At 38.9% G+C, this 72089-nt stretch overlaps 2 protein-coding genes across 2 annotated transcripts in view; both read left to right on the forward strand.

The window, feature by feature from the left end:
* The window catches only part of KNG1 (kininogen 1), a 23085-nt gene extending 9098 nt beyond the window's left edge, over positions 1–13987 (forward strand). The window contains exons 5-11 of the mRNA XM_074298015.1: positions 2406–2578; positions 6526–6630; positions 8023–8101; positions 8813–8943; positions 10157–10261; positions 11584–11667; positions 12911–13987. Of these exons, the coding sequence (XP_074154116.1) occupies positions 2406–2578; positions 6526–6630; positions 8023–8101; positions 8813–8943; positions 10157–10261; positions 11584–11667; positions 12911–13615 (1382 nt within the window). The 3' untranslated portion in view covers positions 13616–13987. The remainder of the gene's footprint in view (positions 1–2405; positions 2579–6525; positions 6631–8022; positions 8102–8812; positions 8944–10156; positions 10262–11583; positions 11668–12910) is intronic.
* Positions 13988–32171: 18184 nt separating this feature from the next.
* LOC141560189 (arylacetamide deacetylase-like) lies at positions 32172–53980 on the forward strand. The gene is made up of 5 exons (XM_074298017.1): positions 32172–32526; positions 37987–38194; positions 43053–43122; positions 45188–45359; positions 52963–53980. Exons 1-5 carry the CDS (start codon positions 32389–32391, stop codon positions 53569–53571), a joined length of 1197 nt encoding a protein of 398 aa, XP_074154118.1. The 5' UTR covers positions 32172–32388; the 3' UTR covers positions 53572–53980.
* Positions 53981–72089: the final 18109 nt, after the last annotated feature.

Consider the following 72089-nt stretch of genomic DNA (forward strand, 5'->3'; position numbering starts at 1 on the left):
TCTGTGCCATTTGGTGCATATATTTTTAGTATTGATATTAATTATCTATAATGTCTTTCAGCAAAAAGCAATTTCTCTGTTTATCTCTTTTAATCAGGTCTGTTTTTACTATTACTGAAATAATGATGACTATTCTGCCTTTTTTAATTCAAGGGAAGCATAAAAAAATTCTGCTCTGGATTCTTATTTTAACTTTATGTCCTGTTGCAAATGTGGATTTTTTTTGGTAAACAACATATTGTTGGATGCTGCTTTTTAATTTATTCTACTATCCCTTTCCATTTTATGAGTGAGTTGATGCCATTCATGTTTATAGTTATGATCATTAATTGTGTATTTACCTCCATTCTCATTCTCTTATATTTTTCCTTTTATTTCCTATCTTTTCTTTCAGAATTTCTTTTGCTGACAACTAACCCCACTTTTACTTTGCCATCTCTTCTATTCCTCATTTTGCCTTAATCTTTTTCCTTTTCTTTCTGTCTCTATTTCTCTCTCATTCTCTCTCTCTCTCTCATCTCTGTCTCTCTCTCTCTCTCTCATCTCTGTCTCTCTTTCTGTATTTTTCCATTTCTTGCCCAGTTCACATGATAGTGAAATTTAAGCATCTCCTATTTCTCAATACTACTCCATCTCTCTCAATTCCATACAATCCTCTTCTTGTTGATTTAGTTCATATTCAATTTCTAAGAGATCTGAGCAGTTTTCTTTTATGATTTCTCAAAATGTTATTTCTGTTTTTGTTTATGGCTTTCAGCTAGTTTAGTGATTCTTAAAATTATCTATTCACAATATGTTTCCCTGCTCACTTGTTTTTGTTAAGAGATGCTTTTTCTGTCTGCTGTATTTTCAGTTTTTTAAACTTTGTTTTGATATTTCTTTGTATTCCCTGAAGTCATTACCTTCTATTTGATCAAATCTATTTTAGGGAGCTTTTTTTTCATTCATTAAAATCTATCCTTTACTTCAAGCTATTGTCTTCATCTCTTTCTTCTATAAGTCTAATTTCTTTACCCATTTTTTTCCTCCTAACCCTGTTATTTAATTTCTAAAAATATTTTCTAGCTTAAAAAAAGACAAAGCTCTTGTTTTATCTCTTCTTATCTCTGGTTAGACTTGTGACTAAGCTGTGTTTTTCTTTGGAGCTTTGCTTGTAGATATTTTGGAATAATATGCTTCTTTTGACCCTCTTTCATCATAAAACCTATTTATGGTGGGATTTTCTCTTCTTTATTTATTTGCTCATTATTTCTGATAATAATCAGAACATGTTTTCTGATTTAAAACTTTATTTTTTGGACCAAGATATATGAACTTCTGGAGAGCAATGAGTGAATTGAGGTTTTTTGTTTTTGTTTTTACACATGTTCTTTCTCCTGCTTTCTTGGGGATGATGTGTTATTTCAGGATCTTATAGATGGCTCAGACTGAGAACCTACGGTATTCACAGAATAGTATAATCCAGGGGAAAGTTATTTTTAAAATTGCTCTTGTTCTGCAAATTTCAGGGCCAGATTTTGATCTAAACAACATACCTATGAGCATGTTCCTGCTTGACATTTCTAGTACTTTTTGCTATATTCAACTAGTATCAACAACCAGAAAATCAGTAAATTCAAAGGGAAAGAAATGAAGAGTTCCCTTTGGTCAGGGAATCCTGCCTTGATTACTCATTTATAGACTTTACAGTCTTCTAGAGGATAGAATTGAGAGGGTGCTCTGCTCCTGGGGTCAGAGCCAAATAACTACTGTTTGTTTTCATATTGACTCCTTATTCTGTACACACTCAGGGCCTGCCACTATTGCTCCCCACCACCACCTGATCCCCTCTTCTATCTTCCTGGAATTTCTGACAGGATACTCATACTTGGCTAGAGAACATCATTTATCAATTGACAACTGTACTAGTTTGAGAGTCCCTTGGACTTCTGCACTAGTTTTGTTTGTTTGTTTTAGTCCTCATAGTGTTAGTCTTCTTTCAGTCGCTAGGTTCTAGTATGTGTTATGTTGTTCCTGGCCAAATGCTAACTTCAGTGTCTACAAACTTTGTTTGTCTGTCTCTGTAGTCTGGTCTGGACTGGAAAAATGATTCATTGTGATTCTCTCTGTCTCTCTGTCTGTCTCTATCTCTCTGCCTTTCTGTTTGTTGTCTCTGTCTCTCTTAGATTTCCCAATTGGGACTTGGTTTGGTAAATTTTCTAGATCTATGTGGAGAAGATATGTTGGAGCAGTCAGGATGTAGCTTCTTGATTCTCCATCATCTCAACTTCCCTTTCTTGACTAATTCCTAATTGGTAATTATGCTTCTATCATGTGACTGAAAGCCAGAGGCTGACAATGATTTCTTATGAGCTTTTACAGCCTTTTTAAAGTTAAACCTCTGTTTTTCTCCTCTTTCAATAAAGTTCATGAAGTAGTGGTGCCAGTTTTTAGTCCATGCCTTGGATGCTTCAATAACATACCAACCAACAGTTCAGATTTGGAAGCAATTTTGAAACATGCTGTTCAATATTTTAATGACAAATCTAACCATGAACACATCTTTACTCTTCAAGAAGTCCTGAGAGCCTCAAGACAGGTTTGGATATAATTTATTTCTTTGCTTCATACATTTGCTTTGTTTTAGACATCTATTTTAATAAGATATTTTATTAATAAATGATAAATAATATAATTCAGTAAATAATTCATAGATGTTTAATAGATTAATAATAAAATATTTTACAATAAAACATACCTATCTTATATATTATATATGGTATTTATATATGCAAACATACATAGGTATATGTGTACACATGTACATATATAATATATCCTTTTATAGTAATTGTATAATTGATAAATATTATAGATGAATGCATACTATTAATTTTTACATCAAATATGCAATATATAGCCTAGCACATAATCTGAATACTTACATAGAAGGGCAGTGTAACATAGTGGATATACAGCCACTTTGGGTTTGAGACCTGCCCTTGAATCCTCCTCACTGTGTAAGTCATTTAGCTTTTCAGTGATTGAGGAAACTTCCTAAAGTACAAAGAAGGAACTGATCTGCAGGGGTTCATGCTTCATGTGTGTTCTTCAAGAATCTGTGCCTAGATGGGTGTGAGATGTTGATTGAGTGAATCAATCAACTCACTGACTCTAAATTCAATCAGCTATGAGGTGTTTGATACGTTAATGAGGCAAGAACAAGTCTCCATCAACCAACCAATCAAAAGCTTTAGATGAAGGGTGAAAGGGGGATAAGCTGGAGTGAGTGTTGATGGGAAGGGTGTTAGGACTGGCTGAGGAAACTCAATCACTCCCTGTGGTCTTCTATAACATAAAGGTGTCCAGTGTCAAACTAAGAGATAGAGATTCTGAGTCATCAGATATTTGGGGCAGAGCAGAAAGGAAGGAGTGGGGACATCTGCAGCTGAGCTAGAAACAAAAGCAGTTCAGGAGCAATGGGTGAAAAGAAGAAGAGAAAGAAAGTTCAAACTGTGGCAGAGAAGAGAAAAATGGAATAAGACCCTGTGCTCTGTGAACATCTTGGATCAGAAGACTCAGATACTCCCTGGCAGGTAGAATGACCACCTCAAGAACTGAGGGAGTTTCAAGAAAAGATCTGCTCTTCGTCAACTTCCCCTCTCAGTGCTTGTTTGTTAACAGGCATGTAAAATCTTCTGCTTCAGAACTTTTCCTAACCTGCTTTGTGCCAGGCACTCTGCCAGCTGCTAAGTGTAATGTTCTTGAATTGTGAGGGTCCGGTCGTCTGCTCAATTATAATCCTTCTCTGGGAGGAGATCTGTAAAATCTTTTCCTCTGTGCACAGGTTTCTTGGGAGCTCTGAATCTCCTCCATCTCTTGTCCTTCCCCAAATCAGACTGGTCTCCTTTCAGCCTGCCTGGCGTCAAAACTCTATCCCAGAATCGATTCTCTCGGATCCAATGCTGCCCTTCTTTTATCCTCCCAGAGAATGGGCGTGGGACAATGCAAGGGCTTCTGGGAAAAATTACTTCAACCAATGAGCTTGCTCCTCCTAGAATTCCTAAGGTGTAAACTCCCTTTAAAGGCCCGAACCAAAGGTCTGAGCCAGAGAACTGTCAAGTCAACCTGAGTTCTCACCTTGTCACTGTCCAGACAACCTGAGTTCTCACCTGGTAATCCTAACAGCTAAGAACAGAAAAACAAAAGCTCCTACCCTCAAGGATCTTGCACTATTAGGAAAAACAACACATGCAAGAATAAGTAAATGCAAAACACCTACACAAAGCAGATCTGCAGTAACCTTGGAGGATCGAGCACTAGTAATTGATGGGACCAGCAAAGTCCCCATTTGAACATCATTATGCTGCTGCAATCTGCCAAGGAAGATTTGAATAGAAATTATTATCATAGATAACATTGAGAAAAGCTGTGACTAGAGAGGGAGGTGGGTGAGTCATAACTAATCACCAGAACTAACAAACTAACATCCCCAAATGTAATCCAAGCCCAGGAATGATAAAAAGAGGTTTTAAAAAGGCTTCCAATGAGTTGGGTGGATTCTCCATGAAAGGACATGGAAAAGATGCTCCTTGGAAGGGGTGGACAGGTTCCATTTGAACCATTGTTGGGAGGGGGGAGTAGATTCCCTGAATTATTTAAGTTTGTGTTGTGTAGATATCAGTAGGATATAAGTATGCATTTACTTGAGTATTTATATGCACATGGGTATGTATATATGTACATATAATAATAATGTTATACAAATTAATCTTAGTAATATGCAAATTTAATAATTTAATAATATCCAAATTTAAGATTTGCAAACCATTTGATGTGTGTTATTTCATTTGGTTCTCACAGAAAACCTGGGATATAAATGTTATTATTATCCCCTTTTTGGGCGAATGAAGAAAGGGAAGCTGAGATTGTTTAGGTAACTTGATCAGGGTCACAAAGCTGCTAAGGATAGAGGCAAAATTTCTATATTGATTATTTTTTATTATTTTGTATTTTATTATTATATTATTGATGGTTCTATATTGATTAATTGACTTATTTGTCAATTTGGCATGTCTTAATTGGAGCCAGACTCACATTTAAAAATTCTCAAATTTCCATGATGCAGCAGGGTTATATAATATAGCAGGGTTATATAAGGTAGCTGGCACACAGTAGGAGCTTAATAAATGCATGTGTTCCAAAGAAGGTGCTACAAAAGTTACTTTCCCTAGCTTCCTTTTGAGGATGTTGGTTGGATCTCTTGGGCAGTCAAGAGGGTCAAGTCTGTGGATCCCTTCTTGGAAGGATGGAAAGACAAAGTCAAATTTGTAAAGTTGTAAAGTTACAAGAGGACCAATGGCATTTAAACACAGTTGTAAATTTTTTTTTAAGTTTACAGACCCTTGGGTTAGCAATGCTTGCTACAGTACCAAGAAGGAAGCAACCTCAAAGACTGAGTAATTTATGATAACCCAGGTCTTGAGCTATACCACGTCTCCTGACTGGTGCCTAGGGGTGATGCTACCTCCCCTAGCTCTGACCTGAGAGACTCTCTGATGAATTTTATTCTAACCCGAAAGTCAAAGAGCCATAATAGACTAGGTAGCCAGGTCTTCTTCTGCATCTTCCCTCCCTCCCTCCATCCTCCTGCCTCTCTCTCTCTCTCTCAGGTAGGTGACAAAGTGTCAGTTCCCTAAGACAAAGTACCATGAACAAGTACCAGCTGTGCTGTGATTGGGACACTCCATCACTTAGTAGATTTATGACCTTGGGCCAGTGACTTCACTTCTCCTGGCCTCAGTTTTCCCATCTGTATAAGGCAGGATTAGATAACATGAAGGTTCCTTTCTTCCCTAAGCTTTTGACCCTTGATAATGTAAGTGAGGGTCAGTGAGTTATTTTCGTCCTCAATAATCCCATAGCTGGGAAGGGAGAACCTCGAGGGCAAAGATGGTGACATTGCCTCTTGTACTTCCTGGTGCATCATCAGTACTCTGCATATAATGGCCCTTTGAGGAGCCAACATCACCTGGTGAAGAGAGACTGGTCAGTCATGGAGTCAGGAAAACTTGGGTGGAAGTCCTGACTCTCACTCTTGCTGGCTGCATGATCTACTTCAACTTCTGAGCACCCCAGGCGACTCTCCAAGTCTCTAAGTGCTCATCTGGGCTCTTCAGGGGCTTTCCTAGACCAATGAAATATCTGATCTAGTTGAGAGAAAAAAAAGAGGGTAGTGGAAAGAACATTGAATCTCAGGAGACCTGGGTTCAAATCCTGATATCCATAAACTGTGGCCATGGGTAAATAATTTACCTCTCTGCCTCTGTTTCCTCATCTGTAAAATGGGAACGATCACTGGAAGCATGGGGTCATTGTGAGGAGAGTATTTTGCAAACAGAAGTTTTATAGAAACCTGAGTAATTCGTTTATTAGATTGGATTTGATATAGATCAAATAACAAACAAAATGCACTAGATTCAGAGTTTCTTCATGATGGAGCTTTGCCAAATAATACAATTTCCTTTCAAATTACACTTATTATAGGTAGTCAATGGGTGGAACTATAAGTTCCAGTATTCAATCATCCAGACTGATTGCTTGAAGGAGACTGACCAATTAAATTCTGAATGCAAGCCCAAACCTCAAGGGGTAAGTGATGCTAATATGAATTCTTTCCAAAGAATCTTCTGGGTCATTGCAATACAAAATCCACCATTTGTGTCCTTCAAATATCTGTTCAACTCAATGGGTTTATAGAATTTGGAACTGTCTAGTTGGGTGCTGTGTATCGCATTTTGGCTTTCACCTGGGGGCCTGTAGCCAAGGGGCAAAACCAGATCATCTTATCTTTATTTAACCAACTTGGATCACTTTTCTCTAGATAAGTGATTCTCAAAGTGTGATCCGAGGATCCTTTCATGACAGAGAACTGGGGTATCGTGAGTTCTACCAAAGCTTGAGGGCTTTGAGAGAAGAAACTGGGAATCAGAGGAGTAGGATGGATCTACTCAGGGAGGAAGGGAGGAGATGGAGAGAAGAAAAGAAGGAAGGAGGAAAGAAGGAAGGAAGGAGTTAAGAGAAAGAAGGGGAAAGATATGTTTATTTGAGTCGTGCTTGTCTCTTTCTGAAATGCTTGCTCCAGAGATGAAACTTGGTGTTGAGCCTCATCACATTCTTCTGTGAGGCAGCTTCTAGCTCCAGGAAATAAGTATCACAATGAAGGGGCTTCATGTTATGGGAACCCTCCTCTTTCTCTTTTTTTTCCCTCTGGGTCTTTCTGTCTTTATCTTTATTCCTATCTTCCCCTCCCCCATTCTTCCTCTCTTCTTTCCTCCATTCCCTTTCCTTTTCTTTCCCTTCCCTTTTTTGTCTTTCCTTGCCCCCTCCCTCTCTCCCTTTCTCTCTCTGTCTCTTTCCTTCCTTCCCTTCTCCCATAAAGTTTCAAGATCGAATAACATAATATTATTATAATTAATATGAATATAATTTATCTAGAATCCTCCAAATACAGTTTCATCTTTCAAGATTTCTTCTAGTCCCAGGAGCTATAAATGTGATCCAGGGTTTTTGGTTCACTAATGGTACAGCGTCAGAGAGAAGGATCCAGAGGTAGAGGGATGTGGGTTTCTGAGTGCCCTCAGTCAAGTCCCCTAACTAATCCCTTTGGGCATTCATTTTTCTCCCCTGTAACATGAAGGAGTTGACTTATATGATTTCAACGATCTCATCTGGTGGATGACCTTTTGGGACTTTGGTTTCCTACTCTGAAAAAACAAGGATGTTGGACTAGATGCCCACTCAGGTCACATCCAGGTCTGAGTCCATGGTCATTTTATTGCTTCCCAGACCAGAAGGGGGGCAATTCTCGATTTCTTGGTTTCATCTTTCTTCACCCTGGGGTGAGACCTCCTACTTTCTTTCAATAGTACAGAGACTCAAGGGCAGTTTATTGTAGTGACAAATATGGATTGCTCATCCCTGGATCTGGAAGAGAAACACTGTTCTCTTGGTTGAGCTTTCCCTTTCCGTCTTTCCTTCCAGGAGATAAGAATCTGCAGCGATTCTGCCTATCAAGATGCATATATGAACATCAGTATCACATCCCAGACTTGTAACCCAGGTAAGTGCCATAGTCAAGCACCTCAGCCTCAGCCAATTATGTCTATTATAAAGAGGTGAGGCCATGAAATGAAAAAAAAAAAAGGCAATGACCTATGTGACTTCTGAAATGAAGGAGGAACCAAGCTCCAGTATGTGAAATGAGGGAGCTGGACTGGGTAGCCTCAAAGTTTCTTCCTCCCACCTCTACTTCCTACCTCTAGTTGCCTGAACACTTGCAATTTTACCATTAGAGTTTATTCCTTTAGCTTACCTGTGTGATCACTAGATCTTCCTTTAACATTCAGATGCCCCTGGGAAGGATGACACATTGATTCACTATAAGATTTGGACAAATTAACTTAATGAGCATCTATTTACAGTCTCAGACTCAGTGTTTCAGGTTCAGGAGGTATCTGTTCCAATCTATCTGAAGCCCGAGCAAGAGCATCCTTCCACAATGTTTGTGATCGAGGGCAACTATAAAGTCCCTTTTATGTACCAAGCTTGGTACTGGAGATAAAAAAAAAGACATGGAGGATATAGGATTTAAGTACTGAGGATCAGGGGGCTGGTGGGAGTCCTTTAGGGAGGAGAACTTTACCAACTTGACAAATGATTAAGAAGTTCCAGTCTACCCCCATTGTGTTTCAGCAGGACAAATCCCCCTCGCTCATGAAATGCTTGCAACAATCAGAAGTCTTATATTCTAAAATGAACTCTTATCTTCCAGAGCACGACTTAGATTCATCTGTCAGCCCAGAACTGCGTGAGCCTTTGAAACATTCTCTTGAAAAAATTAACTCGGAGAATAAAAGTAACTTTTATTTCAAGATGCTCAAGATTCTGAAAGCAGAACCCCTGGTTTGTGAATTAGTCTTTTGCCAACAGCAGGCTTGTGGGTTGTAGCTGGTTCTCACTTCTGCCTTTCATCGTGGACTTGGGTCCTAAAACTTTCATTTGAGGATAGCTGGTGCTGTAATGTCCCTGGTTTTACCATGGGCATTCAGGAGTCCCCTGACACAAGAGCTGCATCCATTTGGGGTGGGGGGGCAGTAACAGTTATTTCCCAACTTTGACCATTCTTGCTTTCCTCATCTGCAACATGAAGAGTTGGACCAAATGATCTTTCCTGGTCTAGATTAGTTTCCAAGGACCAAGTCCCAGCACATGAGCTCCAATTCAAGAGTCCAGTCTGGGATTATACATGTCTATGGATGTCCACGGGTTGGAGAAAGTGGATGGTAGCATTCCTAAGAATTCCCGGATGTTACAACCCTTCTAGACTCTGCCATGAAAGGGACTGTACATGGCATCAGGGTAGGAGAAACAAAGAGAGGTGGCAGGTCTTGTCCCTGCCCTTAGGGAGCTTCTATATTCTTCCAGAGGCAAGAGAGATACCATAGAGAAAGAGATACAAAATAAGTCTTAAAGAGTTCCAAGATATGGACGGTAAAAATGCTAACAATTGAGGGGAATCAGAAAAGGAGTCATGGGGTCCCTGGCCGGTGGGGAGAGGTTTAGGGGAAGCCAGGAATCCTGCACCACAGAAGTGATAAGTATAGACAGACATATCAGTCAAATGGTTGATTTAGAAGTTCACCCAAACTGCAGATCTGCATGTCACATGTTCATAATGGTTACTAATACCAACTATTTACTCTATTTACTTAGTGTTTTAAGGTTTGCAAAGCATATTAAAATGATATCTCATTAGACAACCACCCTGGGAAACAGATGCTATCACTATCCCCATTTTATAGATGAGAAAGCAGAGGCAGATGGAGGTTAAGTGACCTGTCCAGGATCTAGCGGTTTGAGGTTGGATTTGAATTCAGTACATATATGTATGTGTGTGTATACATATATATATATATAAAATATTTTCTAATTATGCACATACATGCATGTATATGTATATTATGTGTATATACATATATATGTGATTTTCCCCTCTTGCAAAATTTAGTTTGATTAATAGATACTATTCCTATGTAGGATGCTGCCTTAGAAATCCTGGGGACAAAATGCATGTGATGAAATCAGAAAGACAAATAGCTTCCTATTGACTTTGCAGGTGGGATCTGGAACTGGATATACCCTCGAATTTTACATCAAAGAAACCGAGTGCTCTAAAGAGAAAGAAAAGTATTCTGGACACTGTGGATTTAACGAATCTGGAGTAAGTCATTAGGGGATCAATTTTTTTTTTTTTTTTTTTTTTTTTTTTGCAATCTGAGGGAAGCCAAAGTGCATGATCCAAGGGTCCTCACTCAAGGCCAGAAGTTCTTAATCTAAGCTTCATAAACTTGGTTTTAAATATTTCAATCTACATTCAGACACAATCAATTCTTTCTCTGGATTTGCATTTTTTCATCGTGAGTCTATCAGAACAGTCATAGATCACTGTGTTGCTGAGAATACCAAAGTCATTCATAGCTGATCATCCTAAAACATTGCTATGACTGTATACAGAACATTTCGCTTAGCTTGAGTTCATGGAGGACTTTCTGGATTTTTCTGACAGCATCCTGCTCATTATTTCCCATAAAACAATAATATTCCATTATAATCACATACCACAATTTATTCAGACATTCCCCAATAAATGGGCATCTCCTCAGTTTCCAATTCTTTGTCCTGTGAAGAGAGCTGCTATAAATAGTTTTGTACATAAAGGGCCTTTTCCTTTTTAAAAAAATCTCTTTTGATATACTAGTACCAGTATTATTAGATCAAAGGATATCCACGATTTTATAGTCCTACAAATATAGATCTTTTGATCATTTATCAATTGGAGAAAATATTTTAATATAATCTACATTTTGTGCATTTGGAGACATAATTCAGAGAAGTCCATAGGCTTCACCAGGCTGACAAAAGGCTCCAAGACACATAAAAAGGTTCTGAACACCCTGGTCTTGATCTTGGTATTATGATAAGAAAATGATTTCAAGACTTTTTCTTGTCTGGTGACATAAAAGTGGTGAAGTGATGGAAATTTAATCCAATCCAATCCAATGCATTCAGTATCAGGGTATCTACTATCTAGCAGGCACTGTGCTTGCTGCTGAGAATTTGGAGATTAGAAACCAAATAAAACCATCCTGCTTTTGAGGAGCTGCCACTCTCCAGAGGACATATATGTACAGGGACAAGTAAATAGCTGATAATTTGAGAAAAGGGGGCTGAGGAGCACAAGAGCCAGGGGCAGCAAAGAGGTAGGAGATGTTACATGAACAGAACTCACAAAAAAGAAAGACCTGGCCCCTAGCTCTGCTGCTATTAATTCTCCATGACTTGGGCAAGTGCCCTCATGTATAAATGAGATCAGCCTCCTTCTGGGATTCTATTTGCAGGCAGTAAATTAAGGTAAGAGGCTAAGATCCCTCAACAGTGTGTGCCCAAAGGGTGATGGGACACGATGGCCTAGAATGAAGGGCCCTCAACCAGCTTGGGGGCTAGCCTGCCGATGTCTCATTTCATTTTTGTTTTTCTGAACAGGATGTTTTGCAATGTACAGCGAATGTTTTGGAGGAGGAAGAGGGTACATTTAATCCCACAGTTCTTTGCAATGAGCCAATACAGGTACAGAGTCTTGTCTTTGTCTGGTTCATAAATCCTGAAGGATCATGTGCTGGTGTGGACAGAAATGTTTCTTAAAATGAAAGAAAGTGGCCTTTCCAATCCAGGTGGAGCAGAATCTTAGGTTGAATGCTTCCAAGGGGTGATTAGAAAAGGGATCAATTCAGTCACCCTGGACTGGTCCACACCCCAAAGCATACACACACAGATATGCATCCATGGCCCTCTGTGAGGCAGCTCATTTCTTCTGCAGACTCCTCATTTTGATTTAAGGCAGTGGTTCTCAAACTATGGCCTGTGGGCCAGATGCAGCCCACTGAGGACATTTACACGGCCCGCCGGGTTATGGCAAATGGGCTGAGGGGTGCAGACAGAGGGTGAGTTTTTGTTTTTACTATAGTCTGGCCCTCCAACAGTGTGAGGGACAGTGAATTGGCCCCCTATTTAAAAAGTTTGAGGACCACTGATTTAAAGTCTACTCTATGTGTACCTGGGAATTGCATGTGTGCAAATTAGTGTTTCCAAAGAAATTGTGTTTTTATGATTGAATGTGTCTTGTAGCCTAGTCCAATATTACTCCTTCTTCTCTAGATATCTCTATAGTATACATCTCTAGATGTATTCTCTGTCTCTATGTCTGTCTGTCTTTATGTATCCATCTGTGTCTCTGTGTGTGTGTGTGTTAAATTAATCAAGGAAACATCTATTATGCATCTACTGATTTCCAGGTACTGTTCTAGATGTTGACTTTCCAAATACAGAGTCAGACCTGTACCTTTGGAAGATTATTTTAACATGGAGAGGGGAGGGAGAGGGAGAAGGAGAGGGAGAGAAAGAAGGAGAGGGAGAAGGAGAGGAAGAGGAGGAAAGAGAGGGGAAGAGGGAAAGAGAGAGAGGAAGAAAAAGACAGGGAGAAGAGAGAGAAGAAGAGGGAGAGATAAAGAGAAAAAGAGGAAGAAGAAGGAGAGAAGTAAGAGAGGGAGGGAGAGAAAAGAGGGATGGAGGGAAATAAAGAGGGGGAAGGGAGGAAGAGAGAAAGGAAAAGGGAAAGGGAGAGAGAAAGACAGAGAGAGAGGGAGAAAGAGAGAGAAGGAGAGGAAGGAAAGAAAGGGAGAAAGAAAGAGAGAGAAAGGAAAAAAAGTTTCGCCAAGTATTCTCTTTTAAATTAAATTTAAGTCCTTGCCCTTTACCTATGCAGGGATATTGTGATTATTATTGACATGCATTTGTCCATGCTTCTCTTTAGATGCTTATGAAAAGGCCTCCAGGTTTTTCTCCTTTTCGATCATTACTAGTAAAGCTACCACTGGAAAGCAAAGTAGTGCCAGGTGAGCCCCAGGCTTCTGATATAACAGAAGAAGAGGAAGAACAAGCCACAGGAACAGGACAAGGGCTTACTCCTCGTGGCTATGGTCGTGGGCACCAAAAGGGACAAAATCACCCGGGCCGTGGCCTTGGGAATAAACACGGGCATGGTCATGGTCAAGGACATAAATATAAGCATGGGCAAGGCCATTGGAAACATGAACAAAAAGACAAGGAAAGCCATGGGAGTTGGACAAATGAGTATCTGGACATCCCAAATGAAGGGAATTCTCCTTCCAAGACTCAAGAGGAGTCACAAGGTCCACCTCCCCTACATAGCCCATCACTACAAGGGGTTGCTGTTACTTCTTCTTTTTCAGATTTAGATCTCCTTGGTCCTAACCCAACCAATCCTCCATCTGAGCCTTCAATTCAAGAGAAGGAGAAAGCAGGGGAAGAAGATGTCCTAAAGGATGATGATTTGATCCCAGACATTGCTGTTGAGCCAACGATCTCCTTATTTCCTTCATTGCCTGATTTACCAGAGCCCAAATGCCCTGGACAACCATGGAAACCAGTTAAAGTGATGGACCAAGGCACGGAGGAGAGAGAAAATGATGACTTTGATCTCTCAGATGCTATTTAGTAGGGAAGAAATTATTCTCTTCCTGGCCCTTCACCATCCTACTGCCCAAATATAATGGACTATAAACCACAATACCTGAGGATAGTCTAGAGCAAATGTTGAGACTCAGCATAGATACTTTGGTTCTCAAAAAACTCTTGAAAAGTTGTTTTGCAAAGATCTAAATCTATCCATGTTCCATCAGGCAAGCAAATTCCCTCAGCAAAGGAGAAGATATATAAGATGAATTTGTTTTAGGGCCATTTTTGAGTTTTAAATAACATATATCAGCAAGGAAGGATGTTTGTTGCTTGAGGCATAATTAATATTTTTTAAATAGCTAGGCAAACTACTTTTTATGCGTGAGTGTCAATAAACAGAAACTAAATGAAACTAAGGTTGCGCCTGTCACATAATTAATTGGTGTTTCATTACTGCTTGTTGATTGATTGATAGAAATGTGATTATCAAAGAAATCTTTTTTAAGATTGGAAAGAGACCAGGGCAGCATTGCTGCAGAAGCATGGCCAAAGAGTGGAAGGTTGAGAGGGAGCCTTTCAATCTCTTCTTTGGGCCCACAAACACCTCCTTAACTTTTTCCAATGGAACAATTTGTTTCTATCCTGACACAATTGCGACTGACTTAAAACTTCCCATTTTTTTTTGCTCTACTTTTGCACGTAGAAGTGGAAGAATAATGGGACTATGTTCTGGTTTTTTAGTGAACCTCTACTCTATCTCTATCCTATCTCTATTTTGGTTCATTATTTTTACTTTCCTCATTAGAACAAGGGAAAAATCTTATTAAGTAATTTGGAAAATATCAATTCATCCACATTTTACTGTTCTTACAGGATACTTAAGAGTTTGTATATATCAAGACCAAGACCCAAAGGAAAGGTCAATAACAGATATATTAACTGAAGAAAGAAGTCTTTTGACATAGGACTCAATAGCAAGATTTGAGGTCCCAAAATATCATCTTACCCAATGGTCCAGAAAGGAAAGCAGGTAAAATTGAATCTCATTGAAAGGAACAGCAACTCACTCCTCTGCAGGAGTTAAATTGTGATTATCTGATCCCTAATTAATTCCCTATGATTTTCTCTGGTCCTATTTGCTTTTCTTGCTAGCCGATTTCAGTATGTTTAGACTGGGCAGAAGCTCCAATCCCTTTTATTAGAATACCCCTCTCCAGGTGAAGGATGCTTTCATTCCCATTCATGAAGATCAGAGACCTTCCTGGAGACCGGAGATTTCCTAACCTAACAGTGTCTGACCATACTTTATATACTCTAAGTTTTGTTAGGGACCTAAAAATCCATTTTTTAAAAAGAAATATCTAGTAATAAATGAAGAATAGAATCATTTGTTGCTATGGTTGGTATCCTCAGGAAACAAAAGAATCTTCTCTGTCTTTTCTTCACTATAATGAGGTTTCTTACTACAGAAGAAAGAAAAAAAAAGTAGGAAATAGAGAATGATGGATGTGGACCTTAGTGGGGGACAGTTAGTGACCCCTCACCAATTACAGAAGAATGAACTGAAGTCTAGAAAAGTTAAATGATACATCCTGATAAATGAAAAAGTGGAATACTTGTAACATCCCTCACAATTGAATTATACCAGATCCACCTACACTGGCAGCTGGGTCATCAGACTGTGGCTGATACTTTTATTGCCCTCAGTGTTCTAGGAATAATTACAGGTGTTAGAGGCTGTCATCTGATGTGGTTTCAATGATTATCAAACAACCAAACTTAAGTAAGTATTAAATGATGATATTCGCTACACAGACATAGCAAAGACTGTGATCGCTGTCCCCCTGCCTAAAAAAAGAGTATACTCTTTCCTTTAGGGGGTTTATGTGGCAAAAGAGTAAATTCATCATTTTCTTCCTTCTTGGTCCTCACAAAAATACCCTTAGTTGTAGCTCTCATCTAGACTGTTAGAGGCAGTGCCTTCAGCAGACCCTGAAGGTGCTTTTCCTGGATGCTTACAGTATTATCTCAGCCTTTAAATGCAGACCAGCATCCAGTGTCACTTGTTTGGGAAGAAAGACAAAGGAAATGGGGATAAAGATCTTCTAACTTTCAAGTTCATAAAGTGTGTGTGTGTGTGTGTATGTGTGTGTGTGTGCACAAGTGCACACTTGTACATGAGATGGAGAGTACCACTGCTTCTGGGATGTCTCCCTCACACTTGCTTCCCTTTTATTTTTATTTTTTTATTTTTTTAATTTTTTCTTCCCAGATTATTTTTTAATATTATAATTATAAAATTTTTGACAGTATATATGCATGAGTAATTTTTTTATAACATTATCCCTTGTATTCATTTTTCCAAATTTTCCCCTCCCTCCCTCTACTCCCTTCCCTAGAGGACAGGCAATCCCATACATTTTACATATGTTACAGTATAACCTAGATACAATATATGTGTGTAAATACCATTTTCTTGTTGCACGTTAAGTATTAGATTCCAAAGGTATAAGTAACCTGGGCAGACAGATATTAGTGCTAACAATTTACATTCGCTTCCCAGTGTTCCTTCTCTGGGTGTAGTTGTTTCTGTCCATCATTGATCAACTGGAAGTGAGTTGGATCTTCTTTATGTTGAAGATTTCCACTTCCATCAGAATACATCTTCATACAACATTAAGTGTACAGCGATCTTCTGGATCTGTTCATTTCACTCAGCATCAGTTGATGTAAGTCTCCAAACCTCTCTGAAATCACTCTGCTGGTCATTTCTTACAGAGCAATAATATTCCATAATCTTCATATACCATAATTTACCCAACCATTCTCCAATTGATGGACATCCATTCATCTTCCAGTTTCTTTGCTTCCCTTTTAGAGAGATGCAAGGTCCTGTTTCCTCAAGATGCTCCTAAGCTTGGAAGCTTCTAAGGACTTGTCCCAGTTGTAAATAGTAGAGGCAGGATTTGCTTCTCTACTTAATATCTCAAACCCCTCATTTATATTATTTGATTGCAAATTACACATTGGAATAAAAGGTGAAAGCATAATTATTGTAAATGAATAGAATGAAATATTACTTTTGATTGAAATAGTGATATTTTCCAAATTCAATTTCCTTTGATATTTTAATTGTTCTCATTGATATAGGCCCTTCTTCCACTAGTGCAGATCATAATCCACTTGTATCTTCTCATCTTATTTAATTTTTAGCTGTTTTCTTTCCACAAATCTTTCTGATTGTGGTGCTCCTCTCCAAAATCAATCACTTTCACAGTCAGCTAGACAGTGCAGGGGATAGAGTACCAGCCCTGGAGTCAGGAGAATCTAAGTTCAAATCCAGTCTCAGACAGTTAAGACTTACAAGATGCGTGATCCCAGACAAGTCACTTAACCCAATAGTCTTTCAAAAACCAAAAGCAAAATTAATCACTTTCTTTGTTTCATGGTCCCCATCCATAGCTTGTTCTGAAGAGTCTCTAAATATACTAATGATTAACTTTGTTCAAATATAAGTGATACGGTATCCAATTCCCATAAACACACTCAAGGAAAGACGTGCATATCAGAGAATGTATTTTTCCCCACAAAAATTCATTGACAGAAAGTACTCACAATTGTTCTTCTTACAAAAGAAATAGGATGGAGATTACTAACAGGGCAGGACCTTGACATTTTGGTGAAATCTTTCCACATTCAGTCAGTTGCCAAGTCTTGTCCATTCTACCTTCAATCTCTCAGTCTCATCATTATCTCCCCATTCACATGACCATGAACTCATGAACTTTCCAGCCCCCCCAAAATTCAGCCCTGATTCCCTTGCTTTCTGCCTTTCCCCCCTGCAAGCTATCCTTCAGATGGCTGCCAAAAAAAAACTTGCTAAGGAACAGACTGTTCTGGGCTTCCCTTGACTCTCACCAGTTCCTGGAAGTTTTGATTCAACATGAGAACAAGATAATACACTTGAAAGTTATTTAGCTATTAACAAAAAGATTAACTTAGCCATTGCAGGATAGTCAACAAAGATATGCAGTGAGTTGATACAGTTGAACAAAGCTGTCTGGTCTAAGTTGTTCATTGGTTTCTACCATCTAAGCATCCTGATAGAACTGTCCTGTGTCAGGAACAGCTGAAGTTTTTAGTTCCCCGATTTAACTGAAGTCTCAAAGATGGTTCAAATATTGTTTAAGGAAAAGCTTGCAAAATGTTTGTGGCAGCCCTTTTTGTAGGGGCTAGAAACTGGAAAATGAATGGATGTCCATCCATTGGAGAATGGTTGGGTAAATTATGGTATATGAAGGTTATGGAATATTATTGCTCTGTAAGAAATGACCAGCAGGAGGAATACAGAGAGGTTTGGAGAGACTTACATCAACTGATGCTGAGTGAAGTGAGCAGAACCAGGAGATCATTATACATTTCAACAACGATACTATATGAGGAAGGATTCTCATGGATGTGGATATCTTCAACATAGAGAAGATCTAATTCAGTTCCAATTGGTCAATGATGGACAGAATCAGCTACACCCAGAGAAGGAACACTGGGAAATGAGGGTAAACTCTTTGCATTTTTGTTTTTCTTCCCAGGTTATTTTTACTTTTTGAATCCAGTTCCTCCTGTCCAACAAGAAATTCGGTTCTGCACACATATATTGTACCAAGGATATACTATAATACATTTAACATGTATGGGACTGCCTGCCATCTAGGGGAGGGGGAAGGAGGGGAAAATTTGGAACAGAAGTGAATGCAAGGAATAATGTTGTAAAAAATTACCCATGTATATGCACTGTCAAAAAAGTTATAATTTTAAAATTAATAAAAAATAAAGTATCAAAAAAAGAAAAGCTTGCATAGAGGACGAGGGTTAGATACTTCTATTTCCCCTAGGAGTAAGGTCCTTAAGGTTTACAGAGGATCTTCCATTACATAAATCTCGACCTCAAGTCCATTATTGTCACTCTTGACTTCTGACTGATCTCTAAAATACTGAGAAGAGAAAAAGAAAAGATAAAACAGAGAAGAAAAAAATCACTACTAAACCAAACACACAGAAGGAATCTGGGGCAATACCAGGTCTAAGCAGTACAAATCTGGGTCTAAATCTTGGGTATGCACAATCAAGTCCATGTGATGGTTGACGCTAAATCTTTGTAGTTTCCAGTGATCTTGCACTGCAAACACTTGGCCACAAGCAAAATAAATTTAGTTACTGAAACTGATCCTCCTCACAAGTCAAGGAAATCTCCACTGTATCACCATATCCTTAGTGTTGCCTGAGTCATGAGGCAAAATCTCCTCCTCCTTCTTCCTCCCTCGTTCTCCTCCTTCCTCTTTCTTCTTTTTCCTCTTTCCTTCTCCTCTTCCTCCTTCTCCTCCTCTTCTGCCCTTTCTCCTTTTTCTTCCCTGCTCCTCCTCCTCCTTCTTCCTCCTCCTCTTCCTCCCCCTCCTCCTCTCTCCCTTCCCTTCCCTTCCTCTCCCTCATTCTCCCCTTCCCCCTTCTCCCTTTCCTCTTCTTTCCCCTCCTTTTTTACCCCTCCCCCCTCATTCTCCTTCTGGGAGACTTCTTTTGTTCATCTGGGCCTGTTGGGAGCACTTGTGGGTTGTTGCCATGAAGCAAACCCCTTCCTGGTAGTTAAACCTTTAAGCCTTCCCTGGCGTGAAGGTTATGGTCACTGGGTATAGTGGGCAACAATACGAAGGGGGAATCAGTAAACCATGTGCCTCTCTTGTGCCACAAGGCTTCTATTGTTCTGGGAGCCAACCAATTGTCAGTGGGCTCACATCTCTGCCCAATGGCCACTGCTGCCCCTTGGCCACTGCTGCTGAGGTCTAAAGTTCTGCCAACTACCACCCTCCCAAGGTCAAGAGTGCCACCCTGTGATAGAGCATAACATCTGCAGCTATTAGAGAAGGGACTCTTCTGCCTCATGCCAGGACAGAACATTGCTGAGTAAAGTTGTGAGGTTAGGGGGGAGCCCAAGCCCAGCCCACGCTGGCAGGCTGACACTGTGCTCTTGCAGAAGTTTGTGGAGGGCCTGAGTGATGCTCTCCTGTGTTCCCTGCCACAGCTCTCTGCCTGACTATTCTGGGGAAAAGGCACAAAGAAAGACAAAAACCTGAGAAAGTGAGCCTCTTTCAGGCTTCCACAATGCTCTATTTCTCTTTTGTAAGAAGTTTCTGGGATTTCCACTGAGTTGCAAACACCCAAACACCAGAGAAAGAGAATTTCAGTTCCCAGGTCACAGTTGGAGTGGGGGGAGAGTGGTAATGGTGAGAGGAGAAACTTTTTAAATTGATGCAGGACTCTCACTTACCCTTGGCCAATTAAATAAGACTTCTTTAGCACACTGTTCCATATCTCTAATTGCAAAAATGTCTGGCCTCTCCAGAGCATGGCCTTTCTTTTCTTTCTTTCTTTTTTTTTTCTTTTCTTTTTTTTTTTTTTGGAGGCTGGGGTTAAGTGACTTGCCCAGGGTCACACAGCCAGGAAGTGTTAAGTGTCTGAGACCAGATTTGAACTCGGGTCCTCCTGAATTCAAGGCTGGTGCTCTATCCACGGCGCCACCTAGCTGCCCCCAGGGCATGGCCTTTCAAGCCTCTCCCCCGCCCTCCCCCCCCCCCCCCCCCCCCCTTGCTTGCAACAAAGTCATAACAAATCTGTGTGGCAAAATTGGGACTGATCTCTCAAATTCTAATTACAACAAAACAAAACAAACTCCAACAGTTTCTTTTTTTACAGTTATAAAATAATCATAAAATAGCCTTATTGGGATAGATGCCCAAATGGTAAGGATTTGGGGAAGGAAAGTAGGAACTATGGTGAAGGGCTCTTTCATTTTCAGGATAGAGAGAGATTTTTTGAATTTTTCCATGGACACCTTGACTTCACAAACATTTTCTGGAAATGGAAATTGTATCAGCTCAGGACATATCCAACGACTATAGCTCAGAAGCTTGGTTGAATTAATGCAAAATGAAGTAAGTGGAACAAAGAAGAGTATATGTATGTGTAGAATGAACACAATGGAAATGGAAGTAACAATAACAAATAAAAATTAAAGGCTACAGTAAAAAAAAAAAAGTTGATTGATTTAAGGGGAGATTCTTCTTCCTCTGAAACTTTATACAGGATATCTTTCTGATCATAAGGAGCAACATTTTGAGTCAACACAGAGAAATCTTCAGGAGATGCCTTTGATCATGGGTCTCTCCTTTTTTTATATTTGCTTGGATGCTATGAAGTCCAAGTTAGCTCCCTGTTGATCTCAGGATCAGCCAGAGTCAGGATCAGCAAAAATCCTTGGTCTTTAGGGGAGGAAGTAAAGGAGATGGACGAAACTCCATGAGGCTCGCCACCGATCTTCCTTCTCCTTCTCCTCCTGCAAAGTGACTCTGGCTTGTCTTACTCTACCCCCTAATCCCTCCTATAATTGTCTGTATACACCAAAAGATGGTGCCAGCACAGAATAGTGAAAAGGGCCATTTTCCAAGCATAGGTTAATAGAGTATTGTCCAATAAGGTAATTAGCCGTAAGTGTTCAGTTGTCTGATTCCAGTACACCTATTCAGAGTTTCAGCCCTTTACAGGATGCTAATAACTCTAGGACCATAAAACAGTTTTCTCTTCATGATTGCATTCATCAAGAAAACTTGTAAGTTCTTAGCATATCTATAAGAAAGTATGTTGGAGAAGAACCTTCTATGCCTGAAATTTGCTTGAGGGAGTCAAATTCTTTTTAGTAAATCAGCAAACTCAGTGAGATATTATGTTGTCTTCAAACTTTGTTAAGTTATATAAGGATGACTGTAAAGAAGTCTTGTGCTTTAGAAATTTTAGAGGAAGCCAGTTTATGTTACTGTAAGTTCATTAAGAGGACCTGTAGAGGGCTGGAAAAATTTGGGGTGTGATCACCTCTTTTTTGGTATTTTCACCTCCCTTCCTGAGAAGTCAGGGAGGGCATGACCACTTGTGTTCTAAAACAAAAGAAAGTAGGAGATGTAGAGGGCCGGAACTCTGGAGAAGTATACTTGAAACAAGAATACTTACACAAGGTGTTAACTCAGTGCAATTGGTGAGATAATGGTTCTCTAGTTCACATATATGTAGTATGATATAATGATATAATCGCTCTAGTATGATATAATGATATAATGATTCTAGTTGGCACATGCTCAGTATGCTGTAATGATGTATTTAAGGGTGTGATCACCTCCCTTTGGTGTTCTCACCCCCCCCTTCCTGAGAAGTCAGGGAGGGCATGATGACAAACAAAAGAAAGTGGGAGATGTAGAGTCCTCACCCTCTGCAGGGACCTTTGATGCTTCTGTAGTAATAGATTTTTCACAAAGATTTCAAAATCAAAGAAAAATAGGAATATTGGTTAGCAACATGGAATAGTGGGGAGAACACTGGACTTGAGATTTGACAACTTTGGGCCAAATCCCAGCCCTCTTCTTACTGGATTCCTGAGTCTCTTTAACTCCCACAGGTCTCTATTTCCTAATCTATAAAATCAAGGGTATGGATGCAACCAAGGGTATCAAACATGCTATCACCTGCCACAACATTGCAGGATGAAGCCTGAACCAGATTAAAATATAATTGAGAAATATGTAACAAAAATCAACAAAAGTTGGTTGAACACAATAGTAATTATTGACATTATTTATAAAGTATTAATGCAAAGCATTTCTTTAGTGGTTTTATTTATTCCATTTAATTAAATTAATCATTAATTATTGATATTACTATGTAGTTTTCTAAGTCAATATGCAACCAGCAAGAATCCTTAGGTATACTTCCACTTCTATCTGAGTTTGATGTTATTGGATCAGTCCCTAAGGACCATTCTAGGCCCTGTGATCCTATGTTGTCCTTTTAATGTGAATGAGGATTTTTGTAGAGTTGTGAAAGTAAGCATATAGGTTGGCAGGTCAATATCTTCTTGGATACTGTTTTTAATAATAACAATTTCTGCTTCTTACAATCTGGCTTTCTTTGAGATTCAGTTCATGTCACCACTTGCAAGAAGTCCTTCCTGGTCATTCCTCCATCCCTTCAAATGCTAGTGCCATCCTCTCCAAGGACTCTCCAGTTGCCATTTGTCTACATTACACATTACCCATCTTATTGTAGGTGTAAAGTGGAATGCAGATGATTAGGAGATGAGATGAGAAAAGCATCTTTCCCCCAGATGTCCTTTGCCTCTTACTATGTTGAGTAATGGAAATATAAGGTTGGTGGAGACTTTCAGGGGGCTGTCAGGGATATAATTATCACTGACCTTGTAACAGTGTTATCACGAAAACCCTTTAATGTTGTCTTTGCTTAGACCTCTAGTCACAATTAGAGTGAGAAATGATATTTAAGTAGTGCTTTAAAATTTGTAGAGAATTCTGTGTACATCATATCATCTGTATATCACAACAGGAACACAAATAGAGAACTGATAATGTATCTATAGCCACGGTAAATGCTTCTAGAACTATGGTAGCCCAGATTCTAGAACCCTGAAAAATTGCTTTACAATAGGAAAACATGGTTTAAATTAATTCAACCAATACTTACCCACTATGCGACAGGTACCATGCCAGCCCTGGAAGATACAAAACCAAAGAACAAAATGGTTGCCACTCTTCAAAGAGCTGATATTCAACTATGGAAATCCAACCATCAACACAGCTGAAAAAGATAATAATTGGAAGAGGGAGCAAGCACTAACACATGGGAGGATGAGGGAATGTTTTCTAGAGGAGACAGTTATTAAGCTGAATCTTTAAAAAAATAATACTTTATTATTTTTTTCTAATTACATGTAAAAAACAATTTATATATTTTTAAAATTTTGAGTTCCAATTTCTTTCTTGCTCTCACCTCCCCTCTTCTTGAGATGATTAACAATGTGCACATTTATAAACAATCATACAAAACATATTTCCATATTGGTCACCTAAAAAACATGTGGAAAGATAAAGTGAAAAATAGTATGATTTGATCTGCAGTCAGTTTATATCAGTTAGTTTCTCTGGAGGTGGGTACTTTTTTTTTTTCCTCAGGAGTCCTTCAAAATTTTCTTAAATCAATGTATTACTGAGACAATATCACTGTTAAATATTGTACAATGTCCTGGTTCTTTTCACTACATTTTGCATCAGTTCATGTATACCTTTCCAGATTTTTCTGAAATCATCCTGTTTGTCATTTCTTATAGCTTATAGTTCTCAATAATATTCCATTATAATCACATACTACAATGGATTCAACCATTCCGTAATTGAAGGCCATCTCATCAATTTCTAATTCTTTGCCACTACAAAAAAGAACTACTATAAATATTTTTGTACACATTGGTCCTTCTCCCTCTTTTAAAAAAAAGTCTCCTTGTGATACAGCCTTATAGTAGTATTGCTGGGTCAGAGTATGCATAATTTTATAGCCCTTTGCGCATAATTCCAAATTGACCTTCAGAATGGTTGTATCAGTTCACAACTCCACCAACAATGCATGAGTGTCTCAATGTTTTCCATATTCCCTCCAATATTTATCCTTTTCCTTTTCCAAAATATTAACCAATCTGATATAAAGATGTAAAATGTTACCACAGAGTTGTTTTTGTTATTTAATTAACTTTTTTCCATATGACTACTGATGGTTTTAATTTCTTTGTCTGAAAGCTGCCTGTTCATATCATTTGACTATTTATACATTGGGGAATGACTTGTGTTCCTGTAATTATGACTCAGTTTTCTACATATTTGATAAATGAAGCCTTTATCAGGAACAGTTGTTGTGAGAAAATTTTTTTACCTCAGTTTTCTTCTTTCCTTCTAATTTTGCCTGCCTTTTTTTGTTTGGTGAATGTTGAAAAAAATAACCTTCAAGAGCACCAGCCACCAGCCCTCAAGTCAGGAGAACCTGAATTCAAATCTGGCCTCAGACACTTAACACTTTCTAGCTGTGTGATCCTGGGCAAATCACTTAACCCCAATTGCCTCAGGAAAAAAAAAAAAAAAAAGGAGAGAGAGAGAGAGAGAGAGAGAGAGAGAGAGAGAGAGAGAGAGAGAGAGAGAGAGAGAGAGAGAGAGAGAGAGAGAGAGAGAGAGAATGAGAGAGACAGAGAGACAGAGAGACAGAGAGAGACAGAGAGAGAGAGAGAGAGAGAGAGAGAGAGAGAGAGAGAGCAGAGAGACAGAGAGACAGAGAGACAGAGAGAGACAGAGAGAGGAGAGAGAGAGAATAAACTTCAAAACTTATAACCATTGCAGAAAACAAAATATTAAGTTCCAAGAATTGGAAGGCAGAATGTGTGACGTTCCAGGGTCTTCCCCAAGGGATCAATTATAGATTCAGGAAGACCTGGCTTAAAAATCCTATAATCCTATACTGGCTGTATAACCCTGGACAATCACTAAACTTCTATGTTTTAGTTTCCTCATCTGAAAATGAAGAGGTGGCCCTCAGTGGAATTCCAGAGTAAATTCCTCAAGAAAATTCAGTCATATTGGAGACCTGCTCAGACCTGCCTGATTATGTATCACTTACAAGGTATGGCAAGAGATAACAACCATGGCTCCTGAAGAGGGTTAATGTTTAATAGGATTGTGTAACAACTTCATGGGAAGTAAATACTAAAGCTTAAAAGGGAAACACTTTCCTTCTTTGCTTGGCTTCTTATATTTTGTGACCTACAAGGTGATAGGGAGGGACTCATTGAATGTTAGTTTCTCTGGCTGTCAGTTTCAGAGCCCCACAGGTTTAGGGAAATGGAGGTTTTGAGCTGGGAAGAAGTTTAGGATTCATTTATTATAACCCTTCATTTATACATGAGAAGATAAAAAAGATGAGTTAAATAGCTTCCCCAAGGTGACACAATTGTAACTGGTGAGGCTGAGATTCAAATCCAGGTTTTGGGGGGCAAGGTTGTGTAATAGGAAGAACACTAGTTTGAAGTTCACATCCCAGCTCTGTTCTTCAAGTGCTGTGTGACTTTGGGACCTATCCAATCTGGTTCTCAATTTATTTATTAAGTAAAAAGTTTAAATGAGATGATCTCCAAGGGATTTGGATAAGAATCATGGCACAAAGGACTCTCTCCCATTTGGGTGTTTCCTGACAAAAAATAAAATAAAATAGTTTGCCATGTCCTTTTCTAGCTCATTTTCTAGATGAGGAGACTGAGGCAAGGTTAAGTGACTTGCCCAGAGTCACATAGCTAGTTAGTGTCTGAAAGATGAGTGTTCCTGACTCTAAATCCATCACTCTATCCATTGACCCACTTAGCTGCTCTGGAGTGAAAAAGATCCCCAATCAACTCCTTCCTGCATCATTTACTAGCTGTGTGACCCTGAACAAGTCATTTACTCTTTTTGTATCTCAGTTTCTTCATTTGTTAAATGAGAGGGTTGGACTTCAAGTCCTCTGAATCTCTTCCAAATCTAAATCTCTGAACCATGTCATATCCCTAAAAATCTAGTGGATTCCTTTCCCCTCTAGGATAAAACATAAAATCCTCTCACTTTGAAAGCCTCCATAACCTGAACCCTTTGTGCTTTTCAGTCTTCTTATGCCTTATCACCTACCATGTACTCTGTACCCTATACCCATTTATTTCCACTGGCTGCCCTTCATTCTCAGGACACTCTTCCAGTTCTGTCTCTTAGCTGCCTTCAAGATCCAGCTAAAATCTCATCTTCTATAAAAAAAAAACAAAAAACTTTCTTGGATCCTCCCTATACTGGGCCCCTGATCATCTCCACTTTATCCTGTCTGTGTCTTTTGTTTTTTTGCATGTTGTCTCCAACATTAGACTGTGAGATCCTTAAGAGTAAGGACTTGTTTGTGTTCATTTGTATCCCCCAAGGTTGAGTAGATAGTAGGTTTTTAATGAATCCTTGCTGATATCTGGCTCTAAATCCAATAATTCTTACTCCAAATCCAATGTTTTTCACTTGTTCTCCTCCCCATCCCTCCACTCTTGATACATATACCCTTGAGGTGTGGTAGATCCCATTTCCCCAGACTTTTTAGAAACCATGTAGAACCATATGCTGAGCCACAGGTTCTTAAAATGTGGTCTGGGGACACTTGAGAATCCTTAAGACATTTGGGGGGGCTGTGAGGTTAAAATTAATTCTTTAAAATCATATTAGGATGTTTTGATTTCTAATTTAGTAATTACCAATAATTCTATATATATGTGTGTGTGTGTGTTATGTAGCACCTACTATATATATATATATATATATATATATATGGTTCTTTGGGGGATCCAAATGTAAAGGATTTCCAAGACCAAAATTTTGAGAATCACTCTACTGAGCTACTGAATGGCAATTGTCAGACTTTAATTGGAAGATGGTTAATATATCTTGAAGCAACAATTAGACTTTCCTTCCCCAGGCTCATATATGGTATGGGAGTTTAATAATCTGGGTTTCTAGTAGAAATTTTGACCAATGTCACAAGATTCACCAATTCACTGGTGCCTTAAACTTTTCCTCCCAAGTTGATTTGCCTGGCAAACAGAGAATATGGCAGTGGTAATGATGTTGCCACCAGGGGTTGACGTATGTGTGTTGGAAGAGGAAGGAATGAAGAAGATGTGTGACCCTAGGGTGGTTATTTCACCTTTTGAAATTGTATGACATGGGAGATACTGGCACAGGATGGCCTAGCATGGCGTGCCCTTGTTAGAGAAGATGCTGTGCTCTGTGAGTAAAGGAGAATTGAACTAGCTCAGAAGAAATTCGAGATGTGAAAAGTTAGAGAAGCACCCCAAATGTCCATAGGGATTATTTGTGTCCGACTTGTGACAGAGCATTTTGAGCTCACATTGTTCTGATCAGCCACAGTCGGACACATTAACATGACTTGAATTTAATGATGTCATTTTGTTCCTCTTTGAGAACAAAGGATGACAATCAACCGAGCATTTCAATTCTGTCTGAGTTTTCTCAACTGTAAAATGACAAGAATAATGGCATCTTTCTCCCAGTTGTGAGAATAAAGTGAAGTAATAATTGTCAGGCACAGTCAGTACTCTATAAATGTTAGTTATTATTATTAAATGGGATAAGGTTTGTAAAGCACTTAGAACTGTACTTGGTACCTAGTCACCATCTAATGAGTACTTGTTTCCTTCTTGCAAAAGCATCTTTAAATGAGCAGATGACTGCAGAGAGATTGACTGACTCCTTCCCTCCTATACTGTCTGAACTTAGTCTTTCTTCTCACCACATCATCCCATAAAAATTAAAATTAGAAGGGCTTCAGAAATCATGTAACCTAATCCCTTCATTCAATCAGAAAGGAAACTGACATCCAGGAAAAGGAAGTTGAAGTCAACTCCATGATAACAAAAGCTCCTACTCACAAAGTATTCTAAGCATAGGTACTTGCCCATGGTTTTTCCCATTAAGAATGCATGCTCCTTGAAGCCAGGACTGATACTTACCTTTTTGTGTTTCCTTTTTACAATGGCTGCACATAGTAGGTGTTTAAGAAATTCCCTTTGATCTGCCTTTATTTTACTTGGAGGCTCTAAGTTAGTCAACACAAAGAATGCCCTAAGCCAAGTCTCCATTATTCTGTCATCCTGTGGCAAAGGTTATATTTGGAAGAGAGAAGGTTTATGGGAGGGGCAGGCACCAGAGCTGTAGTGGACTCTACCTCTCTTCCCCAGAGCCTAGCCCTTGAGTCTCTGAATGAAAGTGTCTCTGAGAGCTGCAGGGTTTCATTATAAGAACCAGTGGTCACTTTGCCATTCTTCAGGGGGATGTGAAGCTTTCCTGCTTAAGGAGCCTAAATTACTGTGACTTTGCCTTTTCAAGCCTTGATTTTTCATTTCCCTTTGTCTTTCATTTCCTGCCTTAATCTCACCCTTCTCTCAACAAGGAGAAAGGAGATACCGTTCTCCAATTTGTGTAACCGGAACCATGGACAGGGGACAGGGTTTTGAAGTGCACAGGCAGAGTTCCTATAGTGACTTAGCATTGTTTCTTCTGCTTTCTGGGTTTCACTAGGGGTTTTCTTTTGTCTGGAGCCATATTCTCATTTAATTTTTTTTTTTCATGAATGTAATGAGTTTCCTCATCTGTTAAATGAGCTGGAGAAGGAAACCGCCAACTACTCCAGCATCGTTGCCAAGAAAACCCCAACTGGGGTTAGAGTAAGATATCACTGAAATGACTCAGTCATAGACTTTACACATCCCATCCTCACAACAACCTAGGGAGGTAGGTGCTATTGTTATTTCCTATTTTACTGTGGGGGAAACTGAGGCAAGCAGAGGTTAAATGACTTATTTGCCCAGTATCACCTATCTAGGAAGTAGAACTACCTGATTCCAGATATAGAATTCTATCTACAAGACATCCGGTTACTATTAGAGGGATTAAGTATTTTATGCACCTCCTAAGTGGCAGATTGAATCCAACTTTTCAAAATCCCAATCCAATATTCTGTTGGCTATACTACTTGTCTCTAGTTCAGGAATTTTCCACCTTTATTGGTAGATTCCTTTGTTAGACAAGTCTAGGGAAATCTTTGGCCCCTTGGGAGGATCTTATTTTATAAAATAAAAAAAAAAAAACCATGAGATTACAAAGAATATTAACTACAATTAAATTTAATGATTAACTTATTTATCTAGTTCAAATTCAGGGCATTCTGAGGTATATCCATGGAAGTTTGGGGGTAGGAGTGGGAAGAAGGAGGGTCTTTGGAGCCCAAGTTAAGAACCTCTGCTCTAGTTCAAGCCTTTATGGTTAGAGCACTGTTTGGACTCAAGAATATCTGAGTTCCAATGCAGCTTCAAATACTAACTAGCCATGTGACCTTGGACAAATTACATTAAAACTTCCGTTTGTCTCAGTTTCCTCAACTGTAAAATAAAGATAATCATAGCACTTTTTTCCCCAGGGTTCTGGTGAGGTGAGATAAAGCACTTGTAAGGTTCTTAGCACAACGATAGATACATAGTAGGTGCTACATAAATGCTTATTTTCTTGCCAGGATTATTACAGTGTTCTACCTCACTGCCCCTTTCCCCTCTCTTTTTAAAACTATTCTCACAGCTGACAGAAGAAGGCTCTCCACCAGCCTTGAATTCAGGAGGACTGGAGTTCAAATCTGGTCTCAGACACTTAACACTTCCTAGCTGTGTGACCCTGGGCAAGTCACTTAACCCCAGCCTCAAAAAAAAAAAAAAAAAAAAAAAAAAGAAGAAGGCTCTCAATGCTTTCCTGCTTAGAAATCTTGACTAGCTTCCTGTTGCCTAGTGATTCAAACCTCAAATCCTGAACCTGGCATTCAAGGCCTTTTGAAATTTGTCTAGAATCTATTTCTTTTCCAGGCTTATCTGTATCCCCTTCATAGACTTCAGACAAACTTCTTACTTTTCCTCAAATTCAATTTAGCTTCTCCTGCTGTTTCTTATCTCTGGAAGAGTCTAGCTCTTCCCATCTATTTGTAGAAATCCCTGAAATACCCCTATCCTGAAGACCCAGGTCAGAGTCACCTCCATTTTTAAGCCTTCCCAGATCCTCATAGTCAAATTTTGTGGGGCTTATTTATAATTGCCGAATTAGCAAGAAAAACCACTGAGGTAGAGTTCTGAGTCAGTGACATTTTATTAAAGGATCCATGTTCCCCTTTAATGAAATGGAGCTCAGATGATCCTCAGAACCTGAGAAGCTCCCTCCTTCCACATCTTAAAGAATTTGATATCTGAATCATACAGGGAAAACAGACTCAAAATACAGAATTTCATTTTGATAGCCCTTGCCCTTGGCCTCCAGGAGGATCTACACAAGAATCCTATTGCTTGATATTGATAATATTCAAATGATAACACCCTGGTTTCCCTGTTCAGAAACCTCTCTGACTCGTGCCCCAAGAGTCCAAGTTAGTTGAACAATGAGAAGGGGATAGCTTAGATCTCAAGGTCACAGGAACCATAAAACTAGAATATGTAGCCTAAAGCAATGGTGGCAGTGCCCACATTGCTGAGATAGCAAACACACTGCCATTTGGAAACATAAACTTTGAACCCAGATTGGAAAGGGCATAACTTGCAAAGGCTACCTTTTGGGGGGAAAGACCTTGGAGTCCCAAGGATGTGTCTTTGAAGCTCACCCCTGACATTTTCCCCATACAGGATGTAGGCAAATTTAACTTCTCAGATTCTCATCTCTCTAAAAACTGGAAACCATATTATGTATAGCTCCTACCTCAATGGGTTTTCAGAGGACATAGTATATTTTACAAATCATAAAATGTTTTGTGAACATCAGCTATTATTATCATGAGTTTTATAGGGCATATATCTGGAATCAAAAAGTCTCAGGGTCCAATCTGAGCTCCGATTCTTCCTGGTGGGTTGATCTTGAGGAAATCACTTTACCTCTGTCTGTAAATTGAGGTCAAAATAGCACCTGTTTGGATGATTTCAGAAAGGCCTGGAGAGATTTACATGAACTGATGCTGAGTGAAATGAACCAGGACCAGGAGATTGTTGTATATTTCAGCCACAATACTATATGATGATCAATTCTGATGGACGTGGCCATTTTCAACAATGAGATGAACCAAATCAGTTCCAATAGAGCAGTCATGAACTGAAGCAGCTACACCCAGCGAAAGCATTCTGGGAGACGACTATGAACCACTGCATGGAATTCCCAATCCCTCTATTTTGTCTGCCTGCATTTTGGATTTCCTTCACAGGCTAATGGTACACTGTTTCAAAGTCCGATTCTTTTTGTACAGCAAAACAATGGTTTGGACATGTATACATATATTGTATTTAACTTATACTTTAGTATTGGTCAACCTGCCATCTGGGGGAGAGGTGGGAGGCAGGAGGGGAAAAGTTGGAACAAAAGGTTTTGCAATTATCAATGCTGGAAAATTACCCATGCATAAAATGTTTGTACAAATTAATTAATTAATTTCAAATAGCACCTGTTCCTTGAGGTTGTTGTGAATGGAGAAGGAAGGAAGGAAGGAAGGAAGGAAGGAAGGAAGGAAGGAAGGAAGGAAGGAAGGAAGGAAGGAAGGAAGGAAGGAAGGAAGGAAGGAAGGAAGGAAGGAAGGAAGGAAGGAAGGAAGGAAGGAAGGAAGGAAGGGAGGGAGGGAGGGAGGGAGGGGAGGGAGGGAGGGAGGGAGGAAAAGAGGGAGGGAGGGAAGGAGGGAAGGAAGGCAGATTTAATAAAATTCTACGTCAAATGAAATAATATAAGTCAAGTGCTTTGCAAATCTTAAAGCACAAGATAAATGTTAGCTAGTCCATTTTTTCACTCTGATTATAGTAAACAGGTCGCAGCTTGATTGTGGCAAAAGCTCCCCAGGAGTTTCTGCTCTCCCTGGGGAATGGGCTGCCCCAGGAGGCGGCAGGGACTCCCCCAAGAGCAGGGGCTGGCCCTCGGGCCAGCTCCAGATTGCAGCCACCGCCTCCACCAGCCTTCCCACTCTGAGATTCGGGGACTCCCTGCTCCCCTGCACTTTCTCCTTTGGGAGCCCAGGGCAGGCCTCCCCCTTCTTCCCTGCGCAGGTTCTCAGTGAGAGCCGGTGGGCGCTGGCTCCCTCGGGCAGAACCAGGGGGAGGCCGCGGGCCCACTTGTAAGTCAAACAGCTGGAAGAAATCTCTGCAGGAAATCGGGGGAATTCCTCTCTCCTCTTTTCGCTCATCTCGCACTTGGCCTTGGACTTCGCCCGGAGGCAGCTCAAATAGCCCCTCCCCCTGGGCGGGGACTGGGCCAAGTAGCCGGGGCTCAGCAGCGGCCCCAGACCACAGACAGCAGCAGCAGCATGGGGAAGAAATCCCTGGTCCTCCTGGTGGCTTGCGCCCTTCTCGCCTACCTCGTGTACTCGCCTCTTCCAGAGAACATCGAACAGCCATGGAAACTCATGGTGACGTGTTCTGTCATTAGGCTTCAGATGCAGCTGGTAAGTGAGGGATTGCCGGGCTCTGGGCACCGAGCGCGGCCGCCGGGGCGAGGGATGCAGCGCCGCCCACGGAGCCCCGCTCCGCCCGCTCCGGCACTCGGCCATGCCTTTGGAAGGTCGGGTATTTCCTAGGGATCGCGCTGGAGACTCCTATCTGAGAGAACTAGTTTAGGGCTGTGTGAGTGTGTATGTGAGTGTGTATATGTGTGTGTGACTGTGTGTGCAGTTATAGAATTGTGAATGGCTTTTTTCTCTTGCTCAGAACCACCTCTCTTCTTGACCACCAAGTTCAACCCCTTGGCCAAGCATTCCTTGTCTGTTCTTTATAAACTTCCCTTTTGCAACTTTCCTTCCTATGCTTTCTTTTCTCAATCCAATGGTAAGCTCCTTGAAGGCTAGAGCTGGCTTGCTTGCAATTCTATCCCTAGTGCTTAGCACCGAGTAAATAATGAACAAATCTTCTGTCCATCCGTCTGTCTTTTTCCATTTTTCTTTTTCTTTCCTCCCTCCCTCTCCTTCTTTCTTTCTTTCTTTCTTTCTTTCTTTCTTTCTTTCTTTCTTTCTTTCTTTCTTTCTTTCTTTCTTTCTTTCTTTCTTTCTTTCTTTCTTTCTTTCTTTCTTTCTTTCTTTCTTTCTTTCTTTCTTTCTTTCTTTCTTTCTTTCTTTCTTTCTTTCTTTCTTTCTTTCTTTCTTTCTTTCTTTCTTTCTTTCTTTCTTTCTTTCTTTCTTTCTTTCTTTTCTTTTTCCTTCCTTCCTTCCTTCCTTCCTTCCTTCCTTCCTTCCTTCCTTCCTTCCTTCCTTCCTTCCTTCCTTCTTTTCCTTCCTTCCTTCTTTTCCTTCCTTCCTTCTTTTCCTTCCTTCCTTCTTTTCCTTCCTTCCTTCTTTTCCTTCCTTCCTTCTTTTCCTTCCTTCCTTCTTTTCCTTCCTTCCTTCTTTTCCTTCCTTCCTTCTCCCTCTCTCCCTCCCCTCTCTCCCTCCCTCCCTCCCTATCTATATATCTTTCTGTCTGCTTTCTGTATGTTAAAATATGTATCCATCCATTTACTCTATTTTCTTTCTTCCTTTCTTTCCATCCAACTTCCATCTACTCTATCCTCTATTTATCTACCCACCCACCCATCCATCTGCTGTATCTATCTGCCTGTCACTTAGCTTTCAGAGGAAGTCCTTCACCACTCCCTTCACTGCTTGTGCTCTTTCCTTCCTTAAACTCCCCCATTCACATTTGGCTGTGCACAAGTTGTTACCTCCTGATAAAACCTTTGAGTTTCTTAAGGGCAAGAGCCGATTCCTTTTTGTCTTTAGAGTCCCCTGATGCCCAGCAGCTTGTCTTGCCATAATAGGTATGGAGCTCCACATTGTTGTGTTGTGAAAATGTTAGTGGAATAAATTATACTTGAGGCTTTTTCTGGCCTGAGGGATCACTGAAAGTTGATAAAGGGGCAGATGGGTGGCTCATTGGACAGAATATAGGTCCTAAAGTCAAAAAGACCTAAGTTCAAATGTGGTATCAGACAGACAACAACTAGTTGAGTGACCTTGGGCAAGCCACTTTGCCTTGTTTGCCTCAGTTTCCTTACTTATAAAAAGAGCTGAAGAAGAAAATGGCAAATCCCTCTAAGGATCTTTGCCAATAAAATCCCAGATGAAATCTTGGAGGGTTGGATTTCAACAAAACAACTGGCAAAACAATACTGAAGAACAGTTGACACTCTTTATCAGACACTGGCTTTAGTGAACTGAGCAGGGCTGTGTCACACCCATGGCACACTTTAAACAATCCCTCTGGGTCACAGTCACTCAACAGGGAATTAATTATTAATTGCTTAATAGTTTGAGACTCACTGCCATGCGCTAAGATAGCCAAAATAGGCAACAACAGACGATGCCCTTAAGAAGCTTTCAATCAGAAGGCAGAAAACAGCCTGCAGATACTATGTCCTAGGAGAGAAAAGATAGGCAAAGGAAGGTAATTCCAAGGGGAATTTTTCGGTCTTCTCGATGGAAGGATAGGGTAGGGAGAATGGAGGTGGAATTGGACTAAATCTTCAAAGGATTCAGGGACTCGGAAGCAGAGGAGATGAGGAGAAACATTCTGGGAGGGAGGAACGTTGCCTGTACCAAGGCATCGGTTTGGCTGATGGACTGTTGTGAGAAAGGAACAGTGAGAAGATAAGCAAAGCTGATCATAGATTGTGTAGAGGGCAGAAAAATGTAAGAAGATTGAAAAGGAGGCAGGAGTCCAGTTGTGAAGAGTTTTACACGTCAAAAGTCTTTATATTTGATTTTGTAAGTAAGAGGGAGTTATTAAAGTTGCTTGAGCAGGGGAGAGGATGTGGTCAGGAAATTACAGGCTTGAGAAGTTTACTCAATTTATGAAAATTTGACTGAGGATGATTGGAGATGGGACAACCAGGAGCTAATAATTCATGAAAACCTCTCCAGGAGAGAGCGTGCAGAAGCAGGTATAGCAGCACCAGTACTGAAGAGATATCCAGAAGGATGAGCACTGAGAAAGGGCCAGAAGGAGTGTGGCAAGTTAGAGATCACTGCCTAGATTAGAAAGAGCCATTGCATTTGAATGATGAAGGTAGGAGCCAATTTGCTGAGAGTTTAGGAGAGGGAAAGAACAAGAAAAAGGGAAACAGTATAGGTAGACTTTCTTTTCGCTTAAGAAAATTTTCAAGCTAAAACAGAGAGAAGATTAGAGGAGAGAAGAAGGGAGAACAGGGGAGGAAGGCAAGAAGGGAGAAAGAATGAAGGGGAGGACAGAGGAGAAAGGAGAAAGAGGAGGAGAGGGTTTAAAGAGAAAGGAAAGCAGAGGGGAAAGGAAAGGAGGAAAAGACAGCTAACTACTCCATGATTCCTGGTCTTTGATGAACTTTAACCAGAATGCCATGCTATAAATTTACAAAGTTAAGATAATCAGTTGGGGCAGCATGGTGGTGCAGTAGCTAGAGCACCAGCCTTGAAGTCAGGAGAACCTGAGTTCAAATTTGACCTCAGACACTTAACACTTCCTAGCTGTGTGACCCTGGGCAAGTCACTTAACCCCAATTGCCTCAGCAAAAAAAAAAAAAAAAAATTACAACTTGGAAGGTAATTGCTATTATCATCCCCATTTTACAGCTGAGGAAACTGAGGAAGAGAGCAGTTAAATGACTTTCCCACAGTCACAGAACTAGTAAATATCACAGGTGTTCTCATCACTACACCACCAGTTCCCACTGAAGAGCTGAAAGACCACTTCTTTGTGCTGATTGTGTATCCATCAAAGAAACATAACCATGATTTGGTAAACTCAGAGCACCTGCCTTTACAAGCTAGTGTCCTCTGCAAATGATCAACACTGATTATCTTTTTTTTTTTTTTTTACAAGCATTCTTGATTGCAAATTATCATTAGATGTTCCTTAAATCTGAGCCTCCATCTAGGAGGTTCCATTTGCAGATACTACCCTTCATGCTTGTAGTGAACTCTGGCCTCGACTTTGGCTTTTGAAATTCTTACCCTTACAAGATTGTACTGCGGGATCACTTCCTACTTAAAAGTTTCTCAGCTCTCCATCCCCAGTCCTTCCAACTCTCTTGTTCTTCCTATTCAAATTCTTTGGCATTTACTTGTCTCCATATCTATTTATCCAGAGTCGCCAAGGTTAAAAGGGGGGAATCCTTGAGGATCACATTTGAACTCGGGTCCTCCTGACTTTAGGGCTGGTGCTCTATCCATTGTGCCACCTAGCTGCCCCAAGGACTAGTTCTGTATCCCCAGCGTTTAACACAGTGCCTGGCTCACAGTCCCCTTGAGGCCGCAGAGTGTTTCATATTATCCTTCTCACCTTCTGTGACTGGTTTATGTCTTGCATAGTTAATAATTGTCGAATTGAATCAGAACCTCTATCATCCATCAAGTTGGACTCGCCAAGGAGATCAGAACTTCTAGTCAGGCCAAAAGATTAGGTTTTCTGATTTAGAAGTGCTATACTTATTTCCTGTTAAATGAGAAAAAAGCCCTGGATCAAGGTTAGATGTGACTCTCTATAAAGTAGCTTAAGTAATTAGAGAAAAGGGTGATAGATGTTTGGAGGATGAGTTTTGGCTATGGGTATAAGTATATAATTATACATATATATATAATAGTAATACTATATAATAGTAATATATAATAGTAATACTATATAATAATTGTATAAATATATATATAATTAGTATAATAATTGTATAAATATATATATGTAATTAGTATAAGTATATATATATATTAGTATAACTATATATTTATAACTTATATATATAAGTGTATATATAGTATAATTATATATAATTAGTATGTACTAATATATTATATATAATATAATTATAATATATATTAGCATACATATTATAATTAGTATAAGTAAATAATTAGTATAAATATATATTTAGTATATAATTAGTGTAAGTAAATAATTAGTATAAATATATATTTAGTATATAATTAGTATAAATACATAATAATATAAATATATAATAATATAATATTAGTATAAGTAGGTTCTGGAATTCAGGGGGAATTTTGTCATAGGATAAGCTATGTGCGTATGAGTGTGTGCACATAGAAATAATAAAGTGAATTTAGGTTCCATGGTCAACATTAATTCAAGCTCTGGTATAAAACCAAGGCTAACAACCCAAGAAGCCAGGAAAGTCCTGGAGGTTATCAAGACAAAGAGAACTTCAGCTAATTGCAAAGTGCTGATGTCAGGTAATCATCAAATAAAATTTCATTTATTAAACACCTACTGAGTTCCAGGTACTGTGTGAGCTGTTGGGGATACACAAACAGTCCCTGTCTTCAAGGATTCCCCCAATTTAATGTTGGACACGTATACACATATTGTATTTAACTTATTCTTTAATTTAACATGTACTGGTCTAGCTACCATCTGGGGGAGAGGGTGGGGGGAAAGGGGAAAAATTGGAACAATAGGTTTTGCAATTGTCAATGCTGAAAAATTATCCATGCTATAATAAATTTTTTTTAGAAATTTAATGTTGGGGGCTCCAGGTAAACAAACAGAAAAGATACAAACTGAGTATTCAGATGGGAGGTGATGCCATAGGGGAAAGCAGCAAAGGATTAGTTGTTGCTGACCTTGAGCAGCCCTGATGTCATTGTGCCAGGCAGTCATTTTGGCTAAAAGAATGGTACTCCTTCTGGGATTGCTAAGGCAGATTGGGCTGTTCAGCTAGGATCCCGCTGGTACAATTGGTTATGGATACAACGTAATAGCACTGAGTACCCAGCACCATTGTGGGGGGATCAGATCAGATATCATTTAGAACACATACTGAACACATCAAGATTCAATAATGTATCTGTTGTCCAGGACTCTTTGGGCTTCAATAGCAATAGGGGGCCATACTCTTGGGTGTGTATGGAATTCACAACTGTACTTTTCCTTGTGTTTCTTGATATCAGTTAGTCCTTTTGGAAACGCTGGGATTTGGACATCTTCTGTTCTTGAGCCTCTTTAAAGTCCCCCCGACATCAGATGAGAATGTCACAGTGATAGACACTCTCTTCAATAAAGTTCCAGTCCGAGTCTTTGAGCCGAAGCAGAAGTCGTCTACCACGAGAAGAGCAGTGTTTTATATTCATGGTGGTGGCTGGACCACAGGAGATGCTAGTAAGTACTTTTCATAGAGAACTGAACCTTGGAGTGGATCTTTGACATAAATCAGGATATTTTGTAGTTAGGAGATAATAGAGCACAACAGAGAGGAGATTAGAGGAGAGAAGAAGGGAGAACAGGGGAGGAAGGCAAGAAGGGAGAGAGAGAATGAAGGGGAGGACAGAGGAGAAAGGAGAAAGAGGAGGAGAGGGTTTAAAGAGAAAGGAAAGCAGAGGGGATAGGAAAGGAGAAAAAGACACAGCTAACTACTCCATGATTCCTGGTCTTTGATGAACTTTAACCAGAATGCCATGCTATAAATTTACAAGGTAAAGATAATCAGTGGGGCAGCTTGGTGGTGCAGTGGCTAGAGCACCAGCCTTGAAGTCAGGAGAACCTGAGTTCAAATTTGACCTCAGACACTTAACACTTCCTAGCTGTGTGACCCTGGGCAAGTCACTTAATCCCAATTGCCTCAGCCAAAAAAAAAAAAAAAAAAAAAAAAAAAAGAAGATAATCAGTGTTGATCATTTGCAGAGGACACTAGCTTGTAAAGGCAGGTGCTCTGAATCTACCAAATCATAGTTATATTTCTTTGATGGATACACAATCAGCACAAAGAGGTGGTCTTTCAGCTCTTCAGTGGGAACTGGTGGTGTAGTGATGAGAACACCTGTGATATTTACTAGTTCTGTGACTGTGGGAAAGTCATTTAGCTTCTCTCTTCCTCAGTTTCTTCAGCTGTAAAATGGGGATGATAATAGCAATTACCTTTCAAGTTGTTGGGATCAATGAGATTTTTCTAAAGGGCTCAACATGATATCTGGCACATTATGGGTGTTGGAATAAACATCCACAAATGTTTATTCTCCTTCTTGTTCCCTCAGGATATATTTGAGATAACTGGTTTTTCTGGACTTGTGAATTTATCACTAGGGAATCCTTATTGTGGAAATGTAAATGTAAATCACCAACTCTTGTGAAATTTGTAACCAGAGAGAATGGCCTGGGACCTCTTAAGATTAAGTGAAACTAGATCTTCCGGACTCTAAGCCTTGCCCCCTTTCCAAAATGTAGCTGGTATGAGATACCTGCCCTGGTCCTGAGGGAGAGACTTTAGTTCAATATGGTCCTGCCATTTACTTTCCATGTGACCTTGGGCAGTCATTTTTTTTCTGAGCCTCAGTTTCTTTATTTGTAAAAGAAGGGATTGGACCTGATGGTCTCAGAGGACCTGTCCAGTTTCACAGAATTCTGGGATTGGAAACCATTCCCCTGAACAATGCTAAGAACCCCCCAGTGTGAGACAGAGCCAATATGGTGGAGTAAAGTCAGGGACTTGCCTGAGGTAATCTCCCAAATTTCTCCAAATACCTTTAAATAGTGACTAAAAAATTCTAGAAAAGCCAAATAAAAGTATAGAATAAAAGAATTTTTCTGGCCCAAGAGACCCGACAAGGCTGGCAGGAAAGATCAGTTGTACTGGGATGAGAGAGAAATCAATCCAGTGTGGACTATGCCAGGATAGATTGGGCCCCAGCAAACCAGGAGCAGGTTTGGCTGCACCTGAGTCAGTGGTGGTTTCCAGAGCTCTTAGCCCATAGATGGTAAGGGGATCAGACAATGAACCAGAAGATTTACAGGGGCACTTGGATCTGGGACGTAGTGCTGAATCTCAGTCCTGGTGCAAGGCAGAACTCTAGTGCAACAGTGCTTGGAGCTGCAGGGAAGCAGGGACCCTGGCCATAGTCCCAGGGTTGAAAAGAGAACTTGTGGTCACTCACAACCAGTGCAGAGTACAGAAGAGAAGTAAATCCCTCTCTCCTTAGAGCATGGAAGAGACAAAAACTTACAAAGAATCAAGTATGGAAACACTTGCACAAAATACCCTGAAGCTTGGGACAGTGCTCCCTCCACTTGGGAAGTGGAGCACCACCTTAGCATTGAGTTAAAAGTCAAGAAATAAGAAAACGAGCCCCAAACATAAAAATTTCTGACCATAAAAAGTTACTATGGTGACAAGAAAGATCAAAACACACACTCAGAAATAACAAAGTCTGCATTCCCTCATTCAAAGGTGCCAAGAAAAAAATCTAAATTGGTTTGGGGCCTTGAGTTCAAAAAGGATTTTAAAAATCAAGTAAGAGAGGTAGAGGAAAAATTGGCAAGAGAAATGAAAATGGTCAAGAAAATCATGAAAGAAGAACCAGCAGCTTGGTTTATTCTCAAGGTCAAAAAATCTAGGATTATGATCAAGAATCACTTCCCAGTAAAACTGTATAATCTTTCAGAGAGAAAATAGACATTCAATGAAACGTATTCCTGATGAAAAAAATCACAGCTGAATAGAAAATTCAACTTTCAAATACAAGATGAAAAAGAAACTATAAGAATGAAAGAGAAATCATAAGGGATTTAATAGGGGTAAACTTTATATTCCTACATGGAGAAAATGACATTTACAACTCTCAAAACTTTTTCATCATTAAGACAGTTAGAAGGCGTACACATAGAAAGCAAAGGTTTAAATTGAATATCTAAATACATAAAATTAAGGAATGAAAAAAGAAGAATGCACTAGGAGAAGGGGAAGGAGAGAAGTAGAAAAGGATAAATTACCTGACATCAAAAAGGCCTGAAAGAGATTTTGTAGTGGAGAGGAAATTGGGGGAAGTTGGCAGGTAAACAGATGAAACGTATTCTCATTGGAATTGATGCAAAGAGGGAATAATATAAACACTCATTTGGCTGTAGAAATCTACCTTATCATATTGGGAAGTAGGAAAGGAAGGGGATAAGAAAAGGGGGATAACATGAGGGAGGGCAATTTGCGAGAGGCAAAAGTCAGAATCAAAACAGTTTTGAGAATGGACAAGATATAAGGAGAGAATAGGATAAATATGGGGGAATAGAATAGCTGGTAATCATTGTGGGGAAAATTACAGTGAGTTTTTTTGATAGATTTTCTTTTCTCAAACAGAAAATTCAGTTGAATTTATAGAAATAGAAGCCATTCCTCAATTGATGATCATATAGTCAAAAGATAAGAAAAGGCAGTGTTCAGACAAAGTTGTTGGAAGGGCTATGGGAAAATTAAAATCCTGATGCATACTGATTCTACCTTTCTGGAGAGCAATTTGGAATTAGGCTTTCAAGCTATAAAAGCATGCATTTATTGTGACAAGCAATACCACTATTATAAGATAAAAGAGATGAAGAATAACCCCCCCAAAAAAATCTATGTGCACAAAAATATTTATAGTACTTCTTTTAGTGGTGGCAAAGAACTGGAAATTGAGAAGATGTTCATTTCTGGAGTGGCTGAACAAATTGTTGCATATAATTGTGATGAAATATGACTATAACTTAAGAAATGATGAGCAGGATGCTCTCAGAAAAACCTGGAAAGATTTACATGAGCCAGAACATTTTACATTGTAACAGCAATATTGTATGATCTACTCTGAATAATTTAGCTTTCTCAGCAATACAATGAGCTAAGAAGGTCCTGCCTTATGACTCATAAAAAGTGCTGTTTTTTCTTCAGAGAAATATAGAGCCAAAACACAAATAAAAGATACTTTTTCTTTATTTTCCTTATTTTTATTTTTTCCTTCTTTTTATTTATTTTTTTTTTTTACAGAATGACTTACATGGAAACGTAATTTTGTATGATTACACATATATAACCTATGTCAAATGGTGCACCTTCTCAAAGAGAAGGGAAGGGAGGGAGAGAATTTGGAACTCAAAATTTGAAAAGGGGAAGAATGTAAACATTGTTTTTGTATGTAATTGGGAAAAATAAAATATTAATTATCCTTTTAAAAAAAAAGAACACACCACCAGATATTTGAAAAACTCTCCCACAGAGATTGGGTTAGCCTTGTTCCATTCATCCCCAAAGGGCCCAACTAGGAGTGGTGGGCGAAAAGGGCAAAGAAGAAAATGTAGGCCTATTGTCAGGATTAAATTTTATAACAACCAGAACACTCTAAAAATGGAAGGGGCTGCCTGGAGAAGCTCTGGGTTCCCCCTTAAGGTTTCCAATGAGAGGCTAGAAGACCTTTTCTTGGCTATGTCAGACTGGGGGTTCTTTTCAGAGTTGGGTTGGCCAAAATGGCTGCCAGAGTCCCATCCAACTTGAATACTGATATTCTATTTTCCCCAAAGTCATTTCTAATCACAATCTTAGAAATTTCAGAGGCACATACAATTCTCTTCAAAAGAAGATGCAAAATGATCTTAATTTTGGGTAAAGATTTCATTCAGAAAACTTCCCTCTTCCATGACCTTTTTGTTGTTATAGTTGTTGTTATAAGGCTAAAAGCTTCTTAGAAGGGAAAGATTGATTTGAAGCCTTTTTCAAATGTCCCAGGTACTTCTGGAGGGGAGGAGATCAATATTAGCTTGGCCTTCTCCTAAACCAGAATCCCATTAACTCTGCTTCACTGAGGTTTCATATCAGAGTGGCCTGTGAAGCAAACAAACATTATTGTCTGTGAAGAGAAAATAATGTGCTCCATGTCTTCTGTGTCACAGAGGGCTGATCATTTTTGCTTGCATTCATCTCCTCCTATAGCTCTTTGTAATCCTGCTCCAAATTCAAAAATTCTCCTCCATCAGCTCCATAGCTTGAAAATTTCTGGCAAACCTTCTGAGCTGTGGAAAGGGCTTTCTTAATGCACACATATGGGGAGAGCCTGCTCCTTTTGATTGATGTAGCTCATTTTTCTCTCAAGAAAGATCAATACAGCAATTCACTCTGTAGTGATTTCTGAGTACTGAGAAATAGCTGAAGGATTTCTTTGAGAGAAGCGAGCAACTTTCCCTGTCAATTCTAATTGACTTAATTTGATTTCTTGTGTTTTAGCTTGGCTTCCATATGATGAATGGACAAGAAAGATGGCGAACAAACTCGATGCTGTCGTCATATCAACTAAGTAAGAATGATTTGGGTTTTACAATAGATTTATTAGACAAGGGGTCTATCACCTTCCATTACTGTGCTTTATCTTTGCTACGTCTCAGCTGCTTCCAAGGCTTGATGTGTGAACAGGAGTCTGGCCTATGAGTTAGAAATACCTAGGTTTGAATAACCTATCTTGGGAAAGCCACTTAATGGCCACAGATGGGGTCAGATAGTTTATCAAATGCTCCTACAGAGAATCAATCAACCATTTTGAGAAAGGTCAGGCTAATGGGCCAAGGGCCACCAAGTGGCTAATTCCTTAATTATTCCTTAATTCAATCTAACTTAATTTTACTCAACATCTGCCAGCCCAGAGTATGGAAGGAATAAGAATAGAAACTGCTGGATATGCTTAGACCTTCTGCCACCATTCAAGGAAGAGGGGGAGGAGAAACTGGTAGAATATGTGTAGAGAGTAGGTACATTCCCTGAATTAGCCCAAATCTTTTTATCCACCATGACCTGACACTACAATGAATTGGAAGGTGATCTCTAAATATTTACTAGATAATTTCAATGAATTCCCAAGGTAAAAACTGGACAATTCCTTTCCATTCTCTGGAATTCAGTTTCCTCAACTCTAAAATAAGAAAATTGGGCTAGATGGGATTTCTAAGGCCTCTTCTAGTTCTTATGTTCTATCACAATCCAGAAGTTGATAGCTAGGTGAGAAAGTGGCACCTTAAACCTGCTGACATTTGGAATGTTTCTGAGACCCATGAGTGAAGTGATTATAAAAGTAGAAAAGGTTTAAGTAGCTCTCATGATGATTAAAGCAAATGAGATTAACCAAAAATGACAAAGGCAAACTTTAAAAAATGAAATCAACTTTTTTTTTCTAGTGGACAAGTCCTAGCAAAATAAATAATCCAATTATTTCATGTGTATAAGGGCATAATCAAGTTTACTTTCTTTTTATAATGTGTTTAATGATAAAACAAACCTGAATATTATTTATATAAGAAAATGTATATGGTGTAAAAATGATTTATTTGGAGCTTTTATAAAAAATTTTAAAAGAGCAAATCAATTAACTACTTGCCCCAACTCTCAGGGTTTATAATTTCAGTCAGAAAACTCTCTTTAGAGGAGCAGCTAAGTGGTGTAATGATTAGAGCACCAGTCCTGAAGTCATGAGGACCTGAGTTCAAATCTGGCCTCAGACACTTAACACTTTCTAGCTGTGTTACCCTGGGCAAGTCACTTAACCCCAATTGCCTCAGAAAAAAAAAAAGGAACTCTCTTTACCAAAACAGCCCAGGGTCCCAGCTAGAATGTATTAGAGATAGTCCTTGAACTCAGGCCTTTGGATTCCTCATTCTCTGCTGTTTTTCAGAAACTTTGGTAAAGCTATGGCAGGGTGTAATTATTTAAACTTAATACACAAATAAGCATCATCCCTCAATCAATTTATCATCCAGTATTATATGGAACGCTGGCCATAGACTCTGCTGCCAGAACAATAGGCAGAAATACAGAAGTAGAAAACATGATCATATTTACACAATTATGAGCCAATAACATAAATCAAAGTGATATTTAATTGTGTATTCTACCAAAGCCACAGGAATCAGAACCCATAGTGGCCTCTTACCCAGAGGGGGAAAAGAGATAACAAAGCTAAGGGAACAGTTATATGGGTCAGTAAGAAGGACAATCATTAAAAGTGGAAGAGTAATCCTGGAAGGACTATTCCCTCCAGCTGGTTTCAAAGCTAAATGTACCATCATCCTCCCGCTTGTTAAATCATGGCTATTCATCCTCCTGCATGCTCCATGTTCTGAGATGTTCTGATGGGTGATGAATGCAAAAATTCAGCTTTAAAAGACTATTTCAATATACATTATAAAAATGAAGTTCCTTCCCTCTTATATGAATGATTCAAAAGACCTTTTAAACCTCACAGATACCTCCTGTTGTTTTTAGTTTGAAAAAGAGAAAAAAAAAGAAAAAAGAAATCCCACATAGCGTATGCCTTTTACATTTAGAACTCATCTTATTCAATATTTTGTTTTTTTTTTTTTTCTTTACAAAAGCTATAGACTATCACCCCAGCATCACTTTCCAACTCAATTTGAAGATGTATATGACGCCTTAAGGTGGTTCTTGAGGAAGAAAGTTCTTTTAGAGTACGGCGTGGATCCCACCCGCATCTGTATTGCTGGAGACAGTGCTGGGGGAAATTTAGCTGCAGCTGTCACTCAGAAGGTATTAAATCAATATCTGTATTTTTTTATTTAGTGAACTTTTCAATGTCATGTTTGTGTCAAAAAAATTTAAATGAAAATGTACCTACTTATTATTTCCCCTTGAGAATGTGATAGGAATGATGAGATGGAGTGAATCTATTATTCTTTTTTAAATGTATCCCTTCCTCCTGTGAGATCTGCTTTTTTTTTTTCTTTCCAAAATATGGAAATGCTTTAAAGGGCAATGCTTCTGGAATGCTTTACTTATGCGGCATAATAGAAATGAGCTTTTAGTTCAGTGGCACATCCAATGGGATAATAAAGTCGTGAAATATTACTCCAGATCTTATTTAAAATAACGAGTTCCTACATATGAAGGGAAGGAGACTATCCAAGAAGGAACTCAAAAAGAAAAATATTCTAAGGAGGTGGGAAGGAATCGTAATCAAGGCCAGATGGTTAGTAAGTAGGCATGGCGGAGAAGAATGGAAACATAGTGAACCCTAAGCAATGGGCATTTTAAGGAATTATATGGAAAAAAAATGAGGATTCAGAAGCTGCTACAAAATGAGGGGAAACTATTATGGACCCCAAGCATAGGAGATATTGTGGTGGGGGAGTCATAGGTCCTTGGTTCAAACTGAACTCTCATTATCTGTGTGACTTTCATGAATCACGTTAATATCCTGGGTCTCAGTTTTCTCATATCTATTTCTCATATCTATTTTCTATGTTTATATTTAATGAATTTATGGATTAATTTTTAAAGATAGACTCAAGATTGGAATATTACAACGTAAATAAATAATTTATGAGTTATGCTTCCTTACATGTTCAGGGATAGAGACTCCCTCCACCCCCTTCTCATTGAATTCTACTTATGTGACCCACACTTTTTCCTATATCAGAGTTCTTTGCCTCCTTAGTTGCCTCATAATAGTGTTGATGGATTCTTATGTGAACTTAGCTCAGATTACCTCATTTCATGATGAGGTAATTCTTTGCTTTGGATGTGAAATCCATGTCACAAGAGATCTGTGCTGACCCAGCACATTGTCCTTGAGGAGAACTCCTTAAACTTGGCCAGATTACACACAGGAGTTTAGATAGAAAGAGATAGAAAGATAAGAGAAACCAAAAGATAGACAAAGACAGAAATGGGCACTTCCCCATAATCCTGTGCGATTGTACCCAGTAGTAAAAATATCTAGCCAGTAGATAGAGACAGAAAGATAAGAGAAACTAAAAGATAAGCAAAGAGATGGACACTTCCCCCAAATCTTGTGTGGGATTGTACCCAGTAGAAACAATATCTACCCAGTAGATAGACAGAAAGAGACAGAAAGATAAGAGAAACCAAAAGATAGACAAAGACAGAGATGGGCACTTTCCCACAATCCTGTGTGAGATTGTACCCAGTAGTGATGAGCAAAAGTGACAGACTGGGCTCTTTTTAGCAATTCAGTGATTTAGGACACTTCCCATTGACTTGCGATGGAAAGTGCCATCCACATTTAGAGAGAACTAAAAAGACTGAATATGGATCAAAGCCTATTATTTGCACTTTTTAATTTTTTTTTCCTTTTTCATTGTTTTCTCTCTTTTGGTCTGATTATTTTTGGATATTTTTGGAAATCTGTTTAAAAGGATTACACATATTAAACCTGAAAAAAGGAAATAAGGAAATACAAGTAGAACTTGAACTTGCCAACCTTAAAACACTGTATAAATCTCTGTAGTTATTGTTGTAGTGGTAGTTTTTATACTACCAGCACCTCCAGCCCAATAGTTCCTAAATAAAATCATAAACCTCTTCTCTATTTATCTGCTAACTTTCCTTTATCTCTGTTTCTGTGAATGTCCATCAACTCTGAAACTTCCAAGTCAGGGATAATTCTTTTATTCTCTTTCGTTCCATAACCCCCGGCCTCTATCCAAGCAATTGTCCAGTTCTGCTGATTCTGCCTCGGCATCTCTCCCATTCAGTCCCTTCTCCCTTAATTCACTACCATCACTGTAACTCAGTCTTTCATTGACTTCCATGTGGACTATTACTATACTTTCCCTCCTAATTTCTCTACTTTCAACGTCTCCTCTCTCCAATCTATTCTTCCTGTTCCTAACAAGCTTATTTCCTAATGTACCATAATCATGACTCATTCTCTTTTTCAGAGAGAACACTTGCCTGTTAAGGGGAAGAGAGAACTTTTGCCTATTGTACATTTAAAGATTTTCCAAAACAGGCTTATTCCAGCCAAGCCTCGGGCCTGTACATTGGAGAACTGTGCTAATCAAATTGCCTACGTTGCCCTTTGCTTATAATTGACCTTTGATTCTCCTGACTTTTTGATCCCTCTTCATTCTGCTTTGCTAATTCTTCATTTTGCTGCCATCTAATCAGGGTTCTGCAGGTAAATGTTTAATAAGCTCTCTGAAAGTACAGCTGGAATACTTTTAATTATAATCTGCATTATGAACATCCACCTGGACTTTCTTAAATCTAAACAAGCAACAAAACGCACATCCTGATTTGTAGGGTTTGCCAATTTCTGAGATGCAAATGCTCACTGAAAATTTAACAATCATCTAAGGTTTGAACTGACTCCAGTATGTCCCTACCTTTAACTATGATTGATCTTTAATACTTTGCTCTGCCCTTCTCTTCTCTCCTCCTCTCCCCTCCCTTTTTTCCTGCTCCCTTCCTCTTACCTTTCTCTTCACTTCTTTCTCTTTCCTGTGTTCATCTAATCCTACATCAATGGCCCCAAAATCTCTAGTCCAGTCCTAATCTCTCTCTAGAATCCCAGATCTGTTTTTTCCCAGTGCCTTCTCCAATTCTATTCTATAACCTGAGTCAACTCTGGCACTTTGACCATGTTGACTTCTCACAGTTATTATGTCTTGTCAATTCTACTTCCATAGCATGTCATCCCCTTTTCTCCATGTCTATATACCCCCACCCTGACTTAGGCTCTCATCACTTCTTATTACTGTCATAGATTTCTTTCTTTTTTTTAAATAATAGTTTTTATTTACCAGATATAGGCATGGGTAATTTTACAACGTTGACAATGGCCAAACCTTTTGTTCTAATTTTTCCCCTCTTCCCCCCTGCCCCACCATGGCAGGTTGACCAATACATTTAAAATATCTCAAAGTATAAATTAAATACAATATATGAATAAATGTCATAGATTTCTAATGAGTTGCTCTTCTTTCAGTTCATTCCCCTCACAAATTATCTTCTAAATTATCTTCTATTATCTTCTAAATTATCTTCTAAAGACCCACATTGGACAGACACTTCTCTGCTCAAAATCATTGATTGGTTCCCTTGGACTTTTAGGACAAACTAGTTCCACTTGATCTTTAATGCTTTCTGACTTCTTTCCCGTTATCTTGCTTCAATCCCAAATACACTGAGCTCACTGCTCTCCTCCAGAGATCTCCATTTCTATGTAGTGATTCAGATCCTTCCCAGAGTGTAGAATATACTCCCTCCTCACTATTAGCTGATTACTTCCCTTATCTTCCTTCTTAATTAAGTTTTCCATGAAGCCTTCTCTAATTTCTGTATTTCCTAGAGGTTTTTCACTGTGTAGATCACTTTATAATTAACTTAGTTGTTATTATTATATATTCTCTTCTTCCTCCAAGGAAAAATGTAGTCTTAGTGAGGCAGAGATGGGACTTGAAATAAATTTTGGATTTTTCTGCCATTCAGGGACTCTAACCTTGAACAAATCACTTTGTTTTCTGAATCTCAGTTTTCTCATCTATGAAAATGAAAGACTGGATTAGCAGATATTTAAAATCTCCTCCAGCCAAATTGTCGAAATTACGATTAGCTCTGAAACTTTTTCCAATTTTTAATCCCATGTCCTTATGACTCAAGCTCAGAACATCTCATTCCAAATCCAGGAATCTCTTCACTTTACCCCACTAGCACTCTCTAGAGAATATGTGCTTGGTGCATGTAAGCCATTCAGGACAAATTCAGTGTAAAAGAAAAAGAGAGGACAAGAAAATCGATTACTGAATTCCTTTCCAGTGAGCTTTAGTGACCAGGGAAGAGAATGAGAACAAATTTTAACTAAATGAAAGGAGGCAGATAATCTAGTAGAGGGAATGTGATCCTTTTATAGGACTCTTTCCCTCTGGTGACAACTGGAAGATTTGTTCTAAACATTCACTGTTGTGATTAATAGCAGAGTGGTGACTGGAGACTATTAAGGAAACAAGATAAAATCAGATCCCAAAACAAATCTTGTACTCTCTTAGTTCCCAATCTTTGTGACTCTTGGCAAGTCTCTCAAACAATCTGTTTGCTTCCTCATTTGTAAATGGAGAATATAAGGTCCCTTCATTCTGCCACCCTTCTTTACAGCACTCATCCCCTCTCCTCCTCCTAGTTCTTGGGTCAAATAAATTAAATAAACTCTAGCATAGCTTTTAGAAAGAACTATCAGTTGGCTCCCTTAAAGTTCTACTTATCACTGCTGTCACTTTTTATTTTCTTTTATAAGAAAGATGTAAGCTATTTTCTTTTCCCCCTATTACAAACCTCAAATCAAAACACATTTTCACATTGGCCAAAAAAAAATCATCTCTCATCATCAGAATCTTGGTTTTTTTGCTGATAAATTTAGCATACTAGCATTCCATTATATTTATTTGAAATGGTCTATTTGAATTTTTGAGGAGTTGGGCAAGATTTTATATCTCTTGTGCCAAACTATTAGCGTCTTTCCCAATTCTTTCTTCATTGCTCGCATTTCTTTTCCAATTTTCAAGAAATTTTTTCATCTATTTTTTTAAAATCTGTTTTATCTTACTAATTGTGTTTTTGTCTGAGACTTTGCTTGTAGATGTTTTGGGTCGTTCCTCATTTGTCTCTGAGTATCTTTGCCACCATTAACATTCTTTTCACTTCTTGACTCCCAGACATGATGTCAGGGCTTTGGTCTGCAGCATATTTGAACCAATAGCTGGGCTGCCTGCTGCTCCTGCTTTCTTGGGATATTGAATGTTCTACATTTGTAGGATCTCAGAGGCAAGCTAGAAACTTGCAAGCTTTCAGTCTTCCCCAAGTGGTCATTCAGGGTATAGGTCTGAGTTCTTCGATCTGGGTTTGGGTCTGAGCATGAGTAGATGCAACTGCTGGACCCTACCCTGCCAACCCTCTGGAAAGCACCATTGTCTCAGAGTGGCAGAATTGTAGGCTCCCAACTCCATTATTCCTCTCCACACTGCATTAAATTTTGGAAGTCAGGCCTTGCTTTGCTCCTGCGGACTGAGCCATGCGGTTTCCCTGCCTCAACTGCCATTATTGCTGGTTTCTGAACTTCCTCCTTTTTTGATACATAAGCTAATGATCTCTTGCCTGGGAATGCCATGCCTGTGGGCAGATTACCCTGCTTAGTCTATTCTCAATCTTCAACCTAGGACCAGGGAGTGGGTGACAAAGTTGCCAGTCCCCATCTGTCCTAGTTGCCAGGCCCCAGAATGGGCCTACTGGTGGTCTGGTCTGGGTCCAGAACCACCTCTTGCCCTGGCACACAGTCTCTCTCTGGGCACTGGAGTGCTTAGAAATAAACATAATCCTGGCTTGAGCCCATCCCACTGGCAACAGATCTTTATGGCAGTCTCCCTTTGCTGACTTGGACTAGACAAATTACTCATTGTGTTGTTTTTTTTTTTTTTTTTTTTCTGGATTTCACCATTAGTATTCGGGCTGGTGCATTGGGTTTCTAACTTTGGAAATTCCTCTTCAGGCTAGTGTGTTTTTTAGAACAATTTGGAGAAAACTGTAAAAGACAGGTCTCTACACTCCACCATTTTGGTTCTTTCCAAAGAAAAAGTTCTCCTCTTCATCCACTGTACTTCTATCTGCTTTGTCTTTTCTTATTAGAATGCAAACTTCTTGACCTCAGGATTATTATTATTATTATTATTATTTTATTTCCAAATTCTGTACTTTTGCATCTTTTTTTTTTTTTTTTTTTTTTTTTTTTTTTTTTTTTTTTTTTTGGTCTCTGGGTAAACAGAGCTCCTAATTTTTAAGGAACAATTACAAATTGATTTCCACCACAGTAGGATAATCCATAGCTTCATCAACAGTATATCAATGAGGGACAGCTAGGTGGCGCAGTGGATAGAGCACCAACCTTGAATTCAGGAGGATCAGAATTCAAATCTTATCTTCAGACACTTAACACTTCCTAGCTGTGCGACCCTGGGCAAGTCACTTAACCCCAGCCTCAGGAGGGAAAATAAATAAATAAATAAATAAATAAACAGTATATCAATGTACTTGTTTTCATGCTGTCCATCCAACATTTGTCATGCTCCTTGTCAACTTTGCTAATCTGATGGATATTAGATGGAACCTCACAACGGTTTAATTCACATTTATTAGTGATTTGAAATATTTTTATTTGGTTACATACATATATACATACATACATATGTGTGTATGTGTGTGTGTGTGTGTGTGTTGGCTTTCTTCCTTTGGAAACTCCTTATTTATTGGAGAATGTCCCTTAGTCTTATAAATTTGAATCATATCCTTTTATATCTTGGAAATAAGATCTTTATCAGACATATCAGATGCAAATAATTTTTGCTCAAATAACTGATCCACATGGAGTATCTTTTTTTTTTTTTTATATATGTATCCCTAATACATAATCCCCAACAGTGTTTGGCACATAGTAAATAAATATTGAATGAATTCTCTGTCATTCTCTCATTCATTCATACAAATAGCCAGTAATTGATTCTTGAATATTTCCACCTCTCCTATCAAGCAAAAAAAAGGTGGAAGAAAATCCTAAATTTTTAAGTTATCCTATTTATCCTCTAGATTCTTTATGCTTTCAACCAGATATGGCTTGTCTTAAATGAAAATAAATTTAGATTTCTTTTGAAAGGGTATTTTGATATTATGAAATTAATTGATGTGATATCCAAAATATGGCCTTAAAATGCTAGAGGCATTTTAAGAATAGACTAAGCGGGACATGCACACAGGCATGGCATTCCCGGGCCTGGATTGTGTATGAAAAAAGGAGGAAGTTCAGAAGCCAGCAATAATGGCAGTTGAGGCAGGAAGGCAACATGACAGTGGTTCACAAGTCAACCAGGCAATTTTGTCAGATAGGTAACTCAATTCATTTCACAATCATTCACTGGGTGCTTGCAAGGTATACTAGGCTTGCTAGGGCTATAAAGACAAATGTTTGTAAAGGCTCTGATATGAAGAGCTTATACCCAACACAGAGAAAGAAATGAGAATCCCACAGTAAGTACAAAAGGCACACAAAATGATCTAAAAGAAGATACTTATTAGGGAGAGTACCTCTAGCAATATCTTGAAGGAAGCTACAATTCCCAAGAAATAAAGGTGAAACAAAGTGTCTTGAAGACATCCTCTATAAGACGGTGGGGAACATCTATGTCAAGGCTGGCAGTAAAAGATAGAATATTCTAACCATGAACAACTTGTTTTCTCTTTGAAGGTTTTAGTGTTTCTGTTAATTGATAGTATTATACTAGATGATTTCCAAGATCTCATCCAGCTATGAATTCTAATTAAGCAAAATATCTTCTTTGTTTTTCAGCTTCTAGATGATCCAGATGTCAAAATAAAAATCAAGATTCAGTCTTTAATTTATCCTGCTCTTCAAGCTCTTGATATGGATTTACCATCGTATCGAGAAAATGGTGATATGCCCATCCTGAAAAAAGATGAAATGGTTGTGTTTTGGAGTAAATATTTTACCTCAGACAAGGCCCTAAAGGAAGCCATGCTTGCCAACCAACATGTGCCTGTGGAATCAAGCCATCTCTTCAAGTTTGTTAACTGGAGTACTCTGCTTCCTGAGAGGTTTAAAAAAGGACATCTTTACTCCAATCCTGTTCATGGACACTCTGATCTCAAAAAAAACTACCCTGGATTTCTAGATGTCAGAGCATCCCCCCTACTAGCTGATGACTCTAAGTTACAAGGTCTACCTTTGACCCATATCCTCACCTGTCAGTATGATGTCTTGAGAGATGATGGGCTCATGTACCTCTCCCGCCTTAAGGCTGCAGGGGTCCAGGTGGTCCATGAACATGTGGAAGATGGCTTCCATGGCATCCTGCTATTCAGTAACTCACTAATGAATTTTAGAGCAGGCCATAGGGTAGCCAACAAGTATCTGAAGTGGCTGGAGGAGAATCTCTAAGGATAATCCAGCTGTTCCTTTCCACCTTGAGTCAGTTCCTTCTGTGTGTAGGTCACAAGTTTGGCTGCTGGCAGGGGTGGCATAGATTGAGAATAGGGGTTAGGAACTGGACTAAGACATGGTTCGATCAGCCCCAGAGATAAGATTTGCACTCAAATAGCTGCACTTCAAAACAAAAGAGAGAAAACTTTCAGACTGATGTATTGCCAAGTCAACCGTTCTAAGTATTTAAGAGAAGTTCAAAGCAGATGAGATGGGGGGCCAAGAATGATCAGTGAAGCTCCTCTGTCTACCTGCTCTACAATTCCAATGGCATACTGCACAAGCTAACCAAGATGTCCAAAGAAGAAAATGTAAATGGATTCTGCCGACCTTAAAATGCTATAAACGTCAGTGGTTATTGTTGTAATGGTGGTTTTTATTATTTCAGTACCTCCAACCCAACAGGTCCCACACTGGAATGACCATCTTCTCCTTTGTAAAAGTCTGCCCAACCTTCCATCATCCCTGTCTTTGTGGATCAGCTTCAAAACTTTCAAGTCAGGTTTGACTCTTTCTTCTCTTTCTCTTTCATCCCCTAAATCCCCAACCCCCACTCAAGTAGCTGCCCAGTTCTGCTGATTCAGCCTCTTCTGTATCTCTCACACTGGTATATTTGGGTTCATTGCTGGGGTTAGAGCAAAGATGAAGGTTGGGGATCCACATGGAATCTTTGGAAACGCTAGGAGAAACATGAACTTTGTTACTATGTGGCACTATAAGCAAGTCAAAAAAAAATATATATATATACATACATACTATGTGACAATTTAGACAGAGGTTTGACCCCATACGTCCAAAGAAATTTACCCAGCTGGAGAAGGAAAAAAAATCTTAATGGGAATGTTTGCTCAGGGTGGAGGGGGCATGTCTGAGTGGGAATATTTTATATCCTTAAAATGGACTTGGTTGAGGACATGTAATCAAGACCAGATGTGGGAGGGGGCATTCATAAACAGAGCCAGATGTGGCAGGGAAATTCGCCAGATTATTTATGGATACCAGATTTAATGTGAAGATTTTCAGAGGCTCCAGGAATGGGTGGGGCCAATCCATTGGCAATCTTATCCAGTCAGGAGCTGGGATCGTTAAACTGTTTGACATAGGGTTGGAATGAATCCTCTTTTTTAGGGTCTGAAAAGTATATCCTATCTATCATGGCTTATATGTTTATGTACTTTATGACTACTTAGTCTAAGTGCCCCAACTATTAAAAAACAACAACACACAATTATCTTATACATCCAGCTCCTCAACCTTTTTTTCATTACTATCATTGACCCAGTACTTTTTAAAGTTACCTTGGACTATTATATTTTCTCCTCTAATCTCTCCATCTCCACTTTCTATTCTTTCTAATGGTCAATAATAGTTCACAAATATTTATTAACTTCTTATTCTGATATGGACCCTGTGCTAAACACTGAAGATACAAATGAGGAAAAAGAAAATCTCTATCCTCAAGGAGTTTACAGTATAATAGAGGAAGATCACACTCAGAAGGAAACCAAAAAAATTTGAAGGGGAAGAGAAGAGAAAATGGAAGGGTCAAAGGAGTAAAAAAATGAGTGCTGCTGTGTGGAAAATGAGATGGTTGAGCATTCATCTTTATTATCACCAGCACCTTCAGCTCATCAGGTCCCAAGTTAAAATCATTATCCTCTCGTCTAAACTCTTTCCTCCATCATCGTCTTCAAGGCTGCCAACTTAGTATTCATCCATGGCAAGCCAATTTTCATAAAGTTCCTAAATAATGATGTTACTATATTTTTCCTCAAAGGCATAATTCTGTTGCTCTTTCCTCCATGAAACTTTCCTTGATATTTAGCCAAAACCATCACTCTTTCCTCACGTTACCTTTTAGCGTGTTGTCCAGATCAGAGACATCAACCTCATAAACCAGATTAAAACATATTGGGAAGTGTTTAACAAAATAAATAAAAAATATTGTGCAACATATATAATATTAAACTTGTGGTTTTGCAGGAATCTGTTTCTGTTTGAATTTCACATCACTGGTCTAAATCTTTCCATTACCCTTTTGACATTCTACTGGGTATCATTCATTTGAGGTACATGCTTCATTTCTCTTATTTGATGCTAAAGTTTTTGTTTTTGTTTTTGTTTTTTTCTGCACAGTCTATTTTATATCAAATTTGTATTCTAATTCCCAACACATAAGGATAGGAAGTAGACTGGTTATGTTACTGGTGTAAGGAAGTCACCAGTATGGAAACTCACTCTGTAAATGCTCACTATATTTAATTAAAGGAGTAATTATTTCAGATTAGTGGGTCAATGACAAGTCACATAACCTTGTAGTGTCCCTAGGCAATTCTCTAAGACTTAAAATAACTGGAGAGTTGTTGATCTATAATAGTAAAAGAAATGAAATCATAGGTGTGGGGGGAGAGGAGAGAGAGAGAGAGAGAGAGAGAGAGAGAGAGAGAGAGAGAGAGAGAGAGAGAGAGAGAGAGAGAGTGAGAGTGAGTGAGTGTGAGTAGAAGAGGAGGAGGAGAAGAGGAAAAAAAGGAAGAAAGAAGGAGGAGGAAGAGGAGAAAAAGATACAAGAAAAATTAAAAGGGAGAAAATCCACAAAAGAAAAAGGAGACAGGAAAGGAAAGAGAAGAGGATAGAGAATAAGACATAGAGAAAAGATAGGGCAAGGAGAGGAAGAGAAAAGAATAAAAAGAAAAGGAAAGCAACAAAGGAAAAGGCAGGAGTTATGAAAGAAAGAGTAAAGAGGAAGAAAGTGAGAGAAATAAAGACAGTCATAGAAAGAGAGCAAAGAACAAAAAGATGAGGAAAAGGGAGGGAGGGAAAGAAAAGAAAATTAAAGGGGGAGAGAGAGAGAGAAAGGAAGACAGAGACAGAGAAGGAGGGAGGGAGAGAGAGAGAGTTCATTAATTCCCAGGAGATAAATTCTGATTGAACAGAGAAGGGGACATAGCAACTCATGAAGACATCTCTGCATCTCGAGGTATTGATCTGTTGGAGTACCCAGAGTACCTAGGTCAGTGAAATCATGAATCTTTTGAAATTTTGAAGTTACTTGAAGAGGAACAGCTCATGTATATACCATGGAGACTGTATTTAAAAGATGTGCAATTTTTATTTTTATTTTTTTTGTGGGGATGGCACTTTCTTAAAAAAATTGAAACGGACTTCCTTAGCCAAATGTTTCTCTATCTCACTCTATCACTCAAAAGTATAGGGGAATTCCCAGTTGATCTGACTTATTTTTTATTTATTTGTTTATTTATTTTACCATAGAGACACTTTACATATTACACAAGTCTGACAGAGAATTTTACTGGCTAAGGAAAAAAAAAAACAAAACAAACCTTTATTTCATGGTACATTATAGTTCCATTTAATCTTTCTAAGACTTAAAGAGAATGAAGAGGTTTCCTGATGTAGAATATATGCATGAGTGATTGAAACTAGGGTGAATTAAATCTAAAAAGGGGTGGGGAAAGGCAATAAAGAACATAAGGGCATAGTACTGGTGGCTGCTATCCTTTGTTCTTTTTTTAAAAAAATTATTAAATTAATTTAATTTAATTTAATTATTAATTTAATCAAATAAGTATTTTTGTGATAGTCAGTTTCCAGACAGCAGAAAGCATGAATGCTAAAGGAAAGCTTGCTCATACATTTTGCATTAAGACATCTCCACAAGAGTGGAACCATCCTCAGTAATATCATCCTGTTGAATTGTAAAGCAGGTATTGGATTGTTATTAGTCTTTTTTTTTATTATTATTATTAGAGCTTTTTAATTACAAGATGGGTAATTTTTCAGCATTGATTTTGCAAAACCTTCTGTTCCAACTTTTCCCCTCCTTCCCCCATCCCCTCCCCCAGATCTGTCTTTTATTCTTGAAGGGGACCAAAATGGCATCATTATGTGAATTCTATTGCAGTGTGTCTGTGGGTGATCAGACCCCAGTTTGGGCACAGGTAATTCATGTGAACATTTGGGTAGTGTCTCTAAATCTGCCCGTCTCGCCTTGCTTTTGAGCTAATGTTGTAGTGCCGAGTGAAGTGGTATCAAATGCCAAGTGATCTGCCTAGAGCATTTGTTTTCTCTTCTTTTTATCACTGAGTTCAGCCAGCTGTGAGATCTGGTTTTTCCCCACCCCATTCCTCCTCTATTGGCTCCACCAGTCTGAGCAACTTGTTCTTTCCTGAGCTTCTGAAACTCTATAGCTCCTGATTTTAAAGCCCTTCATTCTCAGTGTGAAGTTTTCATGAACTTTGTGCGCCCTTGGTCCGTAGAGCCCATACTTAACCCATCAGTGCCTTGCTCAGAGTAGATTTCTACTAGCTGATTAAATGGGCAGTATGCCTGCCCCCCTTCCCCCTGTGTCAGAATCCCTGTTTCCTCACTCTTGCACAATAGGCTATAGGTATTTGTGTAAAGCTTTAAGGTGTGAGAAGTATTTTCCATGAGTTATCTCATTTGATCCTCACATGGGTGGGAAGGAATGAAACCAAAGAAAAGATTAAATAGTAAATGGGAAAGAAAATGATCACGTGAGAAGCAGGAGGCAACAAGTATTTATTATTAAGTGCCCAGATGTGCCAGGTGCTGAGCATGAGAAATGTTGGGAGAAGAATGTTCTATTTCCACAGATGTTGTGACTTGGGGATAAGGAGAGGGAATTGGAGTCCAATCAGTGATCTAGCCTATCTTGGTCTGTAGAAATGTTTGTCACAAAAGGATTTACTGAAGGCTTGAAGTGTCTTATTGGGATATCTCCAACCAATTACCTCAAGTCAAGAAGCTAGGTAAACATAAAGTTACTGAGAAGGGGGCTCAGGGTCTAAAACTGGCTAAAACCAACTGGGATCAATGGTGGGATGCAAGTTTTTTGCAATTGCACTTGCTTAATAAACCTCATCCATAGTAGCTGACACATCACAATTAAAATTAGAACCTCGTTAACAGAATGTGGGATGAATGATCAGGGAGAGGGAACACAGTAAGGAATGTATGTAATGGGAGTGGAATTCTGAAAGATCTCTTCCAATGGAAATTCTGGGAAGGAGGAGGTGGGATTAGGGTGGGATTACAGGGTATAATGTGGATCCTAATACTGTGACATGTGTGGGTAAACTCCTATGGAGTTTTCATACCTGCTCCTGCAGGAGCTTATTAAAAGTTTAAACTGCTTTGATTATCCTGAATCTGTTCATTCACTGCACCCTTTTGGAGGCTCAGAGTATTATTTCTAACCTGTGTTAATTGTTTTTCAAACATCTTACCTCATCCTCACAACCAACCTGGGAGGTGGGTGCTATTGTTATTTCCATTTTACATTTGAGGAAACTGAGACAGAAAATAATTAAATGACTTTCCCAGGAACATATAGGTAATAAGTGTCTGTTTGAATTTGAAGTCAGATCTTCTTGACTGCAGGACTGGGTCTCTGTTTCCTATGCCCCCCCCCAAGTTTCCTTTTTTAAATTGAAGGAAAGATTACTTGGGACAAAACTAATGGTTTCATTGTAACATAATTATTTAGCTTACTTCTATTTATTAAATCCCTATGACATATAATATAAGTCTTCTAGTAGAAGGAACAAAAAATATCAGGGAAGGAGGTTGGTAGATGTTAGAATCTTATCATTTCAGTTTTTATTTATTCATTAATCCACCAAGAGTTCATCCATCATCTGCCAAGGACTGTTCTAGGTGCTCAGAATGAAAAAGTGAAAATGAGTCAATTCTTTCCCTTAAGGAGATTGTGGTCTGTTATGGTCAAGAAAGTATACAGTGACATACCTACAAAGCAAACCCAAAGTAATAGGGAATAGGGGTACATTAGAGGTAGGAAGGGACCATTTAATTAAACACTAAATAAGATAAATATTAATTTGTACTCTTGGCATATAATAGGGTTTCTTTTATCATCATTTGGCAGTGAGGAGAAGAAAAGGTCGATGACCAAAGTCATCCCAATTGGCATTTCTTGAGGCATGAGCAGTTAGGAGACTGTAAAGTCAAACGGAGTCAAGATTGGGAAGAGAAAAAGGTGAGATCACTTCATGAGTGCCAGCCCATGGATGGAGGATGGATTGGAGTGGGGAGATACTTGAGGTAGGCAGACCCATCCTCTCTCCCAGCAGACTCTTGCAACAGTCCAGGTGTGAGGGGATGATGATTTGCAAAAAAGTTGGTGACAATGTCAGAGGAGAAGAGGAGCTATATTGGAGAAATGTTGTAGAGGAGAAATTGAAAAGCCTTAGTGACAGCTTAGATGTGGGGGGTGAAAGAGAGTGAGAAGTTCAGAAAGACTTCTGGGTTGGGAACCTGACGGTCTGGCTTTAGAATGGTGTTGCCCTTGGCTGTAAAAAGGAAGTTGAGAGAGGAAAGAATTTAGAACTAGCAGGAGAAGGTTGGATGAAGAACCAGCAGAGGAGACTGAGAAGGTGTCATGAAGTCAAAGGAAAACGAGAGGAAAAAGAGGGGGGTCATACCAAAAACCTAGAGAGAAGAGAAGAGAAGGGAATAAACATAGCACTGTGTACGTGCTTTTAACAAATATCTCATTTGATCCTCAAAACTAACCAGCTGCTGTTATGGTCTCCCTTTTATAGCTGAAGAAAACATAACAAAAGTTAAATGCCTTCCTCAGTCACATACAGATAAGTGTCTAAAGCCACTTTTGAAATTAGGACTTCCTGATTCTATGTGCTCATGCTACCTGAGAAAAGAATATGATGATGACCAGCATCAAAGTTTGCAGAAGGTCAAGAAGAATGAGGAAATCAAAAAAGGTCAGTGGATTTGGCAATTAAGAGATCATTGCTAACTGCAGAAGATAGGTGACGTGATGAAGTTGGAAGGAGGATTTTAAGGAATTAAGAATTAGTGAGAAGGGGCAGGTAGTTTGTATAGGGGATAGAGCACCAGCCCTGAAATCAGGAAGATTGAGTTCAAATATGGTCTCAGATATTTAACACTTCCTGGCTGTGTGACTCTGGGCAAGTCACTTTGCCCCAATTACCTCAGGAAAAAAAAAAAGAATTAATGAGAAGACAGAAAGTGGAAGCACCTAGTGGAGATAAAAGAATAAATCTTCTAAAGAATTTATTCACAAAAGAGAGAAGAAATGTAATATTATAGTTAGAAGGAATGGAAAATCTACAAGAGTCCTTTCTTTATCTATCTCAGAACTAGAATTTTTTTTTTCCTTCCTGATCCTGCCTCAAGTAACTAGTATTTAATTTAGTCAGTGGACAAGTCCAAGGGTATATTGCATTGTTTACTTTTTTTCAGTGAATAATATAATGTTAAAGATGTCCCTCTCTCAGATTTGGACAAATCTAACTAAAGAGAAACAAAAAGGTAAAATACAGAATTGAAAGAAAGAATTTCTGATGAAAATAAAATCAACAATTTTATGACTACTGAGAAATGAGGTTGCTAAAGTCATCACCAAATTGAACATTTATAAAAATTAACTGCATATTAAGACATAGAGACAATGTAAAAAATACAGAAGTAGCAGTACAATAAATAAACCAACAAATAAATAAAATACACCCACCATACAAAAAAAAATTACACTCAATTCAGGGAATACAAATGAAAGATACAGACTCAAATGGGGATTTAGTAATAAATTATAAATCACAAATGGGTAAAAGAATAAATCATAGAAACAATGCATAATTATGTCGAGTATGATGACAATGATGAAACAACATTTCAAAATTTCTGGGAAACAGCTATAGCAATAGTAGTTAGAGAAGGAAAATGCTAAAAACACGTAATAGTAAAAATAGAAAAGCTGAGTATTACTGAACTGAATACAAAGTTTAAAAATTAGAAACTCAACAAATAAACATGCTCAAAACAATCAGAAAATAGAGATCTTTTCAGATTTCATCTGAAAAATCAGAGAAAAAAATAGATATTGGAAACAAAAAATGTTTAGGAATGATAAAATCTTTGAAATGACTAAGAAAAATATTTTTTTCATTAACCTGATTATAAAGAAGGCAGAAAACAAAAACAAGTAGCAAATAACAAAACTTTAAAAAATTTTTTTTAAAAGAATTATCAAGAAAAATAGCAATAAGTAGCACTGTTGGGGGAAAAAACGAAAAGCAAAAGCAAGAGAATCCTGGTCCAAAAAGAGTTTACGTTCTAATGAAGGAAAACAATGTGCCAAAGGATATTGAAAAGTTAGTAACGGTTTGGAAAAACATTGTGCCAAACATTAATGGGGAGGACTGGTAGAAAAAAAAGAAGTCCAAAGAGTCAGAAGCAGATCAAAGAGATGAAGAAATTTACCTGAACTAGGTACTTCCTTAAGATGAGGGTTCTGAGAGGAACTGATCAATTGGAAGCACTTACTATACAATTGATGAGGTTAGTCTTTCCTCTATTCTTGGTCAGGGAACCAAATGATGAGGTTAGTGGCAAGTTCAGGGTTCAGGGAACCAAATGAATAGGTTTGGCTCTCCTAGATTACCCAAGGATTCAGTGCAGGGAGGGAGTTGTGGGAACCCCTTCTAGAGGCGCAGAGGTCCTTTGTAAAGGAATTACAAACCCGAAAAGCTAGACTGGTAAAAGAAGTTTATGACAGGCATTGGGAAGTCATCCTTTCTATGCATGAATAGAAAGACTGAATTCTTTGGTGGCAAGGTCCCAACAGAGAAGTAAAGTTTCTAGCAGAGAAATCCCAACACAGAGGCAAAAAGTCTTATTAAGGAAATAGGTGAGGAAGATGAACAGAGGGTAAAGCTGAAAGAGAATATCATTTCAGCGGGCAGAGGTTGCTGCTATATCAGGGAGAAAGAGAGGTTCCTTGGCATGGCATATTAGGTCCTCTGCAAAGAGTGAGCCCAAAGTTGGCTCATTTTATAGCTAGAAGCTGGAGGTTGCTCTTGATGGGGGCTGGCTGCAGTTTGAGCTGGTATCAGAATAGAAAATCTTAGAATTGAATGAGTGTCTCTGGGCTAATTTCCAATTCAATAGGGTTAGAATCTCTAACTCAGCTAAGTAGGAGTGGTACTCAACCATCCCACCTAGATAACAGAATGCTTGATTCCCTGGGGCAGGTCTTTCCCAGAGGCAGGGTTCAAGGAGAATCTCTCCTTCAAGGAGCTTCTCAAATGCTTTACCTTATGGCTCACCCAGAAGTCAGAGAGAGAGAGAGTTTTGGGGCTCCCCTCATCACAATTACATACTAACTGACAATACACTAAACATAGAATTACCTTCAAAAATACAAAATACCCAAACTAATTGGAGACTAAAGACCTTAATTAAATTAATGTCATAAAAGGAAACTGAAGTAATTATAAATGAACCACCAAAGAAGAAACTCCTGGAGAATTAGCTGGAGGAAATTAGTGTTTATGGATGAACTTTGTAAGTAGAATAAAATAATATAATGGAATTAATTTACAATTTTATTGCTACGGCAATTAAACTGTCAAAGATTTACTTTACAGAGCTTGATACAATAGCATCTGAAGGAACAAAATATTCATACAATAAATGTTATCCACCTCCATCCATCTGTATATATATCCATCTACCAATTCTGACATATATATACATCTGTGTACCCATATAGGTACTTATTCTCTTCCCCAGATTCTATTCTATAATAGAATGTGAAGTCAGTCTATTGTTAATTCATCCATCCTGTCTCCAATCTAGACAGAATCTTTAAAGATAGTCCCAACAGCCTTTGAGACAACTTTGATGAGAACTTAGTTTTCCCAGACTTGTCTTATTACCATATTACTAGACTATCTTGATTGACATATCTTTAGGCAGGTCTAGGACCTGGTCTGTCCCCTGGCTCCTAAAAGAATGGCCATTGTAAATTTGTCACATGTTTATTTTGAACTAGTATTGCTGTCCTAACCACATCAGGTCTATATGTATTTGCACAATTGTATTTAATTGTAGCCTTCTTTAGAATGAAGTGGGGAGGGAGAAAACAAATGAAAAGTTTATGTAGCAAAGTATAAAAGAAAAATTGAAGGAAGTACAGAAAAGCAGAGGAACTTTGAAAACAAGGTCTAGTATTTATTACAAAAGTTTTTTTTTAAGTAAACACTTTAAAATGAAAATTTAATTTTTTTATGTCTAATCTTCCCTTATATTTTGCTGTGTACGTGAACATTTTTTTCTCATTTTATATTTATTTAAATTGAAAAATAAATAATTCTTCTTCCATAGCATATCTCACATATTCCCTCTTTTCCCTACTCTCATAGCCACTGGTCTCACTTAGGCACTCATCACTTCTGATCTGAGCTTTGTCATAGCCTCCCTCTTGTTCTGCCTCCTTTTTCAATCCTTTCTTTATGGAGCTAACAAAATCATTTCCCTAAGACACACATCTCACTGTAGGATTCCTTTCTTGAAAATCTTTCATTGGTTCCCTGACCTCTAGGATAAAATATCAAATCATTAACCTGATTTTCAAGACGTTCCATTATTTGGACTTGAACTATTTTTATCACACTCAAAACTTTCATTCCAAACTGAATTGCTTGATGTTCCTGGATGCCCCCACCACCGTGTTAGCTCAAGCTAACACTTGTCTTTGGAATCCACTCTATATCATTCTTCATCCTTCTCTTCCTTCTTGATTTAGCTTTAGGGTCAACATTTCAGTAAAGACTTTCCGCATCCCCAACATGTTGAAACTCTTTGTGTCCTTCAGTCACCTTGTTGTTATTTCACAATAGTTATGTTGCAACTTCCTCCCCAGTAGAATAGTTTCCTTGCAGTTGTGGGTTTCTTTTATTTGTAGCTTTCTTTTTATCACTGAGTGTGATACTCTCATAGATTTACCTGGGTTTTTGTTGAGTTGAATTGAATTAAATTAAATTAAGTGTATTTCAGGGACTGTCCTCTTAAGTCATCGAATTTCAGTGATTTCTATTATTGATTGAAAACTGGTATGAAGTGATTTGTTTAGCAATGAAGCTCTTGAACCTTTCTCTAAATACTAAAGATGACAACAGAATGAAGTTCTAATGTCAACACAGCGTTTCTCTCCCCGCTTGTGTCATACTTTGGCCTATCAAATTGACTGTGCTCAATCTGTTATAATTTTAAAACTGAAGAGAATTCACTCATAGCCAATAATACTTTCCCAGAAAGGGGTAAAAGGTCTCTTTTTTTCCCTCTCCTCAGTCCTGTGCAAATTAAGACTGATTTTTGTATGTGTCCATGATTCACCTAAAAATCCAGGGGATGTTATGATAGTTACTGACTAAACCATAAACTGGTAAATCACAGAATGTTCAAGCTGGAAAGGACCTAATCCAATCTCAACATATTGGAATTGTGGAATCTCAGAGCCAAGGAAATACTCCTCAGTGTATGTTGTTAGGAAGTGTCAAAATTGAGATTTGGATTAAAATTCTGTGTTTTCTGTTGCAACACACTGTGACTTGGGCAAGGAACTCATGTTTTTAGCTCTCGGGTTCTTCATCTTTTCAAAGAGGAAATAAGGGGGCAGCCAGGTGGCTCAGTGGATAGAGCACCAGCCTTGAATTCAGGAGGACCTGAGTTCAAATCTGATCTCAGACACTTAACACTTCCTAGCTGTGTGACCCTGGGCAAGTCACTTAACCCCAGCCTCAGAGGAAAAAAAAAAAAAACAATAAAATCAAAGAGGAAATAAGATGGCTCATCTGTAGGGTTCAGTACAGTTCTACATCATGACCCATATGATGGACAATTCAGTCTATCATATAGAGATACTATGGAGAAACTGGGAATGTTTATTCTGAAAAACAAAAACCTCAGTGGGCACATGATAATTTTATCTAAGTGTTCTGAGGGTTTTGCCAAAAAAAGAAAGACTAAACTTGGCAGTGCTTGACACTGGATGAGTGGGGGTGGTGAGAGTGGCCCTGGCTAGGAACACTGGGTGGAAACTCTGAAGAACTCAGTTCAGAAAATCACTTGCTGCATTTATGTCAAAGAAAACAAAGCTTCCTATTTATTGGAGAATAGAAAAGCAGAATGCACTACCTTGAAGGCCTTCCAGCAAAGGCTGCAGATCTGCTTCTGGGGGGTGGTGCTTGAAGGGATTTTTGTCCTTGTGTTTATTGGGCTGGATGAATTTCAATGATTCTGTGCACTTTCTTCCTTGGTTTGTTCTAAAAACTTACTTCCCTCATCAGTACTACATTGGACTGAACCTGACAACTAAAGGTCTCTGGGAAAGACTTTTTGTCTTAAAATTGAAGTCAGAGGACCTAGAATCAGTCTCCCCCCCCCCATTCCTAATTGTATATCTCTTCCTCCTCACCCCCCTTCTGGCAAATCCTAACCTCTGTGACCCTTAGCAAGTCCCTTGAACAATTTGAATCTTGTTTTCCTTATCTCTGAGAAAAATTCGAGCCCTAAAATTGGTACTTTGAGCCTATAAAATAAGCTTATAGGATCATGAATCCAGAGCTGGAGGGGACCCGAGAAGTCATTTATTTCAACACCCTCATTTTACATTGAGGAGCCTGAGGTCCAGAAAAATAAAGTTATTTTTAATGCCCGTGGATTGTTTTAGGGAATAAAAACTCCTGTTTTTTATTGACTTGTAATTTGCATATCCAAGAGAATTCTACTTTTAACCACATTTCATGAATGGAAATGGGATGGAAATTTGAAACAATAGAATGCCCACCAAACTTTAAATATGGTACAAGATTGAGGTCACCAAAGTAGTCTAAGAAATGCCAAAATTTATGACAGCTGTGAAAAAAGAGGAAAAAAGAAACATATAAACTCAGCAATAGGGAGGGTTAAAAGGGGCTGTCACATTTGCTTGGAATAGAAACTTCCCCTAGAGGAAGGAGGCTGTAGAGGCTCTTTGGCTGCCCCCCAGTGGCCTATGTGTTACTTGGATGTATGATCCAAAGGAAACTATTTGACTTGCTTTAGGCACAGCTCTGCTTCTTTTTCTAAAGAAAAAAAAAAAAAAAGAAGGGAGTGTGTTTTAATATTTTATTTCAATTTATTTTCAATTTTCAATTATATTCAAATTATATTCAATTTATTTTAGTTCAGGAAACACCATCACCTGCTGCCTTTTGTCATTGGGGAAAAGTGGAATGTTAGGGAGTATTTATGATTAATCCTAAAAATTGCCTGTTTAAATGTAATCATGAGATCAGGGAAATGTAAACTGGAAGGTACTTTTGGGTGATGCAACCTAACTTCATCATTTTATGGATCGGTCACATGACAAGTATTTCTTCAACATTTTAATGAGCTTATTTTCCCATGGCCAGGGCATGTTTCCTAGTTATCTCCTTCTCCCCAACAAAGAAATAAGCAGAAAGAGCTGAGAATTTTTAGCCTGCCTCATTATTAAATGTCCACCAAGCAGAATCATCTTTTACTTGTTAGGGGAGGTCTAACTGATATACTTTCAGAAGGAAGACACCTGAATTTCAACAGAACCTGGGATGCTCAGTGGGGGCTTTTGGTCATGGAGAGAGACCAATGACCTGAATTTCTGGTAATTTGCTGGCCTTATTAATACATTGATTTATCATACTTGGAACTCTGTCTCAGAATTTCATCAACAACACTTCCAAACTTGATTTATGCTCCACTGCTATAGAAATTCCTCATTTCCTTTCTACTTAAGGTATTTGAACTATACAATGGATATCTTGATAGTTTTAACAGTAGGGTGCCATTTAGGGAATCAGGAGAGGTAATTTGGGAGTAATAAAAAGAGTGCAAGATTTGGGAGCTCTGGAGAGAAATAGATGTCAGAGGAAGAAAAAGGATGGAATCCTACCTCAACCTCCCCTTTGACAGATGTATAGACAGAGATAATCCCTTGGATTGCCATGGACCTGTTTCCTCAACTCAAAAATCATTCAGTAGTTTTTTGATCTGTGTCCTATTCTTCATAATCCCAATTGGGGTTTCTTGGCAAAGATACTGGAGTGGTTTGCCACTTCCTTCTCTAGTTCCTTTTACAGATGAAGAACTGAGGCAAACAAGCTTAAGTGACTTGCTTAGAGTCATGTAGATAGTAAATGTCTGAGGCTGCATTTGAACCTAGGAGGCTTAAAAATTGGTTGTCAGATCTTTCCATTTCTACTCTCCTTAGTGCTCTTCTATCCACTGACCCAGAGTATTCACTCAAACAGTTGTAATTCTAGTTTCATCCATCAGTCAGTCAACAAATAACTGTTTGTCTCACATAACTGCATGCCCCAGGGATGCAACAAAGGCACGTGGATTATTGCAATATTCTCCTAACTGCTCTTGCTGACTCAGATGTCTTCCAGTCCAATCTATCTTCCACTAAGTTGCCAAGGTGATTTTTCTAAAGCATAGATCTGTATGTATCATCCCATTGTGCAATAAGTCTCAGTGAGAACACAATCTCTATCATTTAAAGATCTTGACACTATATACTCGTTCATACACTCTATGATCTGGCAATCCTGGATGGTTTCTGGAAGAGCACAAATCAGCTCCTGACTCCATGAATTTGTACCGACTGTCTTCATGCCCCAAATGGTCCCCATTCACTTCCATGTCTTATTCCCATGATTTCCTTCGAGACTCAGCTGGAATCCCACACCTTCTGAAGAACTTTACCACTTTCCCATGCTACTGATGTCTTCCCTCTCAGACTGCCTTCCACCTAGTTGGTCTATATCTTGTATATACCCAGGGAGGAAGAAGAGAAAGAACATTTCATCATGCACATCTCCTGATCTGGGGGAAAAGGAAGAAAACACTTTTCCATGGTTCTAGGGTTCTTGTGTCCCTTGGAAAGAGGAGAGTGGCCATTCAATAATGGACAAGTTCTCTGCCTTTGGGATAAAAAAAATAAAAGAAAAAGAAAACCTCATTCTAAGAGTAACAAGTCTCCTGCTTCCCTCAGGAGAAGGAAAAAGGCCATTCTATCAAGTTTCTAAGTCTTTAACTTGGTATTCTACCTTGGGAAAGGGAACAACACTATTTCTTCAGTTCCTATAAATTTATTTTAAAAAATAATAGCTTTTAATTTTCAAAATATATACGAAGATAGTTTTCACCATTCACCCTTGCAATACCTTATGTTCTAAAATTTTCTCTCCCTTCTTTCTCCTCACCCTCTCCCCTAGACACCAAATAATTCAATATATGCATAGCTCGACTTTCCATCCTCAGCTCTCTTAGGTTGTTTCTGTGGGAAAAGCTGCCCCTCCTAGGATAAAGAGATCTTTTGAAATCTCATCATCATGCTGCTAATTCAGTCTTGGATACTCGAAGCTTTCCCACTTCCCCAGACTCCTTTCCTCCCTGATTGGAGGGCTGGAGGAGCACTCAATTCCTACCATAGCTTTCTTTTGCAGAGGATAAGATTTGTCACTCACCATCACTGTCCCCCTGTATCTCTGCTTGTGTGAACTCCATGAAACAAGACACCAGCCCCAAGACTCTGGGCACTTTTATTGTCCATTCCCCATGACCAGAATATTCTCCCTCTTCATCTTCCAGATTTCCTACAGCTAAAATCCTATTTTCTCCAGGAAGCCTTTCCTGATACCACTTAATGCTAGTGTTGGCTCTCAGCTGATTATCTCCCAATCCCTCTTGTCCATAGCTTATTTGTTTGGAGGTTGTCTCTCCCATTAGACTCCAATTAGACCATCAGCACTTTTTTGCCTTTCTTTGTATCCCAAATGTCAGCACAATGCTTGACACAAAGTAGGTTATTAACAAAAGCTTGTTACTGAAAGTATTTCTTTAAGTACTACACTCAATCAGTCCATTGACTTTCTGTAGGAGTTAATCGACTGGCTACATTGTACCTACTTCACAGGGCTGCCAGGAGGATCAATGAGTAAATATATAGTTTGCACAATGTAACCTATAAAATGTAAAGTATTTTGAAAGTTATAAGAAGAGTAGCAGAGTGGGGGGAAAGCTTCAGCTCTAGAGAAAGGGACCTGAGTTCAAATCCTGCCTTTGAGGGATACTTTCTCTATGACTTTCACAAATCACTTTCCTATCTAGATTTAGCTTCCTCATCTGTAAAATGAGTAGATTATACTAGGAGATAAAACCTTTCTGATATATCCTTTACTCCCTAGAGTTTTAGGCTCCTGTGATCTTACCAACATGACATAGAAACTGATGAAGTTACACCAGAGGGTGCTGTCCAATTCCTGAAAACCACACATAAGACAGGATAGAAACCAAAACATTCTATCTAGGGCTACTTAAGCTAGAGGCATTAGGAAAGCTGAGACACTACCCTGAAAAAGCTGCTGCTAGCTTCCAAAGCTAGAAATGATGAGAGGAGTCTGGAAGCGCTCTCTCTCTCTCTCTCTCTCTCTCTCTCTCTCTCTCTCTCTCTCTCTCTCTCTCTCTCTTCTCTCTCTCTCTCTCTCTCTCTCTCTCTCTCTCTCTCTCTCTCTCTCTCTCTCTCTCTCTCTCTCTCTCTCTCTCTCTCTCTCTCTCTCTCTCTCTCTCTCTCTCTCTGTCTCTCTGTCTCTAACATGGGGGACAGCTTGGGAAACTCCCTCAGAGAAGCTCTCCCCTGAGAGACCTGCCCCGGGAAATCAAGATAAAGTGGTTTTATTCTGTTATCTGGGTGGGACTAGTTGAGTCCAGGACCACTAACTTAGCCACTTAGCCCAAGTTGGAGATAGAGATCTCTATCCAACTCAATTGAGTTGGAGATTAGTCCAGGGACACTCATTCAGTTCCATGATTCTCTATTCTGATTCCAGCTCAAACTGCTCCCACTCCCCACCAAGAGCTACCCATAAAACAAGCTTCCTTCAGTTCAATCCCTTGCAGAGGGCCAAAAGCAAAGGACTTAATCATGCCAAAGAATCTCTCTCTCCCCTTGGCAAAGCTGCAACCCTCTGCCTGCTGAAAAGACATTCTCTTTTCAGCATTACTCCCTCTTTATCTCTCTCACCTATTTCCCTAACAGGACCTTATTTACCTCTCTGTTGGGAGTTCCCTGCTAGATCTTTACTTCTCTGTCATGACCTGCCACTAAGAAAGTCAACCTGCAAAAGCTGGACCTCTCAGTTCTAATAATAAACTCTTTTTTTTTTTTTTTTTTTGCCAATTTAACTTTTCAGGTCTGTAAATTCATTTACGAAGGACCTGCGCTGACCAAAAGGAGGTTCCCACAACTCCCTGCCCTGCGTAGAACCTCATCAGAAATGGCAGCTAAAAACAAAAGCTGACTTCATCAAGGATTAAAGGGTCATATCAAGTGGATTACTTCAGGTGTCTGCTGCAAAAATATTCCTCCTGGATCTGGGCTTGCCGGCACTCCCCAAACCTTGGCTGCCTGCTGCTCCATTTCTGCATGTCTGTGAGGGCACACGTTGTGCCCAAGTCCATATAATGATAACATGCTAATACAAGGTATTTACATGGCATAGTAAGGTTTGAAAAGTATTTTACATTCACTGTTTTCCTTAATGCAGTATTATGAATGTATTTCACTGTGTAATGGTACATGTAAGAATGTACTTGTGTCTGTAAGTGGGTGGGCACATGGGTGTATATTTGTGTATATGCATATGGATTTGAATAATTATGTTAATTGGGGCTTGTGTGTTATTACATGTATATTATATTAAAAATGTTGTTAAATATAAATGCTGCAATGTATGTCTTGATTAGTTCAACAGTGCTTTCCTGTGATATGAGGTAATGGGATTTTCTCATCAGAGTTCAATGGTTTGTGCCTCTGTGTGGGGCTGTTAATCACAAACCTCTTTACTTGCCCGACCTTCATTTCCTCATGTGCAAAATGAGGGGCTTGGAATAATGCTCTCTGAGATCCCTCTCAGCTCTAAATCAATGACCCTGTGACCCTTAATGACATAGGTCCCCTCTTAGCTCTAAATCAATGACCCTGTGACCCTTAATGACATAGGTCCCCTCTCAGCTCTAAATCAATGACCCTGTGACCCTTAATGGCATAGGTCCCATTTGCTCCACACAATCCCAGAGAGATGAATCTCTAGGCACCTTTCTAATTGAATTCATTTTTATAATTCCTCATCAGGAAAGGAAAATTCAAATAATACTTTACATCAAGGGTGCACAAAATGAGTGAAAAGCCAGAAGGGCGGCAGCCAGGTACAGGATTTGTCTCTGCTATTAATTAGCTTGCATAACTTTGGGTGAGTCCTTAAGTCTGAATTGGACTTAATTTTTCTTGTAAAATTTGTGGTATAATGGATAGAGCACTGGGCCTAAAGTCAGGAGGTCCTAAGTTCAAATCCAGCCTCAGACACTTACTAGCTATGACTCTAGGTAAGTTACTTAACTCTGTTCGCCTCAGTTTCCTCCTGTGTAAAAAGAGTAGAAGAAGGAAAATTACATAACATTTCAGTCTTTTTGCCAATACAACATCAAATAGGGTCACAAAGGGTCGGATATATCTGAACAACAACAACATTTGTAAAATAAGAGAACTAAACAAGAGACAGGCTAGT

Source organism: Sminthopsis crassicaudata, chromosome 3 (assembly GCF_048593235.1).
Source record: "Sminthopsis crassicaudata isolate SCR6 chromosome 3, ASM4859323v1, whole genome shotgun sequence".
Taxonomy (NCBI): Eukaryota; Metazoa; Chordata; class Mammalia; order Dasyuromorphia; family Dasyuridae; genus Sminthopsis; species Sminthopsis crassicaudata.

Bases quoted from the DNA above. Each gene is read 5' to 3' on its own strand.
- LOC141560189 (XM_074298017.1), top strand. From the start codon at position 32,389: ATGGGGAAGAAATCCCTGGTCCTCCTGGTGGCTTGCGCCCTTCTCGCC. The intron at 43,123-45,187 runs GTAAGAATGATT...TCTTTACAAAAG, and splicing joins GCTGTCGTCATATCAACTAA to CTATAGACTATCACCCCAGC. The intron at 45,360-52,962 runs GTATTAAATCAA...TTTGTTTTTCAG, and splicing joins CTGCAGCTGTCACTCAGAAG to CTTCTAGATGATCCAGATGT.